This window comes from Schistocerca piceifrons, chromosome 1, assembly GCF_021461385.2.
Source record: "Schistocerca piceifrons isolate TAMUIC-IGC-003096 chromosome 1, iqSchPice1.1, whole genome shotgun sequence".
NCBI classification, from domain to species: Eukaryota; Metazoa; Arthropoda; class Insecta; order Orthoptera; family Acrididae; genus Schistocerca; species Schistocerca piceifrons.
In genome coordinates, this window is record NC_060138.1 from 1,249,109,712 (window position 1) to 1,249,181,800 (window position 72,089).

The 72,089-nt window shown below is 42.2% G+C and overlaps 1 non-coding gene and 1 pseudogene across 1 annotated transcript; both read right to left on the bottom strand.

Annotated features, from left to right (window-relative positions):
- Positions 1 to 14,061: 14,061 nt before the first annotated feature.
- LOC124728588 lies at positions 14,062 to 14,178 on the bottom strand (annotated as a pseudogene).
- Positions 14,179 to 33,707: 19,529 nt separating this feature from the next.
- Trnaw-cca lies at positions 33,708 to 33,782 on the bottom strand. Its single transcript has one exon. It is a non-coding gene; the product is annotated as a tRNA-Trp (tRNA).
- Positions 33,783 to 72,089: the final 38,307 nt, after the last annotated feature.

Here is a 72,089-nt window from a genome sequence, read left to right on the forward strand (position 1 = left end):
GTATCCAGCAACAGTGAGTATCTTGAATTTTCTGCCTGTTAGGGTAAAATAACGTTATAGGGTTTGTCTCTGTTAGCAACGATCAAGATTTGATACTAATGCAGAGCCCGGCGGTGCCCAGGACGTTTAACATCTGCCAAGCAAAGTGATTGGGTCTGTGCTTTGTTGATACTCATACCGAATGCAAGCCGCATGGGAAATTGTCATCGCTTTAAATCGAAAGGCATTTTTGACTCAATGGGTATCAACTGAATGCGACGTATGAATACGTTTTCATCTGTCACATTAATCAAAAACAAGTTCTAGGTATCCGGTTCTGATTTTCGCAAAAATACACCATTTTCAAGCCAAAAGTTTATCGGTACAACTCCATCATTGATTGTGCTTTGATTCTCTTTTAAATTACAAATTAAAGTAAATAATTTTGATGTAACAACCGTTCACCAGAGGATCGAGTGGAAATTTGAAGTAAATCAGTCAATAACTTTTACAGATTTTTGGTAACAAGTTTTCCTGTATGTGTATTACATACATATGCATTTCAACTGAGATTATGAAACCTTATGAAGACAGTGATCATCCTCTTATCTTGAAGGTAAAGTGTGCAAATTTTCATCTAGATTGGCATAAAACTATAGATTTGTATGAATTACACACAAACAAATGGACACTCTTCTTCAGAATATAGGAGGAAGTGCGGTCTTAAACTTGTCCGTAATTGTGGTTAAGGTAGTTGATTCTGTATCGACGTAACGAAATGCAAGCAGAGCATCTGCCTCTGAAAGTCAATGGTAGAACTCAGGAACTGGGAGCTGTTGGAAAGGCCATACACACAGAGTGGTCAGAAACAATCTAGATTGCCTGTAAAACTGTTGCAGGGGAGGGGTGTGCTGAAAATAACTGTTAAGAAGAAAATTCGGTTAGTTGCGTTGTTTCCGATTTATTTAGCATTGAAGTATGCCGGTCGCGTGCAAAGTCACAAGTTACCACTTATTTACACTGAAAATGTGACTTTTTTTCAAAAGTGATAAATGTATGCTAGGAAAGCAAAAGATACGTTCGTTCGGCTTGAGGAAACCAAACGGAGAACATGTTTGGTGACAGGGTCTCTGGAAGCTATTTGAATTTGTGTGTGCAACGACCTGACTGGCTAATTTCAATGCTAAATAACTCGGAAATGGTACAACGTATCTAACTTTTTAATTAACAATTATTTCTCAACACAATATACCCTGCGACACACTTCCAAGCTTTTCAGACAGTTTCTGACCACCGTGTACAGCGTGTTACGTGTCCTCATTGATTCTGGGAGATATACAGTCAGTGTAAGACAGTTCTCTGGATAAGGTTAAGTAACTGGGAAGATTAACTGTTCTTAAATTGAATCCTGAAGTGTTTGCACTCTTATTCCCTTCCTACAAATCTTCACTTCTACTCTCCATTTCCGAATTGCTCATGCTAAAGAGACTAGGAGACATTCTCCCCTTCCTTCGGCTAAAGGTGACACTGTAAATCTCGGCCCACACTGTTGTCAACGTCCTGATTGAGCCATGCAGGCCACATCTTCGTTCCAAGTTGGAAATAAGACATGTGTCGGGATGCGACAATATGTTAGGTTACGGTAGTATCTGACTATACGAGGACGACTAAACTGTGGGTTGATCTTTGCTGATGCTAGACCATTAGAGAGGTGGAAAAGAGATATTCTGGTCTTAGCAAAATTAGGTGTAAGTAGCCTTGTCTTGAAGTATTCAAAGAGTTTGTTAGGTATTCTTCACGTTCAGAAAAAGCGAGGTAGCATCAACCACAAATAATTGCACCAAGCTGTGACACACAAGATATTTTATTTATTTAGCTATAAACAAATTAATGATGTTACTATCTCTTCAGATGAAAATTAACAAGCAAAACATGTGAAGGTATATCATAACAGAAACTGAAACAAATCAGTAAACATGTACCTTGAAACCAGCTGTTTGTGTAATAATTGCGAATTTGTGATTACCAGCAGTCCCTGACTTCAGCGTAAAGTATGATCCTAGTTGGTACGTATACGAAACGTAAACTTTCCAGTCGAGGTCCCTTCCACTTGGTCACAAATTTCATGCAAGGTCTGCCTCTCCTTGTTGGGGAATATAGACTACATGATGGGGCACAGGTACATTTTTCTGCTGGTATAAACGTCTAACGTGCCATTATGATCCAGGACGGGAAAATCGAGGGCAGCGTGTGCCTCCAAGGTCTTCTCGTCCCAGTCGTGGCGATTTATTTGTGTGGGGTCGTCTCTAAAGTGAACAGCACTCGTTTTGTAACGGTTGAAGAACTAGATCAGCGAACTGTACAGTTTTGACAAGCTAGACTTGCGAGATGATCAGAGGCTGTTATGATAGAATTCGTAGTTGACTGGTGAGAGAAGCGCAGGACTTCTTCCAAAAGTGAGGACGACTCATAGAACACCTCATCTAATGGGTACGAGTGTACAGCAAATTGTAAAACGTAACATTCTGAATCAGTAATGTCTTTAAGGTAGGCCTTCGGTGAAGTCTGCTTTCAATTAGATGGGGATTTGGGGAAGTTTACATTTCGTGCACGTTTATACGAACTAGGACAATGCTTCATACAGAAGGCGCACATAAGTAATTGCTTCGCAAATGGCTCGTGTGACGACTCTTTTTACTGGAACAGTTTAGCTCCTGTTGTTACTTGTTACATACCTACATCCATGGCAGTTTTTAGTGCTAACTGCAATGTGCAAATGTCGCACTTCTCTCAGCTTGATGCCCTAAGTGGCTGCTTGTATCGCTTGGGATTTAAACCACTCCTGTACTGAACCTGGCGGCATATACACTGCTGACCAATAATACTACAGCAGAGTGAAGGCAGAGCACAACATATGGAAAACTGACATGCGGCTGGTTAGCACTGCAGTGCAAACGTAAAAGGAATGAACAGAGTGACGTGTGTAAGGAAAGAGTTTTCATTGAGTTTCTTATCAAACAAATATTATATGCTGCTATACCCTGCACAGGGAGAATAAGTATCCACCAGCATGTGCCCGAATTAGACAGTGGCAGCTTCCGGTTTATTGTTGCGCGGTAATTCCGGTTGCATTGGTTGTGTTGCAGTCTGAGCTTCAGATGTTGAGATGTGTGTCAATTCCTAAGGAACCAAACTGCTGAGGTCATCGGTCCCTGGACTTACACATTATTTCAACTAACGTATGCTAAGAACAACACACACTCCCATGCCCGAGGGAAGACTCGAAACTCTAGCGGGAGGGGCCGCGCAATTCGTCCATGACGCCTTAAACCGTGCGGCCACTCCACGTGGCAGCCTGAGCTGCAGGTAGGTCTTCGCAGACAATGTTATGGAACAAGTGAGCCTTCCACGTGTATCTGTGGCTGGGTCTTGCAGTAGTGCGGGTGCAGCACCCAGCGATGCAGAGATCTGTCGTCAGTGTCTGGCTGTGTCACTAATGACGTAACACAAACTAGCGCTTCAACAGCCGACTGTTTGAGGCGAGACTACTGCTGCCATAGCACACCCAGCCAAACCAAGCATAAATGCTTCCAACTCAACTAGTAGCAGCATTTAAACTGCAACGAGCAGTCGAACGACGCAGTCTCCTTGGCAGCCATCAGTTTCTTGTACAACTAACAAGGGGAGGCCGCCAATTGTGATATTCAGATTCGATTCGTACTGCACATAATAAAAGCTCATGGCCAGAGGTGTAATGTGGCAAAGCACCAAGATGCACTTCTCAGCCGTTGTCGAGAAAATCGACAGTTAAAAGAAACCGTTGCGGTGAAATACTCTCTACGATTAATTATTTTCCTCAGCGCCGTGGCGCAGCAGTAAGCGCTCGGGTTTGTAAATCGAAGGTCGCCGGATCGAATCTCGCACCATTGAACTTCTTTTTTAGTATTTGTTTTTTGTAATTCAAATATATATATATATATATATATATATATATATATATATATATATATATATAAAAAAAAAATTCCCGGCAATCAGTTGCAACAATTATGCATATAATAAGTTGTTGAAAGTCGTTTGTCGTGGAAAAACTGGCGACTTCGAACATCATTATGTTTTCCGCATACAAAGTTGTATTTCACAAATGTTATTAATTGTCGTCATAATGTTAACCACGTATAGTTAACGGAAGACGTAGAAACGATATTCCGAAACGAATACGTATAGCGTAAGTCAAACGTTCGTATTAGAATAGAGACCCCACGAACACAAATTCGCTGTGGCAGGTATGAAATATAAACTCCGTTACTCGCTCGTTACACTTGAAGGACAGATGTTGAATGGGCCGAAACGAGCCGCCGCATAACAGCGTAGTTGCCTGCTAACTTTGAAAGAAGGTAGATGCGCTCCCTAGCGCAACTTATAACATCGTCGAAAATCAGTGCGGACGGGAGAGCTTTGGTACACCCTGTTAAAAAAAACGGAAAAATGGAGGCGGTACAATTGGAGAGCGATCCGCCTTCACCAACATGCATAAGCAATTCATTAATAGTTTATATATATATATATATATATATATATATATATATATATATATATATAATTTGAATTACAAAAGACTAATAATTAAAAAAATTGCATGGCGTGAGATTCGATCCGGCGACCTTCGGATTACAAAACTAAGCGCTTACCGCTGCGCCACGACGCTGTGGAAAATTGTTAATCGTACAGAGTATTTCACCGCAACGGTTTCTTTTAACTGTCAATTTTCTCGACAACGGCTGAGAAGTGCATCTTGGTGCTTTGCCACATTACATCTCTGGCCATGAGCTTTTATTATGCGTAGTATTAATCGAATCTGAATTTCACAATTGGCGGCCTCCCCTTGCAAGTCAAACTAACTGTATCGATCATGATCGCCAACTCGGCGAAGTCACTAGTCTGTGAGCCGATGGCTAGCTCGGCTTCAGACTGGATCCAACAAGGTGAAGCCGTCCATTGGGTGTCATGCCTGAGACCCCAGCCAGCCAGAGGGTCCTGGCGTCTGCACACTGGGGTCTGCCAGCTCACGGTGTGCCTCCAGTACTTGCCCGTCACGTGTCGTGGCCATGGCAGGCAAGTCGTTTTTACATCAACAAGACCACTGTCTACCACCAGCGGCGACTGACTTGGCACACTGTGACACTCTCTGCCCTATAACAACGATCAGCAGTAGAGCCGCTGCCTTAGAATACTGTATGAAAGGCACCAAGTGGTAAAGGATGTTCCTCTGGGCTAAGCATTCTTGACTTAACAGTCGTCGCCGTACCATGAATCCAAAATCACAGGTTTCCCCACATGCAGCTCTACAACCAGTGAAAAGGTACCTTCCAACTTCGAATCACGAAACGTTCGCTGCTTAATCCACTATGGCAGATCGTATCTACGGCCATGGAAAATAGTTCTTCATGTAGAATAACTAAAAATCACAACCAGAGGTGATATTTGGTGAACTAAGTATATGGCGTTACCCTCCTAATCTGCACATGTAAAAGTATTAAGTAAATTAGCCATCCGCAGAAAGTAATCAAATATCAAGTGCTGGCTGGCTTCACACATTGGTGAAAAAGTATTCACAGATGCAAAGAAAATTAAAACGTAAATAAATATAATGACAATATTAGTACTTCCTAGTCATTCCTCTCGTGTTTGTCACTTCTATTGTCCTCTGTGGCATGGACTGAACCTGTTTTGGAAGTGTCTGAGGTAATACTTTGCCAGACATAGTTTAAGAGCAGTCTCACTTCGTGTTTCATTCTTTGTGACCATTCTTTCAAGCGTACAGCCAAGATGTTCAAGTGTATTAACACTTCTGCTCTGTGTTGGAAACGTGAAACAGTAGGACTATGGCACAACAACAACAGACACACAATTTCCTTTGTATGCTAATGGTCTGTGTGTTGTTGAAAGTAGTAATCTTTGCCTGAACCCAAGCCAGCAACAATTTTTTTTTGCAGGTTTGCCTTTAGGCTATTTAAATACTGGCACCAGTCCAGTTATCTTCAACCAAAGCAGGTCGCCCAACACCAACTATAGCCGCACATCCCCATATCATAATCCCTCCACCACTGAAGTTTACTGTGAGGTGAATGTGTGTGGGGTCCAGCTCAGTATTTGGTCCTCTCCACACCCAAAGTCAGCTATCATTTACTACTCCATATTCGTAGGTGATGGTAGGCCTTACATCGTAATTTTCTTTGCATGTATGAATACTTTTTTCCCCACTGTTTGACGCCAGCCGGAATAGAGTATTTTAGTACTTTTTGCAGAAGGCTAATTTTATTAATTCTTTCAGATGTACAGATAATGAAGGAGACCTCACAGTGTTAGTTTACAAAATAAAATCTCTGGTCGTGGTCTTCAGTTCTGATAAACACAGTTACTTTACATTAAGAACGGTATTTGAACACTTTTTCCATTACTGTATGTTGTCAGCAGCCCGCCCAGCACGACCTTCCGAGACGTAAACAGAGAATGATCCCCCTAGTCAGCTATGAAGCCTTGCCGCTTGCCCGAGAGCTGGCAACTTCTCCCAGTGTGCTTCGAAACAGCTCCTTAATTATATACACCAAGCAGATTTGAATGGAAATGTAATTTACGATAATTAACTGCCGAAATCACTGGTACATTAATTTCACTTGTAAGTGTTGATTAATTACTCAGATCTAATGGGTATTTATATTCTGACTATATATCAGTTATGGCACAGTTTTAGAAAATCACAAAGCCCATGAGTACAAGAGAGACAACACGGCTCGTGTTTGTAGTTTAAACATGCCTACATGGTCAATAACGCGGTTCGATCACGTCCACACTGTGACTTGTGGCAGGAAAGGCTGTCAACATGGGAAGTGTCCAGGCGTCTCGGAGTGAACCAAACTGATGTTGCTCGGCATGGAGGAGATACAGAGAGACAGGAACTGTCGATGACAAGCCTCACTGAAGCCACCCAAGGCCGACTACTGCAGCGGATGACCGCAACCTACGGATTATGGCTCGGAGGAACCCTGACAGCAACGGCACCATGTCGAATAATCCTTTTCGTGCAGTCACAGACGTCGTGTTACGACTCAAACTGTGCACAATATGCTGCATGATGCGCAACTTCACTCCCGACGTCCATGGCGAGATTCATCTTCGTAACCACGACACCACGCCGCGCGGTACAGATGGGCCCAACACCCCGAATGGACCGCTCAGGATTGGCTCACGTTCTCTTCATCGATGAGTGTCGCATATGCCTTCAACCAGACACTTGTAGGAGACTTGTTTGGAGGCAACCCAGTCAGGCTGAACGTCTTAGACACACTGTGCAGCGATTGCAGCAAGGTGCAGGTTCCCTGCTGTTTTTTGGTGGCATTATGTGGGGCCGACGTAGGAAGGCGCCTTAATCGGCTGTAGGAAACGTAAATGCCATCCTCCGACCGATATTGCAAACATATCTGCAGGATATTAGCGAGGCATTGGTCTTCACGGAAGACAATTCGGGCCCCTATCGTGCAAATCTTGTGAATGACTTCCTTCTGGATAACGAAATTGCTCGACTAGAACGGCCAGCATGTTTTCCAGACGTGGACCCTATCGACAATGCCTGGAATAGATTGACAAGGGCTGTTTATGGAAGACGTGACCCACCAACAACTCTCAGGAATCTACGCCGAATCCCCGTTGAGGAGCGGGACAATCTGGATCAACAGTGCCCCGATGAACTTGTGGATTAGTATGCCACGACGAATACAGTCATGCATCAATGCAAGAGGAAGTTCTACTGGGTTAGGAAACTACTGCGAAAGCAAAGAGAGCTCCACTCCAAGTTTAAACGCAGCCAAAACCTCTCAGACAAACAGAAGCTAAACGATGTCAAAGTTAGCGTAAGGAGGGCCATGCGTGAAGCGTTCAGTGAATTCGAAAGTAAAATTCTATGTACCGACTTGACAGAAAATCCTAGGAAGTTCTGGTCTTACGTTAAATCAGTAAGTGGCTCGAAACAGCATATCCAAACACTACGGGATGATGATGGCATTGAAACAGAGGATGACACGCGTAAAGCTGAAATACTAAAGACCTTTTTCCAAAGCTGTTTCACGGAGGAAGACCGCACTGCAGTTCCTTCTCTAAATCCTCGCACAAACGAAAAAATGGCTGACATCGAAATAAGTGTCCAAGGAATAGAAAAGCAACTGGAATCACTCAATAGAGGAAAGTCCACTAGACCTGACGGGATACCAATTCGATTCTACACAGAGTACGCGAAAGAACTTGCCCCCCTTCTAACAGCCGTGTACCGCAAGTCTCTAGAGGAACGGAGGGTTCCAAATGATTGGAAAAGAGCACAGATAGTCCCAGTCTTCAAGAAGGGTCGTCGAGCAGATGCGAAAAACTATAGACCTATATCTCCGACGTCGATCTGTTGTAGAATTTTAGAACATGTTTTTTGCTCGAGTATCATGTCGTTTTTGGAAACCCAGAATCCACTATGTAGGAATCAACATGGATTCCGGAAACAGCGATCGTGTGAGACCCAACTCGCTTTATTTGTTCATGAGACCCAGAAAATATCAGATACAGGGTCCCAGGTAGATGCTATTTTTCTTGACTTCCGGAAGGCGTTCGATACAGTTCCGCACTGTCGCCTGATAAACAAAGTAGGAGCTTACGGAATATCAGACCAGCTGTGTGGCTGGATTGAAGAGTTTTTAGCAAACAGAACACAGCATGTAGTTATCAATGGAGAGACGTCTACAGACGTTGGGGTAAACTCTGGCGTGCCACAGGGGAGTGTTATGGGACCATTGCTTTTCACAATATATATAAATGACCTAGTAGATAGTGTCGGAAGTTCCATGCGGCTTTTCGCGGATGATGCTGTAGTATACAGGGAAGTTGCAGCATTAGAAAATTGTAGCGAAATGCAGGAAGATCTGCAGCGGATAGGCACTTGGTGCAGGGAGTGGCAACTGATCCTTAACATAGACAAATGTAATGTATTGCGAATACATAGAAAGAAGGATCCTTTATTTTATGATTATGTGATAGCGGAACAAACACTGGTAGCAGTTACTTCTGTAAAATATCAGGGAGTATGCGTGCGGAACGATTTGAAGTGGAATGATCATATAAAATTAATTGTTGGTAAGGCGGGTACCAGGTTGAGATTCATTGGGAGAGTGCTTAGAAAATGTAGTCCATCAACAAAGGAGGTGGCTTACAAAACACTCGTTCGACCTATACTTGAGTATTGCTCATCAGTGTGGGATCCGTACCAGATCGGTTTAACGGAGGAGATAGAGAAGATCCAAAGAAGAGCGGCGCGTTTCGTCACAGGGTTATTTGGTAACCGTGATAGCGTTACGGAGATGTTTAATAAACTCAAGTGGCAGACTCTGCAAAAGAGGCGCTCTGCATCGCGCTGTAGCTTACTCGCCAGGTTTCGAGAGGGTGCGTTTCTGGATGAGGTATCGAATATATTGCTTCCCCCTACTTATACCTCCCGAGGAGATCACGAATGTAAAATTAGAGAGATTAGAGCGCGCACGGAGGCTTTCAGACAGTCGTTCTTCCCGCGAACCATACGCGACTGGAACAGGAAAGGGAGGTAATGACAGTGGCACGTAAAGTGCCCTCCGCCACACACCGTTGGGTGGCTTTCGGAGTATAAATGTAGATGTAGATGTAGATGTAGATGTATTTGAGGTACCGGTGTGTAGAGGAGTCTGGACCACCAACTCTGAAGGTCTCGCTGTATGGTGGTACAACTTGCAATGTTGCGGTTTTCATGATCGATAAAAAGGCCGGAAATAATGTTGATCTCTATTCTCATTTTCTGTACAGGTTCCGGAACTCTCGGAAGCGAGGTGATGCCAGACTTTTTTTGGTGTGTGTATATGTCTTCTAAGATAGAAACAAGGATGAACGCGCTGATACGTGTGGCCAACACATAGTGGTGAGCACACCCTAAAATTCTGCTCACCTCAAATAGGACTTTTGAGGGCCCAGCCTTGACTGTGGATGCTTTTTTTGTCATGATGAGGCAAGAAATTCGTTATCGAAGCTACGAAAACTTCAGTATCGAAGAATGCTAATACGCACTAGAGCCATGCTTTCCAGTCTTACTAACGCTCATCACGTTGAGACAGGGGAATCGCCACAGGGTATCAGAAGGAATACAACTTACGAAAAAATCCATTTCGAAGTGAATCTCACAGACAGAACACCCTCTAATCAATGGTCAGACACAGAAAAATTTTGCTACGCCTCTGGAAATAGGAGATAGAAACCCACTGATCGGGATGAAATTACCTTTAATTTCAACTAAAGAACAAATTTTTTATTGTAGAATTACATAATCAGAATAACAATATAAAAATTATTTCAAACCTTTGTCCTCTTAAGAAAATATACAACTGACCTTAAAAGTGTACCCCATTAAAAAAAAAAATTGGAAATGGATCTACCAAAGATCAAGTCTTTAAATTTTGGACGCTTGTCCTTCACCAATCTTAGAAAAACTATACGACTGGATCATGAATTAATATTACAAACAGTATTTTGAAGATAATAATTAGATCTCGGAACTTTGCAGCAAACATAAACATAGCCAAAGCCTTGCAGACAAACAAAAATTACGCGAAGCGAAATGTAGTGTGAGGAGGGCTATGCGAGAGGTGTTCAATGAATTCGAAAGTAAAGTTCTATGTACTGACTTGGCAGAAAATCCTAAGAAATTTTCTTTTATGTCAAAGCGGTAGGTGGATCAAAACAAAATGTCCAGACACTCTGTGACCAAATTTGTACTGAAAAAGATGATGACAGACTAAAGGCCGAAATACTAAATGTCTTTTCCCAAAGCTGTTTCACAGAGGAAGACCGCACTGTAATTCCTTCTCTAGATTGTCGAACATATGACAAAATGGTAAATATCGAAATAGACGACAGAGGGATAGAGAAACAATTAAAATCGCTCAAAAGAGGAAAGGCCGCTGGACCTGACGGGATACCAGTTCAATTTTACACAGAGTACGCGAAGGAACTTGCCCCCCTTCTTGCAGCGGTGTACCGTGGGTCTCTAGAAAAGCGTAGCGTTCCAAATGATTGGAAAAGGGCACAGGTCATCCCTGTTTTCAAGAAGGGACGTCGAACAGATGTGCAGAACTATAGACCTATATCTCTAACGTCGATCAGTTGTAGAATTTTGGAACACGTATTATGTTCGAGTATAATGACTTTCCTGGAGAATAGAAATCTACTCTGTAGGAATCAGCATGGGTTTCGAAAAAGACGGTCGTGTGAAACCCAGCTCGCGCTATTCGTCCACGAGACTCAGAGGGCCATAGACACGGGTTCACAGGTAGATGCCGTGTTTCTTGACTTCCGCAAGGCGTTCGATACAGTTCCCCACAGTCGTTTAATGAACAAAGTAAGAGCATATGGATTGCGTGATTGGATTGAGGAGTTCCTAGATAACAGAACGCAGCATGTCATTCTCAATGGATAGAAGTCTTCCGAAGTAAGAGTGATTTCAGGTGTGCCACAGGGGAGTGTCATGGGACCGTTGCTGTTCACAATATACGTAAATGACCTGGTGGATGACATCGGAAGTTCACTGAGGCTTTTGCAGATGATGCTGTGGTGTATCGAGAGGTTGTAACAATGGAAAATTGTACTGAAATGCAGGAGGATCTGTAGCGAATTGACGCATGGTGCAGGGAATGGCAATTAAATCTCAATGTAGACAAGTGTAATGTGCTGCGAATACATAGAAAGATAGATCCCTTATCATTTAGCTACAATATAGCAGGTCAGCAACTGGAAGCAGTTAATTCCATAAATTATCTAGGAGTACGCATTAGGAGTGATTTAAAATGGAATGATCACATAAAGTTGATCGTCGGTAAAGCAGATGCCAGACTGAGATTCATTGGAAGACTCCTAAGGAAATGCAATCCGAAAACAAAGGAAGTAGGTTACAGTACACTTGTTCTCCCACTGCTTGAATACTGCTGAGCGGTGTGGGATCCGTACCAGAGAGGGTTGATAGAAGAGATAGAGAAGATCCAACGGAGAGCAGCGCGCTTCGTTACAGAATCATTTAGCAATCGCAAAAGCGTTACGGAGATGATAGATAAACTCCAGTGGAAGACTCTGCAGGAGAGACGCTCACTAGCTCGGTACGGGCTTTTGTTAAAGTTTCGAGAACATACCTTCACCGAAGAGTCCAGCAATATATTGCTCCCTCCTACGTATATCTCGCGAAGAGACCATGAGGATAAACTCAGAGAGATTAGAGCCCACACAGAAGCATACCGACAATCCTTCTTTCCACGAACAATACGAGACTGGAATAGAAGGGAGAACCGATAGAGCTACTCAGAGTACCCTCCGCCACACACCGTCAGATGGCTTGCGGAGTATGGATGTAGATGTAGATGTAGATTGCAAAATGATGACGGACAATCACCACCATAAGCACACTGTTAAATTTATTGCTTACGTAATCAAAATTCGCACAACACTAATGATTCACCTTGAGTTACTTACGAAAATGTCTCGTCCATCCCGGCGGACAGGCCGGATATTTAACTAAACGGTGGGAGCACGGCTTATACACGGTGGTACGCGGAACAAACGAGTAGAAAGCTACCGTCAAGCAATTTCGAAGATGATCAGGCTGCAAGCCAGGGCAGAAAACGCGCCGAACACACACACGATCTCAGTCTGCCCGCCATGGCGACAAACCCCATCTGCCTCACATACCAGACTATTTCTGCATCAGAAAATAACTCACGCGGCAGACAAATTCAATTCGCGATTCACCTTTTTCAAGTCCATGCAACTACGTGAATATCTGCAACGTAACTGAAAACCAAAGTGAGACATTTACAGAATAAAAGAACAATTAAAATTACACTGACTTAACAAACCTCAGCCCTTCATATAAAAAGAAAATCTAATACTAAAACTGGGCGAAGAGCACACTAATTAACATACTATATCAAATTAACACTGCAAGGAAACTTTGAAACATCCAGTAAACTCTATTCCCTTTTGTATTTGCCTAAATAATTAGGCTCCACTCCACGGAAACAACACATCGAAGCCTTAGACTTCGAAAGTTCAGTATAACACTCTCTTATTCAGAACCATCCTTAACTGATCTCCGGCACATACAACATGCCGCCACAAGTTTCACAAATATTCAGAGATTAACAGCAGCATAGGAATCATACGTAACTTAATGCTTCCAGTTACGCGATGAGATGATGTCCAACCTGAGGTGACGGACCCGCCACCGTTTCGCACGCAAAAGCGTCGACTGATCAGCACCGTACACCCGGCGCGCGGCAAAAAGACGAGGACGGCGAGGTCCAGGCACAGCGGATCAAGACGAAGGGCTCCTTCCAAACATGTTGCCTCGTTGAACGCCGACCGGAGAGAGCCCGGCAACACGCCAGGCCGAAAACCAAAGACGGAACAGTCAGAGATACAAGACCAGACTACTGTCGATATCGGCGACGCAAGTGGAGGATAACTAGCGCCAGTCGCCGCGGCTCAACAATGTTTCTCCAAATCTGAAGAGTGAAATCAACATTATGGCCAATACTATTTTTCTGAATTCGACGAAGATTTACGCTGATGGATACAAGACCATCGAAGGCGATAAACTAGTATGTGCGATATACATCGCTGCAGAAAATTATCAAGCCCTGTTATATTCTCTACCTAACTCGTCAACAAACTGTTGAACAGAACACATCGAAATATGGTGATCCCAATTCCCTAAGTGTACTAAAGAACCTTAAAACACCAAAATGGAACAAAACTCTGTAGCCTATAATTATAGGGCTTATTAAAGAAAAGCAAGCACTCCGTCTTCAGGCCACAAGTGGCCCACTGGGACCATCCGAACGCCGTGTCATCCGCAGGTGAGGATGCGGATAGGAGGGGCGTGTGGTCAGCACACCGCTCTCCCGGTCGTTATGATGGTTTTCTGTGACCGGAGCCGCTACTCAATTGTCATCACGAGGCTGAGTGCACCCCGAAAAATGGCAACAGCGCATGGCAGCTGGATGGTCACCCATCCAAGTGCCGGCCACGCCCGACAGCGCTTAACTTCGGTGATCTCACGGGAACCGGTGTTTCCACTGCGGCAAGGCCGTTGCCCTTATTAAAGAAGTTGTTACAAGTAAGCAAGAACGTATAGTAAAAATTTCTTGTGGATTCCAGGCAATGAGGCATCTTTCATAGTGAAATAGTGGGCAGTTTAGCGAAGTGTGCTATGAATTTTGGTGAAATCCTAAATGAAAGACTTGTTTATCCAGAAATGCTGAGCTTAATCAAAAAGAGTGAAGCGGCTGGCACAAGCAATGGGTTTCGACCAAGCTATCGAAAGCAGACCTGTAAAGCTAACGTCCGCCAAAAATGCCTTATGCCCTTGGTTTACTGATTTAATAGGAGCAGACGATTTAATAATGATTAAGCGCATGCGCTGAAATTATGGCAAATTCCCAGTCCACCTGTTCCGAATAGGATTGAAGAAATCCAAATTATGGGATTTATGCAATGATGAAGGAGATGTAAATCATCTGCTGCTCTCGCGTTAACACATACAGGACACAACAAATATCTTTTATTGATTAATGCGAAGATACACCTTCCGACGTTTACTGCAGTGTTATCAACCGACAGGAGTGCACTAGTATTAAGTGTGATGTTGAACCATTTAAATATGTAGGACCTGACTATCTATAGACACTGTGTACGTGATGTATATAATTGTTGTATGCTATGTTTCCTTTTTCTTTATTGTTATGGTATAATTACTTTACAAGTAGTGTCCTGTAGTGGCATGTATCAGGTATTTATATAGACCAAAATTCCTTCTGTAAATAGCATTCCACGAAGTGTGTAGTAGAATAACCATTAAGAAATATACTTTGCAAATGCCACCTAAAAAAAGCATGTGATGCCATTTGCTACACAGCTGCTGATTTGGGCAGGAGCTCTTACATTTCTTACGTGTGAAGCCTGGCAACTGTGCTCTGTCTTCGAGGTAGCAGCACTGTGTAGCCTCCACGTCCTCAAGACACATACAACGGTAATCATTCATTCTCCATGTGTAAGCGGAGGAAATTATTTAGGAAATTATTTGCTGAACTTGTAGCATTGCAATTTGAATGCCCATCATTGTAATATAATGTACCTAGAGTCTACGGTTCAGGCAAGGTGTTATGGTGAAACGCGTACCCAATGTTCTACTTAGTGTACACAAGACATCGAACGCGAAAAGTATTCAGCAGAGATTTTGAATGCAATATTTGATTTAAATGAATTCAGATTGCAGAATAAAACGGTCACCAGCTCCCAAAACGAGCATAAATTGATTTAGGTAAATGGTTTTAATGACTTCGAAAAAATGTAAATATTGCGTGAGAAAGACAAAGCAGCAACTGAACAAAACGCACGCGCTGACTTACATGTAAAAGATACGTGTGTAACATGAACACAAAAGACTTTATTGTGGAACGAAATTATGTTAGTTACCATAATTATCCCCACCAACAACGAATGAGCAGTCACTATGGAAACTCACGACAGTACTCGCTATGTGAAAAATGTTCAATCCTGGCAAAAGCTGTTTATCACTATTTACTTAATACTCTGTAAGTGATCGCATTTCACATAGATGCAATAAAAGCTTTCATTTATTGTTTTTCAGCGATAATGTTGTGTGGATATTTGCACATAATATCATTTACAAAACACAACATACAATTCTTGAATTACTTTCACTACAAGAATGCCAGCATGTACTTTTCATAGAATATGAATCTGTCTTTAAATATCTTTCAATTTAAACAGACCGTATGCAGTAGTAGAGCAATATTACTTGGACCGGTACAGTTACTGCTGCTTATGGACGCAATGCATACTTTACTGATTCTTCTTCTTCGGTTATCAACCCACAGGTTGGTTGGCAGCAGCACGCCATTCCGTTCTTTTGTCAACTTTCTTCTTCATATCTGCATAGGTCTGGCACCCGATGTCATTTATTACTTGTTGAATGTAGCTTAATCTAGGTCGTCCTCGGCGAGTTCTTCCTTCAATGATTCCTTCTAATATTCTCTTAATGAAATTGTTATGCCGTAAAATGTGACCTATGAAGGTTATTCTTCTTTTCTGTATATTTCGCCAAAGAGATCTGTTTTCTTTCACTCTTCTGAGGACATCTTCGTTTGTAGCCTTGTCTCGCCAGCTGATTTTTTCCATTCTCCGGTAGCACCACATTTCGAATGCCTCTAATCTTCTCTTTTCTTCTTTTCCACAAGTCCAAGTTTCACATCCGTAAAGGGCTGTACTCCACACATAGGTTTTCATGACTCTCTTTCTTACGTCTAAACTAACATTTCTACTCGTCAGTAAGTTTCTTTTTCCATTGAATGCTATTTTGGCAAGTTGTATTCTGTATTTAATGTCACTTTTGCTCCTTCCATCTGCTGTTATTTTGCTACCTAAGTAGTTAAATTCTGTAACCTGCCCTAGTTTCTCTCCCTTTATTGTTATTCGTATGGGTTCATTGTAGTTCAGGGCGCCACTCACCATCACTTTAGTCTTTTTCTTATTTATTTTCATTCCATACTGTTCTTTTAAGGTGTTTTCCATTTCATTGAGTGCGGCTTCTAAATCTTCTTTCCTTTCTGTAATTATGGCGATATCATCTGCATATCGCAACATATCTATTTTCATTCCGTTAAGTTTTATTCCTACTTCAATATTCTCTCTTATTTTGTCTATTGCTTCTTGGATATATGCGTTGAAAATTACTGGAGATAGTGGGCATCCCTGTCTCACTCCTTTCCTTATTCTTGCTGTTTCTTCTTTGTTTTCCTTCTTAACTAAGGCTGTTTCATTTTGGTATATTTTAAAGATTATCCTTCTATCATTATATTTCAGACCAGCCTTCTTCAGAATTCTAAACATTTCTGGCCATACAACATTGTCAAATGCCTTTTCGAGGTCTACGAAGGCTATAAATACTTGTTTGTTTTTGGAAATTTGTTTCTCAATTATTAGTCTTAAAGATAAGATTGCTTCCCTCGTCCCTACACCGCTTCTAAAACCGAATTGGTCTTCACTTAGAGTGCTATTCAATTGGTTTTCAACTCTTTTCAAAATTATTCTTATTAGAATTTTTGATGCGTGTGAAAGAAGACTGAGTGTTCGATGGTTTTCACAGTCCATAGTAGATGCTTTCTTAGGTATGGGGAATATGATGCATTTCTGATAGTCTTCAGGAACTTCACCTGTTTTGTATATTTTCTGTATGAGTTGCAGTAATGTAGCTTTCATTTTGTCTCCTGATTTCTTAATTAGTTCAGAAGGTATATCATCAACACCTGCCGCTTTCTTATCTGGTAGTTCTTTTAGTGCTTTTTCAAATTCATCTTTCAGAATTGTGTCCCCTAGTTCTTCTTTCTCTACTTCTTCGCTTAATTCTATCATATTATCTGTTAGAGGGTCTCCTTGATATAGCTCTTCAATGTATTCTTGCCATCTCTTCAGCGTGTCATATCCAAATAGTACCTTGCCCTCTTTGTTCTTTATAGTTCCTGAAGATTTTACTTTCCGTTTAGCAAAGTTTTGTTTTATTGTTCTGTAGGCCAAGTCAGTTTTTCCTTTAACCATGTTTTCCTCCACCTCTTTACAAATGCTGTTGAGGTAATTTTCTTTTGCTTTCCTAGATTCTCTGTTTATTTGGTTTCTAAGCTTTCTATATTTGTTTTCGCTTTGCTCGTCAGAGGCATTTTTGTATAGTCTTCTTTCTTCCATTAGACAAATTATTTCAGGTGTTATCCACTCTTTCCTGTTTACAGGTTTGGCTTTCCCAATAAATTCTTCTGCTGCTTTATGTATGCCTTCTTTGATTTGTTTCCACTCCTCGTTAGTACTCCCGGGAATAATGTTTGATGCCATCTCATCAGTTTTCCGTGCATAAGGGATCACTAGTTCTTCAGACTTTAGGTTATCTCTGTTCCATACTTTGTTCGTTTTTCTCTCTAATCGCTTGAGTTTGAGTAAGCATTTCATCATTACAAGGTTGTGATCACTATTAATATCCGCAGACGGGTAGCTTCTGCAATCCTTGATTTGGTTTTTAAAACGCGATTTTACTAATATATAGTCGATTTGGTGTCTTCTAGTATCTCCTGGGGCTTTCCACGTGTACCTTCTTCTTTTATGGTGGTTGAAAAGGGAGTTCGCTATGACCAACTTGTTTTTGGCACAAAATTCAATTAGCCGGCTTCCTCTTTCGTTTCTATCTCCTAGACCATATTTCCCTACAATTCCGTCAACTTTCTCTTCTCCAACACTAGCATTCCAATCTCCCATTATAATTAAGTTCTCTTCACCTTTAACATAATTTATAACTTTGTTGATGTCTTCATACACTGTTTCTATTACATCGTCTTCTTCTGCCGATGTCGGCATATAGACTTGTACTATTACCGTGTTCTTTGGTTTGGTTCCAATTTTGACTAGTATTATCCTAGAGTTAAATTGCACATATCCTGTGACTAGATTCCCGAGTTTTCCTTTTAGAATTATTCCAACTCCACCGATTCCAGTTGTTCCTTGGTTAGTACCTGTATGAATGATACGATAATTTCCTGATCTGAAGTCTCCTGGTTCAGGCCATCGCATCTCAGATATTCCTATTATGTCTGTTCCCATTCTGTCCATCTCTAGTTTGAGGTTCTCTAATTTCCCGCATTGGAGGAGTGTTCTTACATTCCATGTTGCTATTTTTAGTGTATTCTTCAACTTTGCCTGACCTTCCATTGTCCCCACCCGGAGATCCGATTGGGGGACTATTACTCCGGATTTATGTTTAACAGAAGATTCTGGCATGGTGCGCTACTGATTCTTGGGATATCTTGAGTGATCTTTAATGGAGTGGTTTCCCGTTGCCTTCTCCATCCTATGCCGTTGACTGTGAAGTTCTTCCGCCTTTAGGAGCAATTTCTCACTCCAAGGACAAGAGAGTGCCCTGCCTCTATCCGCTCATCCGCTCTCTTTGAGACCGTTGGCACTTGATAGGGGGCGTTTCCTTATCCCGGGAAACACTCGGTCGTCAGAGCCTCGTTAGCAATAACAGGGTGTACCGTGCAGCAATCCTTAGCTGCAACTCGGGTAGGTGAGGTTGACATTTGTACAGGAGAGGCTGTTAGAGTCGCTTCACTGTACCTTACACCCTCTTTACTGATTGTAAATTGAAATATCTTTGGCTTGTATTGAATATTTCCTTCACTTGTGACTTTATCGAAATTTGTGTTTAAGGGGTAGGAACCTGCTGATAGTCAACGATTTGAGATAATGAAGTTTATCTGAACCCGCTGGCATACCTATTACACAGCTACAAATATACTGGCTCAATCTTATTACGAAACGTTGCCTCTGGTGTGCGTTAGTGCTTATTATGAGATCCAATGTTGGCAACAGGCTCTTCTTGATTAGCAAGCAGCATGAAATATTGGGTCCACATGGTATTCTTCATTTGTTCCAAAATCTTCTTGCGACCATATATTGCGCCCACGCAACTGCTGGCCACTTGCAATTTACGTGACAACATGTTACGACATTTTCGACGACAATTATTTGCCATTTGCACGCCAACACCTACAACACATACGTCTGTTCCACACCACAGATACTTCGCAACTACTTCTCTGTCTTCACTTCTGTGACTGTGCGCACTCGCGCCAACGATGTTATTGTTACACTAAAGATACTGTCTGTGCCCTACGCAATAAAAACCTCCCTGACATTGCCAGCGTGTTTACTACAATGATCTGACACTATTAATTCTTACTAATTGTGTCGATATACTTTACATTTTCATAAACATTAAATACTTACCTACAGTTAAGAAATTGTAAACTCGAGAAATCAAGTAGATGAAAAACACATGGAGACTCTGGTTTGTAGTGTTGCAGTACCACCCAGAGGTGTACCAGCCAGAGGAAAAGCATAGATTGGCCTGCATTTGTATTATTCTTTAAGCCTTCAAAGCTCACATGTGTAATGGTTTACCCCATACATTTATCAACACACTAAGATCGGAGCTTCAGAGGTGCCTTCATCAGAAGTTTCAAGTATTTAATTAAAGTTTACGAATACGGGTGCAATCGAGTCGCTAGACTTCCTTTTTATGTACAAAACTGTCTGGAGTACACCATAGGACCCTAAATAGCTTTTGAGTAAGATGAGTTACTCTTTGTAGCTTCCACTTCCTTAATTTCTGACTATGTTGTTTGCAATAACCATTGTTACAACACTCATTATACACTGAAGAGTCAAACAAACTGGTACATCTGCCTAATATCGTTTAGGGAACTCGTGAACATGCAGAAGTGCCACAACACGATGAGGCATGGATTCGACAAATGCCTGAAGTACTGCTGGAGGGAACTGACACCGTGAATCCTGCAGAGCTGTCCTTTAATCTGTATGAGCACGAGGGAATGGAGATCTATTCTGAACTGCACGTTGCAAGGCATCCCACAACATACGCTCCATAACGTTCATGTCTGGGGAGTTTGGTAGCCATCGGAAGTGTTTAAACTCAGAAGAGGGTTCCTGGAGCCACTCCGTAGCAATTGGGTAGATGCATTGTGCTGCTGGAATTGCCGAAGTCCGTCGGAACACACAATGGACATGAATGGATGCAGGTGATCGGAGAGGATGCTTACGTACGTGCCACCTATCAGAGTCGTATCTAAACGTGTCACGGATCCCAATCACTCAAAAGCCACACGCTGCACACCGTTACAGGGCTTCTACCAGATTGAAAAGTTCCCTGCTGTCATGCAGGGTCCATGAATTATTGAGGTTGTGTCCATACCCGTACACTTCCATCCGCTCGATACAACTTGAAACGAGACGCGTCCGAACAGACAACATGTCGTGTATCTTGAAGTTTTCCCGGCGTATTGATTGGTACATCATATTTCGGGCTTGCAGCCGGATCACGTTGACATCTTGGCACGATATTTCGGCTAACAAACATGCAGCCATCATCAGGTGAGTACGAGACTGAAGATTACTGGTGCGCGTCGTTCTATATATACCGAAAATTGGCGCGGCGGCGCCTGCGCAGTGGAGAAGGCTAATACCGCCCCCCCCCCCCCCCTATCTAATTTGGCGCGCTCTGCAGCAGAAGCGGGCCGCGCATGCGTCGTGGTGTACCTACATTGCGCTATCTGTCGTAAAGCGCCTTCGCGCAGCTGAGGCGCGGTAGTCGAAAGTATAAAAGCAATTTTCGTCAGCCGTCGCACTAGATGCAGACCCATGTCTCTGTGAAGCGATTAAAGAAATTACAGGATCCCATGCTTTATCCATCTGAAAGCCGCCGTATCGATTAATAAGATCTTTTGCCAATCGTATCTCCACGGACTCCTTGATAATGGATTCCCAAAAAGATCTAGTTGTCGCTAAAATTTTTGTTCCACAATAATCCATGGAGTGTCCCGTCGAAATACAGTGTTCTGCTATGGCTTCTTTTCTCTAGCACACTACTGTCACTCACAAGGGGAGGCCGCCAATTGTGAAATTCAGATTCGATTCATACTGCGCATAATAAAAGATGATGGCCAGAGGTGTTATGTGGCAAAGCACCTAGATGCACTTCTCAGCAGTTGTCGAGAAATTCGACAGTTAAAAGAAACCGTTGCGGTGAAATACTCTCTACGATTAATAGCTTTCTACAGCGTCGTGGCGCAGCGGTAAGCGCTCGGGTTCGTATCCGAAAGTCGCCGGATCGAATTTCGCACTATCCAGTTTTTTTTATTATTAGTTTCTTGTAATTCAAATATATATATATATATATATATATATATATATATATATATATATATACTATTAATGAATTGCTTATGCATGTTGGTGAAGGCGGATCGCTCTCCAATTGTACCGCCTCCATTTTTCCGTTTTTTTAACAGGGTGTACCAAAGCTCTCACGACCGCACTGATTTTCGACGATGTTATAAGTTGCGCTAGGGACCGCATCTACCTTCTTTCGAAGTTAGCATGAAACTACGCTGTTATGCGGCGGCTCGTTTCGGCCCATTCGACATCTGTCCTTCAAGTGTAACGAGCGAGTAACGGTGTTTATATTTCATACCTGCCACAGTGAATTTGTGTTCGTGGAGTCTCTATTCTAATTCGAACGTTTGACTTACGCTATACGTATTCGTTTCGGAATATAGTTTCTACGTTTTCGGTTAACTATACGTGGTTAACATTATGAAGACAATTAACAACATTTGTGAAATACAACTTTGTTTGCGGAAAACATAGTGATGTTCGAAGTCGCCAGTTTTTCCACGACAAACGACTTTCAACAACTTTATATATATATATATATATTTGAATTACAAAAATTACCGCTGCGCCACGACGCTGTAGAAAACTATTAATCGTAGAGAGTATTTCACCGCAACGGTTTCTTTTAACTGTCGATTTTCTCGACAACGGGTGAGAAGTGCATCTTGGTGCTTTGCCATATTACACCTCTGGCCATGAGCTTTTATTATGCGCAGTATGAATCTAATCTGAATATCACAATTGGCGGCCTCCCCTTGTCAGATCTACAAGGTCAGTATCCATCCACTATATGCATTAGAGTCCAGTTATGCAGTGTGCTGTGATAAGGCGGCGCGGCAGTGGTCCAACGCCACCTAGGCAACTAGGCCACACAACTGAACTGTGACGTCACGAGGCTCAAGTGATGACAGCTGGCGACTTCTAGCCGGAGTCTCCGAGAAACACAGGCCGCGGCGCGTACGTCACGATGGTAGGCCCGCGCTCGCTCGCTGGCTCAAATCAGCAGACAAACTACGTTTCTACGACTGTTGTAACTAGGCGTGTCTGTACAAACGAAAACTGAATCTTCTACTTGAATCCGCTGTTATGGAATCTTACTGTTATTAGTCCTATAATGATGAGAAGTCCATGGTCATACTTATAATTTGTTACGGCTGTACTGGCTGGCGTACAATAAAATAAAATCATACTAAAATGATTGTGAGTTGCATAAGGCACCACTTCCAGCATGTAATGAGTACTGTTAAGCAGAAGAGACTAAATGGTATAAACAAGCCGTTATGCTATTTATATCGAGTATTGATCTTGTATTAAATTTTGTTGTCGTACTGTTAATCAGTAAGACTTGTAACGTCTCTTAGCAAAAGACATATTATGTAATAAAGAGAAAACATTGTGTATCATGTTTTGTTCTTGTATAAAATTATGTACTGTTTTTGTTTATTTATTTTAGATAATATCTGTGTCGGCAAATACTGAAACCGCCACAGACGATAAATATCAAACAAAGATGAGAATATGTGACTAGTATAAATAATACAGAACGAACATTAATTTCTCTGTCGTCTTCTTGGAGTTACGTGAGTAGGAAAGCCTGTGGCGTTATATTGTACGCTAGCGTAGCATTCTTTTGCCAAGTTTGTAAGAGGGACGCCATTAAGTAAAGTCTTGGAAAGGTGTGTAATTAATTGAATTGTTTAAATGTTTTGAATAGAGTTACTTAGTGAAACCTTGCATTGTGATTTGTAATAAGCTTGCCTGGTATTTTATCCCATCCCTTTAAGACATTTTCAGTTATTTAAATATTATTCGTGGTGCAGAGCTGCGCTACGAACGAACAAGCCGTTGCCGCGGCGCATTCAAATTGCATTAAATAAAATCTATCATACCGCAAAGAAGCGGTCAGGTAATAGTGAAGTAAAATTATTTCTTTCAGCTTTCGGAATTGCAGAGCAGAGCAGCAGATTTTATGATGTGTTTTACAGGTTGATGCGGGCTGCTGATAATCTATTACTAACAGTGCAAAAAGATAATTTACTTTCATAACATAAAAGAAATCTTGCTGTGCGTAGTTCTGGTCTGGCAACCTTATAGTAAAAACATTTTTTTTCTCCGCTAATAGTCTCATGTTCTCGTGTTAGTCGTGGTACTTATTTTTGTTTTACTGTTAACAAAAATCCACTGCAAAATTATGATGTTGAACAATCATTGCGTACTGTAACATCAGTATTGATAACGAAGTAATTTTCATTAACTTTTTTAATAACTATAAAGTAAGGAAGATATGTTGAACTTTATGGCGAGTTACAGTAACGAAAAAATGTTCCTTTAATAGAAAGCCAAATCCAGAACAATAAGAACATAATATATTTTGTTTTGTTGAAAATTAATGATCCAAAGAAAGGTATCGCACAGCATCACTAAAAGGTATTTCGGGTCTCTTTTCGTAGTAATATATTTTATCTCATACATTAGTTGATACGCGAGTAATAGTAAAACAAAACAAATAGAAAAGAGACGAAGCGAAAGACTTCAGAATAGCAGATTCCAGTGGAAGATGCAATTCTCGTTAGTGCGTGCACGCGCAGCTGCGAGTTAACAGGTTTGGAAACGCATTTTGTCTGCTGAGCTGAGCGAGTGAGCGAGCTGAGGACTACCTTCGTGACGTACGCGCCGCGGCCTGTCTTTCTCGTGGGCCTCGTCTCGTGGGCATCAAATGTGTGTGTGTGAAATCTTATGAGACTTAACTGCTGAGGTCAGCGGTCCCTAAGCTTCACACTACTTAACCTAAACTATCCTAAGAACAAACACACACACCCAAGCCCGAGGGAGGACTCGAACCTCCGTACAGTCCATGACAAAACGCCCTAGACCGCTCGGCTTATGCCGCGCGGCTATCGTGGGCCTCGGGTAGGCCTGATCTCCCTCGCTCACTGGGCTCAGCAGACAAAATGCGTTTCTAAACTGTTAACTCGCAGCTGAGCGTGCATGTACCAACCAGAGTTGCATCTTCTACAAGAATCTGGTATTATTTGGTGTTACTCATTACACGTGTACCCGTGGTCTAGGGAAAGCGTCTTTGATTCATAATCAAAACGTATTCGGTCCCGAGTTCGATCCCCGCCACTGCCTATATTTTGATAAATAATCAGCATTGGCGGCCGAAGACTTGCGGCATAAGAAGTCAGCCTCATTCTGCCAACGGCCTTGTCAAAGAGGGCGGAGGAGCGGATAGAGGTTCAGGGCACTCTCTTGTCCTAGGGGTGGGAAATTGCCCCTAAAGGCGGAAGAATCAGCAGTGATCAACGACATGAGGATGCAGAAGACAATGGAAACCACTGCATTAAAGGCGCGTAACGTGTATCCACAGGACATGTGGCCTGTAATTGAAGAAGTGTCATGATGATCTCTCCATTGGCAAAAGATTCCGGAATAGTCCCCCATTCGGATCTGTGGGAGGGGACTGCCAAGGGGGAGGTTACCATGAGAAAAAGATTGAATAATCAACGAAAGGATAACGTTCTACGAGTCGGGGCGTGGAATGTCAGAAGCTTGAACGTGGTAGGGAAACTAGAAAATCAGAAAAGGGAAATGCAAAGGCTCAATCTAGATATAGTAGGGGTCAGTGAAGTGAAGTGGAAGGAAGACAAGGATTTCTGGTCAGATGAGTATCGGGTAATATCAACAGCAGCAGAAAATGGTATAACAGGTGTAGAATTCGTTATGAATAGGAAGGTAGGGCAGAGGGTGTGTTACTGTGAACAGTTCAGTGACCGGGTTGTTCTAATCAGAATCGACAGCAGACCAACACCGACAGCGATAGTTCAAGGTATACATGCCGACGTCGCAAGCTGAAGATGAACAGATAGAGAAAGTGTATGAGGATATTGAAAGGGTAATGCAGTATGTAAAGGGGACGAAAATTTAATAGCCATGGGTGATTGGAATGCAGTTTTAGGGGAAGGAGTAGAAGAAAAGGTTACAGGAGAATATGGGCTTGGGACTAGGAATGAAAGAGGAGAAAGACTAGTTGAGTTCTGTAACAAGTTTCAGCTAGTAATAGCGAATACCTTGTTCAAGAATCACAAGAGGAGGAGGTATACTTGGAAAAGGCCGGGAGATACGGGAAGATTTCAATTAGATTACATCATGGTCAGACAGAGATTCCGAAATCAGATACTGGATTGTAAGGCGTACCCAGGAGCATATATAGACTCAGATCACAATATAGTAGCGATGAAGAGTAGGCTGAAGTTCAAGACATTAGTCAGGAAGAATGAATACGCAAAGAAGTGGGATACGGAAGTACTAAGGAATGACGAGATACGTTCGAAGTTCTCTAACGCTATAGATGCAGCAATAAGGAATAGCGCATTAGGCAGTACAGTTGAAGAGGAATGGACATATCTAAAAAGGGCCATCACAGAAGTTGGGAAGGAAAACATAGGTACAAAGAAGGTAGCTGCGAAGAAACCATGGGTAACAGAAGAAATACTTCAGTTTATTGATGAAAGGAGGAAGTACAAACATGTTCCGGGAAAATCAGGAATACAGAAATACAAGTCGCTGAGGAATAAAATAAATAGGAAGTGCAGGGAAGCTAACACGAAATGGCTGCAGGAAAAATGTGAAGACATCGAAAAAGATATGATTGTCGGAAGGACAGGCTCAGCGTACAGGAAAGTCAAAACAACCTTTGGTGACATTAAAATCAATGGTGGTAACATTAAGAGTGCAACGGGAATTCCACTGTTAAATGCAGAGGAGAGAGCAGATAGGTGGAAAGAATACATTGAAAGCCTCTATGAGGGTGAAGATTTGTCCGATGTGATAGAAGAAGAAACAGGAGTCGATTTAGAAGAGATAGGGGATCCAGTATTAGAATCGGAATTTAAAAGAGCTTTGGAGGACTTACGGTCAAAAAAGGCAGAAGGGATAGATAACATTCCATCAGAATTTCTAAGATCATTGGGGGAAGTGGCAACAAAACGACTATTCACAGCCGGCCGCGGTGGTGTCGCGGTTCTAGGCGCTCAGTCCGGAACCGTGCGACTGCTACGGTCGCAGGTTCGAATCCTGCCTCGGGCATGGATGTGTGTGATGTCCTTAGGTTAGTCAGGTTTAAGTAGTTCTAAGTTCTAGGGGACTGATGACCACAGATGTTAAGTCCCATAGTGCTCAGAGCCATTTGAACTATTTTGACTATTCACATTGGTGTGTAGAATATATGAGTCTGGCGATATACCATCTGACTTTCGATAAAGCATCATCCACACAATTCCGAAGACGGCAAGAGCTGACAAGTGCGAGAATTATCGCACAATCAGCTTAACAGCTCATGCATCGAAGCTGCTTACAAGAAAAATATACAGAAGAATGCAAAAGAAAATTGATAATGCGCTAGGTGATGATCAGTTTGGCCTTAGGAAAAGTAAAGGGACGAGAGAGGCAATTCTGACGTTACGACTAATAATGGAAGCAAGGCTAAAGAAAAATCAAGACATTTTCATAGGATTTGTCGACCTGGAAAAAGCGTTCGACAATATAAAATGGTGCAAGCTGTTCGAGATTCTGAAAAAAGTAGGGGTAAGCTATAGGCAGAGACGGGTCCTATACAATGTGTACAACAACCAAGAGGGAATAATAAGAGTGGACGATCAAGAACGAAGTGCTCGTATTAAGAAGGGTGTAAGACAAGGCTGTAGCCTTTCGCCCCTACTCTTCAATCTGTACATCGAGGAAGCAATGATGGAAATAAAAGAATGGTTCAGGAGTGGAATTAAAATACGAGGTGAAAGGATATCAATGATACGATTCGCTGATGACACTGCTATCCTGAGTGAAAGTGAAGAAGAATTAAATGATCCGCTGAACGGAATGAACAGTCTAATGAGTAAACAGTATGGCTTGAGAGTAAATCGGGGAAAGACGAAGGTAATGAGAAGTAGTAGAAATGAGAACAGCGAGAAACTTAACATCAGGATTGATGGTCACGAAGTCAATGAAGTTAAGGAATTCTGCTACCTAGGCAGTAAAATAACCAATGACGGACGGAGCAAGGAGGACATCAAAAGCAGACTCGCTATGGCAAAAAAGGCATTTCTGGCCAAGAGAAGTCTACTAATATCAAATACCGGCCTTAATTTGAGGAAGAAATTTCTGAGGATGTACGTCTGGAGTTCAGCATTGTATGGTAGTGAAACATGGACTGTGAGAAAACCGGAACAGAAGAGAATCGAAGCATTTGAGATGTGGTGCTATAGACGAATGTTGAAAATTAGGTGGACTGATAAAGTAAGGAATGAGGAGGTTCTACGCAGAATCGGAGAGGAAAGGAATATGTGGAAAACACTGATAAGGAGAAGGGACAGGATGATAGGACATCTGCTAAGACATGAGGGAATGACTTCCATGGTACTAGAGGGAGCTGTAGAGGGCAAAAACTGTAGAGGAAGACAGAGATTGGAATACGTCAAGCAAATAATTGAGGACCGTAGGTTGCAAGTGCTACTCTGAGATGAAGAGGTTAGCACAGGAAAGGAATTCGTGGCGGGCCGCATCAAACCAGTCAGTAGACTGATGACCAAAAAAAAAAAAAAAAAAAAAAAAAAACTCATTACTATTCGTACAACGAAATTTAAGATTGATTCTGGACATAAATAGTATAACGGCTTGCTTGTCGCATTTAGTCTGTTCTGCGTAACTATCCTCATTTAATACAATATGTGGTGCCTTATGCATCTGATAATCATTTTGACATGCCTTATGCATCTGATAATCATTTTGACATGATTTTAATTTTATTGTACCCCGGTACAGCCGCAACAAATAATTAGCAGGCCTATGCACTTCCTATCATTGGAGGACTAATAAGAGTGAGATTCCATAATAACCGATTCCAGAAGAAGATGCAATTGTCGTTTGTACATACACACCCAGTTACGAGTTGGCAGGTGTAGAAAGGCAGTTTTTTCTGCTGAGTTGAGCGAGCAAGCTCGGCCTACCTTCGTGACGTACGCGCCGCAGGCTGTCTTTCTCGTAGGCCTCGCTTTTACCTCTATGGACGTTACATACGCGAAAATCTTTGCCCTTGAAATACTTCTGAGACTGAAAAACAGCAAGCACCCAAATGAATACCACGTAATTGAAGCGTTACTGATTATTATGCTATCATTACCATTCGAACAAAGTAGAAGCATTTTGTTAGTAAAGTATCTCAGATGTAGAATCACGGATGTGTATCATTTATCATTTGTTTCGTGGCGACGGGATGTACCGGCACAGTTGTTGCCTAAGAAATAGTGGGTAAAGACATGTTGACCAATTGAGTATCACGTAGACGTTTAACGGGCAACAAACAGCACATGTGGAAACGTATTCGTAAATATTTTATGAAGTAAGTCACCCCTCGAAACAAATAATAGCTGTTTCTAGCATTATTCCATCCCCCAACGCATCCCCACATGACGGTAATGATGATGTAACAAATGTCAGACTCTGTATAAGTATAGACCAATGTTTAATATGTTTTAGAGTTAGAACTATGTGATGTTGGAACCGTAATGTTTACCCCGAAAAAATCTGATTTCATCACCGTGGTTGGGAGCGACTGGTCCACTGGCAGAGCCCAGTGCACGGTGGCGTTTGGGCCCCTCAAGTGCCGGATCGCCCGCGCTCCATTGGGCGGTGGTCAGCTCATCTTGACGGCGGTCACGTGCCTCTTCTGCTGTAGGATCACGTCGCCGGCGTAGAGATTTTCGCCCCCCGCCCTGCTCATAGGAATTCCGCGGGCGCACTAAGCGCTGCCCGGCCCGCAGCCCTAAATCAGGGCGACTTCCTTTGGCGTCCTAACGGCCCGCGGTGGCCGCGCCGGAAACCAAATGAGCCGGCCCGATCAGGGCCGCTGCCTGGCCAGGAATTAATGCGCCGCCGGTACCCGCGGCCAGCCCGCTGTCTGGGGATCCCAGTCGTTTCCTCCGCACTCGTCACTCTCTCCCTCTCTGTTCCAATGGAGTGCCGGTGCACCAGCTAAACATCGGCCTGGCTCGTTTCACATTGATACAATGGTACGAGTTACGACAACAATCCTGTATTCATTTACGTTGTTGTATCCTTGCTTGAAAATGTAATAGTGGAGAATCTCGGCGAGGAGCAGTTTGGCTTTAGACGGAATACGGGCACCAGAGATGCAATAGGGCTCCTACGAATCTTGGGAGAAAGGTTTATTGAAAATGGAAGAGACCCATATATGTGCTTCATCGATTTAGAAAAGGCATTTGACAATGTGGTTTGGGACAAGCTGACGACTATTACGAGGGAAAAGAGAGTGGACTGGAAAACCAGAAGACTTATAAACTCATTGTACCTTAATCAAAAAGTTTCACTTAAAGTGAGAGGAGAAAGTACAAACTGGATCAGACTAGGGAAAGGAGTAAGACAAGGATGCTGTTTATCACCTACACTTTTCAACCTGTACTTGGAAAATATGATTGACCAATGCTCAGTAGATGACAAAGGAGTAGAGATTGGAGGAAGAAGAGTAGGGTGCTTGAGATTTGCTGATGACATGGTCCTTCTAGCCACAGGGGAAAAAGAGCTACAGGATTTGGTGGACACCATTACAACTAACGGAAAAAATATGGAATGAAAATTAACATAAATAAAACAAAAGTATTGGCAATAGGAGGAAATAAGGAAATAAAAATTGTGCTGAATGGAGAAATACTAGAACAGGTGCAAAAAAGTATCTTGGAAGCAGGATAGACACCGTCTGTAAGTGCACCACAGAAATTAAAACAAGGATAGCAATGGCAAAAGAGGCGTTTTATAAGAAAAGGAGAATCTTCTGCAGCGGTCTGGACAGAGAACTCAGAAATAGACTCATAAAATGTCTTGTATGGAGTGTTCTTCTGTATGGCGCTGAAACATGGACTATGAGGAAAAAAGACAGAGAAAGGCTGGAGGCTTTTGAGATCTGGACATGGCGGAAGATGGAAAGAATAAGTTGGATGGACAGAGTAAAAAATGAAGAGGTACTGAGAAGAGTGGGAGAGAAAAGACAGTTACTAGATGTAATAAAGAGAAGAAAAAGAAATTGGATTGGGCATATATTAAGAAAGAATGACGGACTGATAAAAACAGTTTTAGAAGGTTATGTAGAAGGGAAAAGGAAGCGAGGAAGGAAGAGATTCCAGATACTGGATGACATGATGGGCGGTACAACATACAGCAGCCTTAAGAAGGAAGCAATGGATCGCAGAAAATGGAGAGGCAAAGGACCTGCTAATATAGCAGATAACTGATGATGATGATCCTCTGTAACCAACCCTACAGGCCAATTATGCCGCTGGCCACGTACTTTCGTCATCTCGGCACACAGTCAGTTCCACAAGAAAGTGAACGCCATAATCTTCAATGTAACGTTCAAACCGTCATCTCTGGTAGTGGTCTCGAATCTGTACTCAACGCGCTATTGCACAGTGTATGAATAAACGGTGTGACAGTTGAATGTTTTGTTTTGTCGGTTTCAGCCAATATAAACGTTGAAAAAAAAGTGCTGTATTTACCAAAATGCTTTTTGAGGTCCGTTAAGAAGCTGTTGGTTTCGACTGAGGCAAGTTTGGTGCCTCAAGAGGATATTGATCCAAAACATCGCAGCCTCTCCGCGCAGCGTTGGAACAAGACAATGGGGTGTCCACGATTGACTGGCCTGCAGTGTCTCTGGATGCAAACCCGATTTAAAATTTTTGGTCTTATGTTAAGATGAAACTTAAAGAAAAGCCAGTATATATTCTGAAGCACCTGGCACATAAAAATAGGGCGTTATGGAGGCAGTTACCGAAAAAATACGCAGCAAATCTCGTGAATGGCATGCTAGAAAGGTGTCAAGCTATGCTAATGACGGCGATTGGGTAAGTATTAGGTAATTCCGAAATTAGAAATAAAATGTTTTTTCATGTAAACATATTTTTATAATAGTGTCTTATTCCTGTTTGCTTAATTTCTAGAAGTTGGTCAGGTAAACAACTGTCCGTCAAAGCATTGCGTAACAGTTCCTCAATAGTTATTAAGTCAGGTCGTACTTTAAAAAGACGTCTAAACTTACACTCCATATGATAGGAAGGACGTCATCAAGAGACTGAAACCAAACAGTTCAATTCCACCTAGGCTATATGCACTGCCTAAGATCCACAAGGAAAATGTGCCATTACGTCCAATTGTGAGTAACATTGGAGCAGCCACCTATGACCTTGCAAAATTCTTGACATCTTTGCTCAAACCAATGATAGGCAAGTGTGCACATCACATAAAGAATTCTGGTAATTTTATCAGTCGACTTCAGTCACTACAACTGCAAAGTAGTGATTTATTGGTCAGATTTGATGTGGTTTCACTGTTCACAAAGGTGCATCTGGTGGACTCACTACACCTCATTGGCAACATGTTTGGTGCAGACATTACAGCGTTGTTTGAGCACACTCTCTCCTCTACATATTTTATATTTAACAACGAATTTTACAATCTGATGGTGCCGCCATGGGGAGTCCTTTGTCTCCCCTGGTGGCCAATCTTTTTATGGAAGATGTTGAGGAGAGAGCACTCGACTCTGCCACTTTTAAACAGACAGTATTTTGGCGGTACGTTGACGACACTTTTATAGTGTGGCCTCATGGTCTGGACCGTCTCCAAGAATTTTTACGTCACATGAACTCCATACATGAAAATATAAAGTTTACCATGGAGATAGAGAGAGATGGTTGTCTGCCATTTTTAGACATCTTGGTGCGACGGAAGAGTGACGGCACACTTGGTCACTCGGTGTACAGAAAGCCCACTCGTACAGACCTGTATCTACACGCTACTAGTTGCCACCATCCAGCACAAACAATGGGCGTTCTCAAAACCTAGGTCCACCGTGCCCACACTATCTCTGACGCCGACAGTCTTCAAGCGGAACTGGAACAGCTGCAAAAAGTATTGTTGAAGAATGGCTTTTCACCTAGGCAAGTGAACAGAGTGATGAAGACCTACAAACGACGGAACAAGGAAGAGGAAGAGGCCTTCAGGTCGACTGTTTATCTACTATTTATTGGTAATATTTCTTCACAGATAGGCTGAATATTGAGAAAGTATCAAGTGAGAGTCATCTTTCGCCCTCCTTCCAAAATTTCATCACTGGTGGGATCCGTTAAAGACGACCTGGTCCTGCGTAAACCAGGTGTTTACAAAATTCCGTGTGAATGCGGCAGATCATATACAGGGCAAACAACACGAACTGTGCAGGAACGCATTGTGGAACACCAACGGCATACTCGCCTTCTCCAACCCACCAAGTCCGCAATCGCCGAACATTGTATTTCCACAGACCATTCCATGAATTACAACTACACGAAAATTTTGGCACATACATCAAACTTTCGGAGCTCGATTATCAATGAATCTGTGGAAATAAGATTATCCGACAACGAGACTCTCATCAATCGAGATAGCGGTTATCAGCTGAACTCTGCTTGGAATCCTGTTACAGAGAAACTTCGTAGTCGATGTAGTTATTTGCATAAAGATGGAAATCGGCCTGACACCGATACGCCAGGCTTTCACAGTGGAGGGCGCGAGGCGCAGAGCACGGAGCCGTTATGAACGCGCACGCTGAGCAGCGCACGCGCAATGTCACCTTACAAGGGAACCTCCCCATCGCACCCCCTCAGATTTAGTTATAAGTTGGCACAGTGGATAGGCCTTGAAAAACCGAAAACAGATCAATTGAGAAAACAGGAAGAAGTTGAAACTTCCTGGCACATTAAAACTGTGTGCCCGACCGAGACTCGAACTCGGGACCATTGCCTTTGGCGGGCAAGTGCTCTACCAACTGAGCTACCGGAGCACGACTCACAGCCGGTACTCACAGCTTTACTTCTGCCAGTACCTCGTCTCCTACCTTCCAAACTTTACAGAAGCTCTCCTGCGAACCTTGCAGAACTAGCACTCCTGAAAGAAAGGATATTGCGGAGACATGGCTTAGCCACAGCCTGGGGGATGTTTCCAGAATGAGATTTTCACTCTGCAGCGGAGTGTGCGCTGATATGAAACTTCCTGGCAGATTAAAACTGTGTGCCCGACCGAGACTCGAACTCGGGACCATTGCCTTGGCAATGGTCCCGAGTTCGGGTCTCGGTCGGGTACACAGTTTTAATCTGCCAGGAAGTTTCATATCAGCGCACACTCCGCTGCAGAGTGAAAATCTCATTCAGGAAGAAGTTTTGTGGAACTACGAAAAATAAGCAAAATATACAAACAGAGCAGTGCACGCGAAGATAGGCAACATTTTTGACATTGGGAGATAAGGAGCGCCGTGGTCCCGTGGTTAGCATGAGCAGCTGCGGTACCAGAGGTCCTTGGTTCCAGTCTCTCCTCAAGCGAAAAATTTTTCTTTATTTTAGCAAAATTATGCTCTATCCATTCGTTCATTGACGTCTCTGTGCACTGTAATAAGTTTAGTGTCTGTGTTTTGCGCCCGCACCGCAAAACCGTGCATTTAGTAGACGAAAGGACGTGCCTCTCCAATGGGAACCGAAAACTTTTGATCGCAAGGTCATAGGTCAACCGATTCCTCCACAGGAAAACACGTCTCATATATTCTATACAACACTGGTGACGACATGTGCGTCACATGACAGGAATATGTTGTCGACCTACCTAACTTGTACACTTGCCGAATGGGTAAAAAGATTCTTCTACGTTGCCCGATTTAGGTTTTCTTGTGGATGTGATAATTACTCCCAAAAAAGTGATGAAACATAAGAGTTTGTCACATAAACTGCAAGAAATGAATCCAAAAGTCTCACACTCGCACACTTTTCCCTGTGCTCTGTCAAAACATATGGTTTTTACGTTTTCAAATTTTTCCGTGTGTAGACCGTCAAATCCTGCATATGTCCAAGCAAATCTGGTCCTGGAATTTTGGAGAGTGAAGTTGATTATGTGTGAGTGCCTGAACTTTGATAATTGTCTGAAAATAAAGAAATTAAACATTTTGCTCGAAGGAAGACTTGAACCAGGGACCTCTCGTTCCGCAGCTGCTCACGCTAACCACGGGACCACGGCGCTCCTTATCTCGGAATGTCCATGAAGTTGCCTATCTTCGCGTGCACTACTCAGTTTGTATATTTTGCTTATTTTTTTCATAGTTCTACACAACTTCTTCCTGTTTTCTCGATAGATCTGTGTTCAGTTTTTCAAGGCCTATCCACTGTGCCAACTTATAACTAAATCTGAGGGGGGTGCGATGGGGAGGTTCCCTTGTGAGAAGGCTTTAAATAGCGGAGCTCAGCGCCTACTCGCCAGTACTACTACAGTGGCATTCACCTGAAGATGGCCAGAAGACTCTGCGCCGAAATATCGTGGCAGGAAGTTACTGATATCCGGCAGTTCTCCCGTGTTTTTATGGAACAAGTTAAAACTCCGTTGCACTTCTGTTTGAATCTTAACAATGAAACATAGCATTACTCAAAAGGGTGACAGGTTGGTATCCCGCTGCTGTCCAGTACGTCTCCAGACACGTCTTCGGCCTGGAATCTCATTGACAGTAGTAGAATTGTCGTCATTTATGACCGCCACTTCCTACACAGCCCTGATGTCAAGCGAAGACGTGTCCGAAGACCTCCCAGGCAGCGGTGGGATATGAACCTGACTGGCGCCCGCCATACGCCCGACAACCGGAGTGACAGTCAAGAGTGTCATTTCTTTTCATTGTACAACTTCTTTGGTTGTGTCATTTCTTTTCATTGTACAACTTGTTTGGTTGTCATCCTTACAGCACAATGCTACGGCGATGATATTCTAGTCACGTTTTGTTGCCCTTCATGGCCGGCTATCCTGAACTTCCGATTCAGCAAGATAATCCCCGCCCGCACATGGCGAGATGTTCGTACTCGCCTGACCCTCTCTTGGCCAACAAGTCGTCACATCTCTCCCAGCTTGAGAACGTTCGGAGCGCTATGGACAGGGCCGTCCAAGCAGCTCAGAGGTTTGACGATCTAACTCGCTATTTGGGCCGAATGTGGGACGACGTCCCTCGGCACGACATCCAACAACTCTGTGCATCAAAGACAAGCTGAATAACTGCTTGCATAAGGGCCAGAGAAGGACCAATACATTATTGAGTTGCTCAGTTTGTGACACTCATTTTACTGAATAAATCACAGAGTTTTTTTGGAATTGTAGCCATTTATTTGGCTGCACATGAACATCACATTTACCGATTTCCGTCCCTTTCGGACAATCCCTTCGTGGTGGGTCGTGTTTTCTTTTTTTGTCTATTTATGAACACTGTCATCCTGTGTAATGTGATATGGTCCTAATCAAGTCTGGATTTATCGTTAATTAGTAATGGGGGTGGGAAGGCTGGGCCAGGTTCCGGGGAATCGAGCAATACAAGCTCCGACAGAGATAGTGTGTGGCGCGCCTCAGAATAGACAACTCTCTCAACCCAAATACGCTCCCAGGGTACACGGTACGAGATCATGGTTGGGTGCGGAATATCGGAAACCATTGTCGGCCCTGCAATGATCATAAATAGCGACGTTTCTTGTCTTCCCAAACCTTAAGTCGGACGAATGAATATAAAAGGATAAAAGTAAATTATGATCACTACGCTATCAAACCAACAACCGGGGAACAATTCTCAATGATGATAAGTTAATGCTCAGACCTGATGCGAGCATATATATATATATATATATATATATATATATATATATATATATATATATGTAACTCCCGATACGAGCTTCACCATGTTCCTTTCCTGTCGGACCTGCATTCAGCGTCAAGATTTCGACGTCCTTTGAAACACAAATCGTGAAAGAAACTCTGTGAAGCATTTAATCTAGATAATCGCCGCGGAAAACTACGTTGTCATAAAACTTTAAGTTCGATACGAGAGATTTACTGTTATGTGGAAGCTGTGATGTGATCCTTTATCGTTAACGAGATAGCTCGCTCGGTAACAGCATGTCCGTCGAACTGCAGAACGTCCTCGACGGCTACCTTTTATCAGAAGAATAATCACGAAAACGGCGACAGTCACCTATTCAAAGAGCTGAGATTACTGCTGCTTGCTGCATCTTGACGGAACCTTCGGTCCCGCGTCCGGCCATCCTGATTTAGGTTTTCCGTGATTTCCCTCAGTCATTCCAGGCAAATGCCGGGATGGTTCCTCTGAAATGGCACGGCCGACTTCCTTCCCCATCCTTCCCTAATCCGATGAGACCGATGACCACGCTGTCTGATCTCCTTCCCCAAACCAACCAAACAACCAACCGGAACCTTCAGAACCAAAGATTTTATGAGGAAAAAGGTGTTGTGTACATAGTTCCGCGTAGTCAGCGCGTACATAACTTTGCCAATAGTGCGCGCCCCGCTAAGCACAACAGCGCAGGCGCAGCGCTCGTCCGTCTCCGCACTACGAGATGGCGCTGTCTTAGAGAGGGACCAAATTCTGCTTCCGCCGATCCGCATATTGATATGTAACGCGGCCAATGAGATTGCTGCTAACGTAGAACTTTTTCTCCTCGCGGAACGCACTCGCGCAGTGATACCTGAACGCGCGAGGTATTATAACGAGGTACAGACCTCCGATTAGTCAGTCTGCATTAGTCTGTGCCAGTCTGCATTAGTCTGTAATCAAGTCAGGCCGCGCCTAATAAGATTATCATATTCCTGTACATAGCCATGAAGAGAAATGCATAGACACTTTGTCTAGTATCAGAGATATGTGAGAATAAGATTTGTTGTGTCTAGACAAGACAGCCTAGACACAATGAGAGGAAGCCGAAAGGCACGCGCTAAGTTAAAGCAGGGTGGCGTGGGGTCTGAAACAGGATACGTAATGAATGCTATAAAGAAAAGTACGCAGCTTCTGGAATACTTAACTTTAATCCATCCTTTTGGTACATCTGGAGATTGTGGCGATACAAGTGAGACTCTTTAGATACATGCAATGTTACTAATGGCGCCTTGCTAGGTCGTAGCCATTGACTTAGCTGAAGGCTATTCTAACTATTGGCTCGGCTAATGAGCAATGCTTCGTCCATGTAGTCGCTAGCAAAGTCGTCCGTACAACTGGGGCGAGTGCTAGTCCGTATCTCGAGATCCGCCTTGTGGTGGCGCTCGGTCTGCGATCACACAGTGGCGACACGCGGGTCCGACATGTACTAATGGACCGCGGCCGATTTAAAGCTACCGCCTAGCAAGTGTGGTGTCTGGCGGTGACACCACAGATTAACGTACCAAGACCAAAGGAACTTCAGATCGTCAATTGTAAATAGCATCCAGAATCAAGTTAAGTAAGGTTTATGAGTTTTATTATTTTAATAAATGTGTGTCAAAATTAATCAAGTTCTGTTTAAAGTTGGTCACCGTCAATCTGCTACTCTAAGCGTGCAAGTGGCATTTCTATCATCTGACTTAATGGCAGAAGATAAACACGCCACGATAAGACCACGAGACATATTGCTGACACTCGCCTACTTCGCTAGAGCGACAAGTCAAATAATCTGATGGTGGGTGTACCGAAGGTCTTGCAGTACGCACCCCACAAAAGAGCTACAGTAACAATGACTTTCGTGTCTGACGTAAGAGGCGTTACACACGTCGCGGTGCTGAGGGAATAGCGCATCAGCAAACATCCCCTTAGACGACACGGCTGCTGCATGCTGCAAGCACTGTCGCTGCCTACTTTCACCTCGCCTCCCCGGCTCTCTCGCCTCGCAACCAGAAGACACACGCCGCCCGCGCGCCCTGAAACACCGCCGCTATTACCGGTTATCGGGCGAGATACGACGGCCGATCGATGGCCCGTCAGTGGCCATGACGGCCATAACAATAGCCGCGTGACGCGCCGCCTGATCCGCGACAATGGATGGCGGGCGCGCCTCCTGCATGCGACGCTGCGTCACGCGGGACCGCCGCCACCTGCTACTGCGCCGCGGTGATTAAGTTGGACGCGGAAAATGTGACAACGCTGTTCACGTGGAGCTGAGACAAGCAGTCTCCAACAGTTCAGTAAGTGGCTCTTGTAACAAACCTGGCTTGACAGCTGCAGGACAGCATCTTCCTCACGATCTCCGTCTGTGGATGAACGAGGATGAGTACAAAGACGTGTCAGGAGTGAATTAATGTTCAGTACGTATTAAATATCATGTGGTGATAAAGGCACATTCAAGGTTTCTAACACTGCAGATTGATGTACATGTGCCGCAGTGCTTCAAAATACAAGCTTCAAGATGGAAGCGTTGGTTTATACACGGTAGGCGACTGAACTGCGCAGTGGAATAACGTTTATACGATTAATCAGAAAGTCCCCTGCTGCAGTTGATCCCCAAGAAATGGAAATATACGCGAGGTCTGTTCAAAAAATTTCGGAACATTCGTAATTTTGCGCCAAGGTGGATTGGAGGAAAATGCGGTTGGAATCTCTGCAGTCCGCAGCTCGTGGTCGTGCGGTAGCGTTCTCGCTTCGCGCGCCCGGGTTCCCGGGTTCGTTTCCCGGCGGGGTGAGGGATTTTCTCTGCCTCGTGATGACTGGATGTTGTGTGATGTCCTTAGGTTGGTTAGGTTTAAGTATTTCTAAGTTCGAGGGGACTGATGACCATAGATGTTAAGTCTCATAGTGCTCAGAGCCATTTGAACCATTTGAATCTCTGCATATGTCTGTGTTTAATGTGTAAATACCGAAGTTTCGTTGTTATATGTCTTTTAGTTATTGTTCTCGGCTGTATGGAGTAGAAAGTTGTGTCACACAGTTCGCGAATTTCCAGATGGCAGATAAGACGACCTGTGCGTCTGCATTAAATTTTGCGTGAAATTCAAGAAAATCTTTACTGAGACACACCAAATGATGCAGGAAGCCTACGGTGATATGTGCTTAAGCCTTACTCGATGGGTCACAGGATTTAAAAAGAGCCTGACTGAAGTTAAAGATGACCGTCGTTCAGGAAGCAGTATGGCGTCTACCGACGACGCTCATGTCGTGAACTTCAACAAAACTATGCGTGTCAATCGAAGTCTAATTTCCCGAGAGATTGTAGAAGAATGTAACATTTCAGTTGGATCATGTCATAAAATCCTGACACAACGTCTTGTAATGCATCGTTTTGCCGCCAATTTCGTCCCACGTCCCATGTGTCGAAACCAGAAAGACCTTCGCCTCGCAATCTGTGAAGATCTTTTGGACTGTGCAAATGGGAACGAGGTGTTTCTTAAGAGAATCGTGACTGGTGGTGATGGCGGGTCTACAGTTACGGTGTGCAGACCAAGGTTCAGTATCCGCAATCGATCGGGAGGGGTTCTCCATGACCCAAAAAAAGCTCGTCAGGTCAGGTCAAGTGTCAAAGCCGTACCGATAGTTTTCTTTTATTTTCAAGGGTTAGTTCTTCATCAATTCATACAACAGGAACAAACTGTTAATCGATGGTACTATCGCGACGTACTGCGATGCCTGCCAGAAAAAGTGAGAAGGAAACCGCCTGAAATGTGTGGCAAGACAATTCATGGGTCTTGCACCACGATAACACACCTGCACATACATCCCTGTTGGTGCTGCATAAAAAACGTAATCACTGTGCTGCCTCATCCGTCATACGCCCCACACTTGACCCCTGCGGACTTTTTTTTATATCCAATATTGCAAACCCCGTAGAAAGGACGAAGATTTGCAACGATAAACGAGATAAAATAAAATTCGTAGACGATGCTTCGCGCGATCCAGCAAGAGGCGTACCAAGACTGCGTCAAGAAGTTGAAATGGGGTTGGGAGCGGTGTATTTCGGAGACCATAAATAATAAGTAAACGGTAAGCGCAGAAAAATTCTATGAACAAAGTTCCAGAACTTTTGAACAGACCTCCTAAAGAGCGGTTGCGAAGTCACAGAAGCACATGTTGTTTTGGCGCCAGGAATTTCATTAAATTCTTTCAATAATTTTTTTTTCACATTTTCCGATTTTTATCTCATTATAAAATCCGCCATTTTCCGAATATAATGATATATATACATATCACTTATAAACTCACATGGAAGTATTTTATTTTATTTTTTTAAATATAGTCTACACTGGTTGGAAATGTAAAAATTCTTACTTGCATTACTTCAAGATCTGATTAAGTCAGCAACTTTTTATATAGATGGCTGTGGATTGCTGCGTTACAGAGGTCATGTCCAGAAGGTAATGGGCATCAGGATGAGGAAGTTGAAACAAAGTTCGAGAGACAAGAAACTTTCCAATGGTAAAAGCGGAAGTGGCTGGTTGACAGACAAAATGATTGATGAACTATAGCAGTATTATGAGATGGCCATTAGAAACAATACTGAGGATTTGTAGAAAATGAAGCAGGCAGTATGGTCTACCTTCTTCCACAGACTGTCAACTGATGAACAACCAATACACCACCTTTGCCCTCCTGGACCTGATTCATGGTGCAATTACCGCATTGCCCAGTACCCAACAGTCTATACAGCCATAAATATTCCAGCCCAGCAGCAGTCATGGATATCATAAAACCTGTTTACAGAGACCTGGCAAATTCTGAATTACTGAAGAAGTGTCTGCGTGGTCAGACTCAAAATCCCAATGAGTCCTTCAATAATTCTATATGGACTCGCTTACCAAAAAAGGTTTTTGTTGGAATGAAGACACCATGAAGACACTAAAGTGGGGGTTCAGTGATGCTGTTATTGGTTATAATGATGGCAACACTGGTAGGATGAATGTCCTAAAGCATATGGGAATTAATCCTGGAGCAAACTGCATCAGAGAACTTGTACGGATGGACAAGGTACGCATTGATAAAGCAGAAAGAAGAAAAGAAGAAAGAAATTGGAAAAAGATTAAGAGGATGATATACAGCAGGGCCGCACAAACACGGAAAACCGAACGCGTGCAAAGCGAAGCGAGGTGCTGCGAGTGCCTGCACAGTGCATCGGTTCGACTCGGCATTCTTCGCCTCAACTCGGCTTGCTAGGTGAGGCCGACGCTGTGCGCTGCCGAATGCGCTGCCAGACGGCTTAGTCAACAATGGAATACGTAAGCGCAAGACAATTACCGGAATAATGGAACCATCTGCTCCAAAAAAAAGGGAAAATTGCCGAAAGTCAATTTCAACCGGAATGGGAACTCTTCTACTTTTTTTGTGCGTTGTCACGATAAAGCCAAATGTCTAATCTGCGGTACACGAATTACGTGTGTCAGAAAATCGTCTACTGAAAGGCACTACAGCAAATTGCATTCAGAAAGTATAGTGATATAACAGGGGATGCCAGAGAGGAAGAATTACGGAAGTTGCAAACTCTTGCAGAAGAGAATTCTGTATCTAAAAACGAGGTCTGTTGCAAGTACTTTGGCATGTATGTTTTGGTTAACGGTCATGCGAAACGAAATAACACTTGTTTAGATTTCTTAGTTTTCGTTTTCGCATAAATTATTTCTAACATATCTTTTTTTCTCTACTTTAGGATGAAGAAGATGAGGGGTGTTGCGAAAGGACTCTCAGAGGTAGTTACAAAGTTGCTCCACGTTTAGCAAGAGCTGGGAGGCCATTTATGGACGGGCCATTAATAAAAAACATTATGTTGGACGTAGTAGAGACAATGAATCCCACATTAGCTCCCGCGTACAGCAGAATACCACTTTCCAGAATGACAATACATCGGAGAATCAACGTCTTTGCTGGGAATTTGCATGAACAACTGGCAGCCAAAACTGAAAACTTCCTAGCGTACTCCATCGCACTTGATGATTCCACGGATATTAACGACACGGCTCAGTTAGCAATATTTCTGCGTGGCGTGGACGACGACCTACATGTAACGGAAGAGCTCCGGGATATGATTTCGCTGAAGGACACTGTTACAGGGGCGGATGTTTTAGCAGCTGTTGAAATGGCAGCTGAAGGAATAGGACTAAAACAATCTCATCAACGATATGATCAGCAAAACAAACGCTTTCCAGTATAAACTGAAGCTCCTCAAAACCAACCTTTCAGAGAAAAATACGCAACACTTTCCTGAACTACGTAAGCGAGATATAAATTGTACCTTTATTAAAACAGCCTGACTTTTATAACCGCTCTAATCAGAACGGTACTATGTTTTTGTTTGACAGCATCTGTGCAGGAAGGAGCGCGCTTTGAAAAATACGTCGAGGTGCTACAATCCCTTGAAAATGCGTTTAACGACCGATTCCAGGTAATGTGCCGGTATATGACATACAGATAAATAAAGGAGATTGCGTCACATATGCAAGTGTAACATTACATTAAAACCAATAGTACACATTACATGTTCACTAAAATCTATCGCATTTTAGTACTTCGAAACAACGGCTTACATTACTTTCGTATATTAACATTGGCTTTGTTATTGTTTCAGGAAATTACCTACCTGCAGCTAATTCTCGATGTTTTTGTGAAACCTTTTTCGATGGAAATTGAAACTGCGCCTTCAGATTTTACATTTCGAACTAATTGATTTGCAAAGCGATGTTCACAGAAAGGATGTGTTTTACAATACAAAAGGTTTGCTCCAATTCTACCAGAATTTGCCGAAGGAAGAATTTCCCAAGTTAAACAGAGAAGCAGCGAAGATTATTTCTATGTTTGGTTCCACTTTTGTATGTGAAAGGTTTTTTTCGGTTTTGTCTTGTACAAAAACTAGATTGCGTGCGAGTGTTTCTAATTGTAATCTAAAAATTCTCTCAGAATTGCTGTCAGCCAATCTCTTGTTCCAGATCTTACAAGGGGAGGCCACCAATTGTGAAATTCAGATTCGATTAATACTGCGCATAATAAAAGCGCATGGCCAGAGGTGTAATGTGGCAAAGCACCAAGATGCACTTCTCAGCCGTTATCGAGAAAATCGACAGTTAAAAGAAACCGTTGCGGTGAAATACTCTCTACGATGAGTAATTTTCTACAGCGTCGTGGCGCAGCGGTAAGCGCTCGGGCTCGTAATCCGAAGGTCGCCGGATATATATATATATATATATATATATATATATATATATATATATATATATATATATATATACTATTAATGAATTGCTTATGCATGCTGGTGAAGGCGGATCGCTCTCCAATTGTACCGCCTCCATTTTTCCGTTTGTTTAACAGGGTGTACCAAAGCTCACACGTCCGCACTGATTTTCGACGATGTTACAAGTTGTGCTAGGGACCGCATCTACAATACGCTGTAGAAAACTATTAATCGTAGAGAGTATTTCACCGCAACGGTGTCTTTAACCGTCGATTTTCTCGACAACGGCTGAGAAGTGCATCTTGGTGCTTTGCCACATTACACCTCTGGCCATGAGCTTTTATTGCGCGCAGTATTAATCGAATCTGAATTTCACAATTGGCGGACTCCCCTTGTTAGTAGCATAATTGCAAATAAAATAAAGATCACGTAGGAAGATACGTTTGTGTTGAAACCAAATTTAAAATTGTTACCATTACAGTTATTATATAAATCTCTTTTGTACCGGTACACCAAACTAAGCTCTCCACCTAGTGTACATTAGTATTTGGCAATGACGAAGACAACAGGGTAAAAGCTTTGAAACAGGTCGAGACAGGCGGCGCGAGCGACACAAGCTAAGGAAGCGAGAGGCAGCGCCGAGGAGTGGGGGGTCTGCACCGTCGTCAACATAGCGCAGCCGCCTTCTGCACTCTGCACTGTGCGATGCACCGGTGCATGCACCCTCTGCGGCCCTGATATACGATATGGTGCAGAGTCCTTCTGAGTGACTAAAAATAAAAAATTAAGCATATATTCAGTTACAGTCTTTTGAAACATTAGAAGCCGTTCCTGATGATTTACATTTTCTGTTGCATTTTTTCCACGTCGATTAGAGTATTCAGCCAGCCGTAGTGGCCGAGCGGTTCTAGGCGCTACAGTCTGGAACCACGCGACCGCTACGGTCGCAGGTTCGAGTCCTGCCTCGGGCATGGATGTGAGTGATTTTCTTAGGTTAGTTAGGTTTAAGCAGTTCTAAGTTCTTGGGGGCTGATGACCTCAGAAGTCCCACAGTGCTCAGAGCCATTTGAACCATTTGATTAGGGTATTCAACTTTTCAGGGTGTGATAAAATACATAACCTGAGTCTACTGAACTGAAAAAAAAAGAACATAATGTTATGCTTAATTAAAAATATTTAGGATAACGTCCAAAAAAATACGCAAAATTTTACCGTGTAATTAAAAAAGAACGTATTTCCGAAAGCAGTGACTGAAATACAATTACTGTACTTCAGTAGACTCAGAACATATAGTTTAACGTCCTGTAAAAGTTTCATGTCAATGGCTACTGTGGGAAGCCAAGTCACTAAATTTAACATGTGGAACCGGAGCAACTGTTAGGGAGCAAAACTACATCCACATCAGATGACAACGTCTGTCATGCCGAAAAATTGATTGAAACCTATGATCATGTACATGTGGCACAAATTGTGCATGAACTCCACGTTTTCAATGGATGTTGTGCACAACACATTGTACTACCGAAAGACGCGTTCTCTCTCTGTACTACGGCAAATTGCTTGAAAGGCCTGGTTTCCCTGCACTTAATGTGGAATCCGGCGGATGGTGTTCCGTTGCTTCACCTTATCGTTACAGGGGAAACAACTCATGTGGCATTCGAGTAAGAGACATCTGGCCCTCATCCACTAACAGCAGAAGTCAAACCTATGGTATACGCCAAGAAATCTGTTGCCACCAACTTTCAGGACACGCTTCACTTGCAGAATATGATTCGATGAAAATGACCGGGATTGCCTGCAAAGATATCGTGTTGTCACACAACAGTATCCAACCCATGCGGCTCAGATTACATGTGATTTCGTCAGTATTTTCCGTTTGACTATGCTGGCACACCCTCCACACAGCTCATATCTTGCAACAGCCGATTTTCATCTCTTCGGAACGTGAAGGATACCCCAGACTGGTCGTCACTTTAGAACTGATGCCGATGTTAAGGAGGATTTTCTTAAGTGCCACCCAGAACTGCTCCATGATTTTCTTCATGACTTCGGAGGATGCAGATATCTGCCTGCTACATGCTAGAGACAGTATTATGTTACAAGCTTTGGAGGCAATATTTACTCAGAACACTTAATTCTTCCTAGGACCATTATGAGCAGTGCTCTCCTTCCTCTGGCGCATCGCCAGCGGGGGTCACCGTGCTTAGCGTGCGATCGCTGGCGGCTTTCGGAGAGAGGCAGTTGGTGGCAGATGGCCCGCGTGGACGTTATCCGAAGCTGCCTCACGCACAGTAGACTCTTGGTGGCTAGTATGTGCCGGTTGTTTGCTATTTATTTTGCTGCCCGCAAGGTTGCATCAGTGAGATTGCCCCTAGTAGAGCGACAATAACCGTTCGACAGTTTGAATCTGCCTGTGGTCGATTGCGTGTGTTCACCGTCAGATGGTATATTGTCAACTTGATCTGCAAGTTCGCATCTTGCAGATTCGTGTCGTGGCTTTGCTGTGGCGTTCCCCGATATTCCTGTTGTTGTTAACGTGCACCGTTGAATGGCAATTTGTTTAGCGGCAAGCAACAAGAGGAGCCTTTCGACAGAGCGACGTTGTGTGTTCAATGAGCGTACAGTTGAAATTACTGTTGCTACCAAATACGTCGTTGCTCTGTGATTATTATTAACTTGGCAAGATTACAACCTTTTGAAAGAGCGCCGTTGATATTTCCTGTTGTTGTTAACGTGCGCCGTTGAATGGCATTTTGCTTAACGGCAAGATACAAGAAGAGCCTTTTGACACAGTGCCGTTGAGTGTTCAATCACCGTACAGTTGAAAATACTGTGATGACCAAATGTTTTACAGCCACTAGCAGTTGTACTCTGTGCTTGTGACTTGTTTGATTACATAGTTCTGTATTGCGGTTTAAGCCCCTTTTATGTATGTATATGTTAAGTCGGAGCAGGACTGGCGACTGATTATTAGCGTTGTTAGTCACACCTGCTACTTGTTGTTTCAACGATTATCTTGTTGTAGTCCTTAATCTATATCTGTTAATATTTAAAAAGTAAAATAATTCTGGGCACTTAATAGTCTTACCCATAGCAGATTTACCTGGTAGCTTACGCCCATCATTCTGGGCTTTTTACTTCGTTGATTACATTTTTCTAGTTTTATGTACATACGTACGGTTTAACCCTTTGTGCGTCTGGGATTCCAAATGGCATCATTAAGTATTCCTAGCTTTTTTGAGCTTCCAATGCTTCAATGATACCGTTTGGCATCGTTTCGCGTAGTTTCAGGTTTGACCATCAGATTGCAGAGTCGTTTGGTTTCGTGATTCGCAGTTTGTTTGAAGTGCAGAACACAGAAGCGTCATGAGTTGTGCTACTGCATTTGTTAGTGCACAACGATTGTTGTGTTTAGTTTTGTTGTGTGCATACTGAAATTATTGGTTATGGAACCAACTTTACCTAGTTCCTCAAGGGCAAGGGAAAGAAATACAGTAAGTTTACAATACAGTTATGCACACATTTTTTGAGTAATTATTACGTAATTTTTAATGACACCATTTGGAGTCATTGATGCATTAGTATGTATGAGGTATGCAAAAATGAATTTGTATCACAAGAGTGAATTGTGTTTGTTCTTATATAATATTTCGTAGTTTTCATTCTTGCATCATAGTTTCTTTATACGTTAAGCGTGGAAAACATGAAGCTCTACAGGATGATGAAATTCTTCATATTTTTCTGTACGACGATGACTCTGAAATATCAGATGATGAAATTGTTTCCGATGATGAAAGTGACTATGATCCATCAGTATAGCAAGTATTGCCTCTACAGACGGAACCTGAATTGGACAGTTTCGAAGTATCTCTTACTGATGATGAAACTCCCCTATTTGTACGCCTTGAAACTTTAGGAGCAGGAAATGCAAATTTCCTGAGCTATACGTGGATATACAAGGATCTGCAGCCTATGGACCCTCAGTGTGCTGTGTAGTTTCGGATCCACCAAGTGAAGAACATTCTCCCCTCCAATATTTTGAAAGTTTTATTGATGAGTGTATAATTCACAATTTAGTTACGCAGACAAATCTACACTCTCAAGTGTTACGACAAAATATAAACACTAGTGCCAGTGAAATAATATAGTTCATTGGCATTTATTTACTAAGTGGTATTGTGAGTGTGCCGAGTTACAAGATGCATTGGACAAATAAGACAAGGTATAATCAGATAGCTGGCATGATGCCACTCCTCCAATTTTACAAGTTGAGGAGGTATTTGCAGGTGAACGACAATGCAAATATGTTTGCTTTAAGAATAACATATGTTTTTCAGTGGGGTTCGCCTTTAGCAGAACACTATTTTGTTTTTTTCTCAGACAGGTTTCACTGCAGTTGCTGTATCATCAGTGGCTTTTTTAATTGGTATGGCTGTTGAACATAAGGAATGTTCCTTACTGTTTAAATATAAACAAATATTAGTTTCCAAATCGTAATTACAGGTTTTTGAGGAGTACATAAAATTGTGTATTCATACCTTCTTACCACATGGTGTGGTTTTCTAACTGTATTACGTTTTTATAGTGTCTGTTTTTCTTTACAGTTCGTCATCTGCAACTATATACAACTTAATGTACTCCTCAAAAACCTGTAACTACGATTTAGAAACTAACATTTGTATGCATTTAAACAGTAAAGAACATTCCTTATGTTTAACAGCTATAACAATAAAAAATCACTGATGATGCTGCAACTGCAGTGAAACACGTCTGGGACAAAAACAAAATAGTGTTTCGCAAAGGCGGACCCCACTCAAAAGCAAACACAGACAAAAGAGCTTCAATATCAAGATGAATATCTCCTCATACTGTAATAGCATACAAGCTACATCGAACTTTTTTTTTTTTTTTCTAACACCGGCAATAAACTAAGCCTCTTGTGCCTGACGGTATACTCTCCATCATTTGCTTTCTGAACCTCAATTATTTTCGTTTCTTTTCACTTCCAGTAGGTTTCTGCATCTGATTGCAGAAAGATTTTTATTGCAGTGTTAGCATGGCCTCAAAAATGATAGGACATTTCCGTTAATCTTAAGTAATTTTGAATTATAACACGTTTAAAATATGTTGCAATTTCCTAATGCCTCATTACGCTGCTGTTTAATAGGCCGATTTATTTATTTATTTCGATATAACACTGTGCACTACATTCGGCAACCACCTATACTTTCATATTTCCAAGAGAGAATACAAGAGGAGAATGAAGTAGAGAAGGAAGAATGTGATGAAAAAGGTGTTGTATTTCTCATAAGGAACCGTCTCTGAGCTCCGAACTCTGCGTCATCGCTGGCAGTAAGGGTGTTCCATGTCATATGTCTACCTAAGACGCAGAATGAAACTCAGAAAAGTCGTTTCGGATGTGACCGTTCTGGATGTTGGTGTTTCACACTTGCGCAGTACACTAACTGAAAGATATATCTTTGATACAAAGAAAAAAAGGGACGGCTTTTAGCAATTCCAAAATAAAAATAGCAGGATAGACGATATGCTAAGTGACTTCCAAAGCAAGTTTCACATCTCAACCCTCGAGTGACCCGTTGTCAGAAGGGAACCATGTTCAAGGTGTCCTGCAGACAGAGTTCAGCTGCGGTACTGGTAACTGGTGCATCAGAGTATGGGCGTGAAATGACACAACTCAAAACGTACTTCATATTTGAAGTACGCTGGACAGTAAGATTCTTGTGAGTAAAACGTCTAAACTGCCTACAGATTCTCTGTGAAAGACCTTCTGTATTAGTATCAAACGTAATATCGCCTCCAGCCTTAGTACAATAGTTCCAACAATTTGTTCAAGGCCACACAGACGTGGGTGATGGCTGGCTGGGGTGGAAGGCCATCAAAAGTGACGTCGAGCACAGAAAAAAATATCCAGGCTGTCGAGGAATTGATTCGCAGTAATTTAAGATATTCCGACTATTAAAACTTTCACAGGGCGATTCTGGATCGCTAAGTAGAGAAGGAGCGGATTTCTACTGTCGAGGACGTGCACTATACGTAGATTGTTCTGATGATTTTTGACAGAGACCTGGTGACAATGTTCAAAAATTTTGCCATGTATCTGTGTCACCTTTGGATGTACTGCTGTATTCAATAAAAGTTACATACCTTGCCATGAAGTCGCCTCGTATGAAAAATTCTCTGAATTTTCAGATATAATCATAAAATAACGTTTTGTGGTCCTTGCGTAAATATATTTTGTGCTTTAGTTGTCAATTTACAAATAAAGTCAATGAAAGAAATCGCTGGAAACATGTCACTAGCAGGATAAAAAACGTATTTTTGCAATGATGTAGCTTATGCGCTACATACCATAATTTTTGGCTGAAATGCAACAGTATTTCAAAATATTAAACATGGCTGCGATTTAGCAACTCTATAAATTTGAAGAGTTTGAAGAAATCAGCCAACCAGTTGCAAACCAAAGGTTTATTTAGCCCTTGGCCTAGGTTTCGATATCTCTAAAAATATCTTCTGCAACAGGAGTGGGCTCTGTTACACCAATTTACCACCATGTGATGTAACGAAACCCACTCCTTCTGGAGATGATATTTTTAGAAATACCGAAACCTAGGTCGACAAAATAAATCTTTGGTTTGCAACTGGTTGGCTGATTTTTTCAACCCCTTGCAACAATATTTTAGATTCAATATTTTAGTTTTAGGCTTATTTTGTTCTGCAACCACACATTGAGCATCTACACAATATTTTCATTTACAAAATGTGGGATCAGAACTGAGGAGACTCACAATATTATTTTCAAACTTGAATATTACCGAACGGCTCATCTACAACAAAATACGGACAAAAAACCAGAACAGGCAGCGTTTTGTCACAGTGTTGGCTTTAATAGGCAATACTTTTTTTTTTTAATTTGTCGTAAGGTCTTATGGGACCAAACTGCTGAGGTCATCGGTCCGTAAGCCTACGCACTACTCAATCTAACTTAAACTAACTTATACTATGGACAACACATTCATCCATGCCCGAGGAAGGACTCGAACCTCCGACGGGGGGAGCCAATCGGACCGTGACAAGGTGCTGGGACTGCGTGGCTACCTCGCGCGGCTGAATAGGCAAGCTGAACTTTCTAGTGCTTTTTAAAGACCCCTAATTTTGCAAGAACGCAGTTTAACATCTTCATGTCGAATGTATTGTAGGTTGTTAAGAGGAAGGACGGATAATGGAACCGAACAGGAAATGAATAAATCCAAAGAAGCAGCAATCACGTTAGTAAGCGCAGTAGGTGTTCTCTGGTCTCTTGTTCTGGAGAGGAAATTTGAAATCCCGGTACAGTTATTTAGACATAAGTTTCAACTTTTTCCCTCACCTGCCTAAGCCCAATATCAGGGTGGTCCCAATGAAATTAACGTACCCGAATTGTTTCTCCGATCCTCGTATTCTCCATAGATTAGTGAGTGGAACAGAAAGCGAATGCCTAAAAGGTGTAGAAAAGTTCCCTCTATATGCAACTTAAAATAGTTTGCAGAGTATGTACCTGGATGTAGTTGAAAACTCGATTTGAGTTTTTGTTCCGCACTAGTACCTAAAGTAGCAACCTTTGCATGTTTCCTTTGCAATCTGAATATTAGATTTAAGGAACAGCAACTGTTTAAAGAGCACTGTCCTTTGTTTCCCGGTCAGTCATTTTTAATCCACCATAGTATACAACAGTAATGCATCAAGCGGACCAACTATGGTTCAATCTTTGTTACGAGAAGCTGCAGCATAACTTACTGATATTGCGAAAACATCCGAAAAAAACGGTAGGCTGCTGTGGCCGAGTGGTTCTAGGCGCTTCATTTCAGAACCGCGCTGCTGCTACTGTCGCAGGTTCAAATCCTGCCTCGGCCATGGATGTGTGTGATGTCCTTAGGTTAGTTAGGTTTAAGTAGTTCTAAGTCTAGGGGACTGATGACCTCAGATGTTAAGTCCCATAGTGCTTCGAGCCATTTTTGAACGGAAAAAAAGTCCATCCTCTGCTACCACATGGCCTACGTTACTGTTTTTATTGGTGTCTGGATGAATAATTATGAATACTGATAAAATTATGAATAATGAATTATAAAATTATGAATACTGATAAATTTTAAGAGTCAGTTTGAGCATTTGATACCGGGTTTGGCTATGAGGTGACGTTGTACTGTTGTGGTGGGTGATATTCATTACTCAGATATTAAACATTATCTACAGATGTCGTAGGAAGTAACGAGCGAAAACAGTAGTTACAATTTACTTGAATTTGAAATCATTAGGGCTATGAAATTCTTGCCTGTCGAGCTACTTCCTTTGAGAGATCAGTATTCAGATGGTGTGTTATATTGATGTTAACCTACTAATACTTTCCGCGCAGCGTTTCATTAGTTCCCAGGACCTTGGGCTGTGAGCATTGGTATCACCTTTTAGCTTTGTCTACTGCCATTGATGTTTGCCTTTTAGTATTGGTACCGGTCAAGTGATGTTTTCGATACGGTATTTCGTTACCTCGGGCGGCTTTTGGCTGTGTATTGGTATAACTATTTAGGTTTTTGTTCTGCTGTAGGTTTTTATTGTTTGTGTTGTTTTCAGTCTTTTAAGCTGAGCTACGTAGGTGAAGTGATGTTTTCGATACAAGCTATAGTTTGTTAGTGCTAATTTTCATTTCTTGTGTCTTTGAAACCAATAATTGTATTATGTTTTACTGGTTGTTTCATTTTCTATATTTGCTGTTAACGTGGTTTTTCTGTTGTTAGTTTATATTTTATTTTGTCTCCGGCCGTTGTGCATGAATTTACGCGTACAGCTTGCATGTTTACATAGATAAGGCTATATCATAATTTAATGTCGCTATATCTATGTAAACATCTGAGCTGTACGCATAAATTCACGCACAATGGCCGGAGACAAAATAAAATATAAACTAACAACTGAAAAACCACGATAACAAGAAATTTATTCCAGGATGACAGATTCATTCTTATATTACACTTGAGAATTTACTCATTATAACAACATTTTACTGATGTGAGGATTACTGCTTGTTTAGTCGAATCGAAATCATATAACTTGTCAAGATCGGTGATCAGTTATGTAGAATTTTTTAATGACATTTTCACCATCAGTTAAAGAAATTTTTTATTTCACGATTGCAATTTCGGCTTTTGGACTGTTTTCAATTTGTACTTTAAAAGATTTTGATTCATGTATACATAGCAGAGGATTTTAAAGTTTGACATGTGCTGAATCAAAATCGTATGCAGTACCACTTCAAAATGGCACAAAGGCCGATGCTTTAAAAGTAAAATAAATTTCTATAGCTAACGGCGAAAATTATACCCTTTAAAAAATCATTTAACAAGTTTTTATTCAATATTTAGATTGCATACTCTATAAAACAGAACTGTGAAGTTTCATTACCAAATGATGAATTTTTTCATCGGCTGTCTCTGGATGACCTGGACTGACCGATCGAACCACGTTCCACATTCTGTGCTGCTGTGACTACGTTTGAGATGATACAAAAATGAAATTTCTTAAATACCAAGTCAGAAGGAGCATCTGACCACATACCAAACGTTAGAAACGAAACTGTTTAGTAATAACGTGAAAGGGGGTAGTTACGCTAAATATTACACAGTACTTGGCACACAAATTGCTTCAGCTGCCTAACAACGAACAAAATCAGTGTATATTAGTACTTTTTTACAAGAACATTATGAGAATTGTCCATACCGAATGAACAATACTTTTATCAAAATTTCTCCCTCGTTACTGGAACGTATTTATTTTACTGACTGAACGTCGTTTAAAGTTACAAAGAATCAAATCTCAAAAACCTTGTCGAGATGCAGAAAGAGCTGCAGGGAATCAATGTAATGCTTCAGGGCCTCATAGCTACACTCATTTTCTCTGCCTCGTGATGACTGGGTGTTGTGTGATGCCCTTAGGTTAGTTAGGTTTAAGTAGTTCTAAGTTCTAGGGGACTGATGACCATAGATGTTACGTCCCATAGTGCTCAGAGCCATTTGAACCATTTTTTAGCTACACTCAAAATCTCAGCGTAAACAAATGAAAGACGCTGACCACAAACAGGACGGAATACTTGTGCCTCTTTACTACACGTCTCATCACATGATATTAGATCCATCCGCAAATGATAGGGTTGGTTACATCTGGATCAATATAAAGGCGGTGAACAGCAGACGACGGGGAACTGTAATATGTCCTGCGAATGTGAATCGCCCACGACGAAGGAGGTAGTCATGAATAGGAACTGATGAAAACTGATTGGTAGTCTTTGATCTCTACAACAGGGTACGATTTATAGAAGAGATACAGGAGGTTCGCAGAAATGTAGCGTCCTATTCTTTTTTTTTTTTTTTTTTTTTTTTTACAGAAACACTAAAGAGTGGCCAGGCGCTCATTCAGTTGCAGACGGCACTGTCTGTGAGATGACGTTGCTTCCTGTTTATGTAGAGTACGTTCCACTTCTTTGTATATTTGTGTCGATCTGTCCCTGACGGGAAAGAGTCTAGACCATTTGGAAACTTACCAAAAGTCCATGCATCACAGTGCCTTCTACCATATACCTTGAACTGGTTTACCAAATATGAGTGTAGATGTTGCTGCAGGTATAGATGAAGCTTTAGATATTACATAACAAAATGATGACTTCTAGACTTCGCATATTGCAGTTACAGGGAATCCATTTGAAGACTACTTTTATTATCTCATAATGTTAAGCGAAACTGAAACTGTCGCTTTGCGCTCAATATTTTAGAAAATCGTATTGTTACGTGGCGGTAGCGATGGTACTGAAAGCGTGTAACACACGTTGTTATTTTATGCCTTTAGGTGCAGAAGCTGTAGTAGCTGCCACAAAGCTGAACAGCTTTGAGCGAGCGCTACTGCAAGTGCAGAGCATGGACCGCAGGCAGCATGCTAGTGCCAAGCTCTATGCTAGTGCGCAACAACACAGAATCTCCCAGTATTTACTCGTAGAACAGCAGCTGTCTGTTACGCAATGCAACACTGCTGTCGGCAATCCAGCCGGCTAGTTTCATTAACATGTAGCTCTTGGGAAACCGTCCTATGACACCCAAAAAAGTTCCAAATACATTCTTTCGTCTACGTATTATGTACCACTTGAAAAGAACGTCCACTTATCAGTTGTACAGCTATGAGAGGTGTGTGAGAAATGTGTTTATACTGAGTTTTTATCTACCAAAGTTTATACTTTTTTCCAACGAAACAATTGTCCACTTTAAAGCAGTTCCCTTCCGCTGAATGTTCTCCAGAGTCCTAAGACGACCTCCCTTTACATCTTTCAGTTTCGCGAAAAAGTCATAAGAGCTCGAGATCAGTTGAACAGGGAGAACAACTGGACTGTCTTTTGAGGTCAAAAATTCCGCGATAGAAGTGGCCCTGTGACATTTGGCGTTACCGTGATCAGCATCCACTTGTCTGCAATGTCCAGTCTCATTAGATGCACCTATTTCCAGAGCCTTTCACAGATATCTTTGTAAAACACGTGGTTGACAGTATGCCATCAAAGAACCAATTCTTTATGCACTATATCCCTGATGTCAAAAAAGGCAGATCACCATTGTTTTGATCTTTGATTTGTGAGGTTTATCTTCAGTGTGTCTCGGCCTTCCAAAAATGATTTGTGCCAGCGAAAAACTGCTTCTCTTGATAAGAAATGTTCCACATAGACCTTTTTCAAAATTTCAGATATTACACTTGCGGATTCCCCAAAACAAAACTTAATGGCTTAACGTTGCTCCAAATTCCACTGTTCCATTTTCGTAACACCCAACAAAGACACGTCTTCACTGACGGCGCTCTAAAAAATCACGTGATAGCTGTACGGGGTTGAAACTCAGACCGAACATCTGGAAGTACAGAAGTACCAAAGTACACAAGTAGAGCAACACACCATTGCCAGATAGGACGCAGTGCTGTCAGTCCCACTACTCTTAGTACTTTTCTCACACACCTGGTATGTTATTGAAAGAGTCAATTGCTATTTTAAAATAAAGAATGAGTAGCAGTAAGGAAATACCTTTGTAAGGTGTTGTGTAATTGTTCAAACGAAGGTTAACTATATAAAAATAATGTGCAGCACAGACAACTGTCACTAAAGCCGCTCCATCCTCAGGGAAGAAAGTCTCGTCACATTCTGGTCCACCCTCGTTTGTGATGATGAGAAAGCACTGCTTGTTATCTACAGTGTATGACGTTGCCGATACATAGACAGAGGGCAAGGGCGACTGTGGCACAACATTACATCACATATGGGCAGACTGAAATGGTAGCTGTTCCACGATTAACGTCTTCACCGAATTCTACAAAGCTGATCCTTCAGTACGTTCATGTTTGTGGAATACGTTGCTAAGAATTACGTCCTTAATCATGACTATTTTGAGTTTTTTCATTACAGATAAAATACATTGCTGCAGATAAATAGCCGGCCGCGGTGGTCTAGCGGTTATAGGCGGTCAGTTCGGAACCGCGCGACTGCTACAGTCGCAGGTTCGAATCCTGCCTCGGGCATGGATGTGTGTGATGTCCTTAGGTTAGTTAGGTTTAAGTAGTTCTAAGTTCTAGGGGACTGATGACCAAAGCAGTTAAGTCCCATAGTGCTCAGAGCCATTTGAACCATTTTGCCGATAAATAACCGAGAAAGTCCATGCCGACTTTGGATATGCCTAACGTTGCCGGAACTTTTCAGAATATGCTCTGCGTCTGGGGTAATGCATTTGATAATCCACACAGTGTGAAAGTATTCCAGCCACTGACAATGAAGACAATAAAAGCGACACTGTCGAATACTTATTGACAGCGTGTTAGAATTGTCACAGGCTCTTGAGTGTGGTACACAGTTGACATCTCCAGCTGTGCAAATATTTGTACATCATACCTCAATACAAATAAACTCTCAATGACTAAGCGGAAAGTAACTTCACTACATGAACAGGAGCAAACTGAAGTCACTTTTTTTGTTCGCCTGCTCACACAAAAGAACATGACAGGAAATGCTGGGGAGGTATACTATGCAAAAGGAAAAGCGAGCAGCACTCGTGGTGGGGCAAGTTGCCTGTCCCGGAAGAATGCTAGAACTCCCGTTCAAGATCTGTGCAGACATTCCGTTTATATGTGTTTCTTGCGCTAGTATTATTAGAAACTCATATCTTAATCCCATCTAGTGTTAATGCACTTTCTGAAGAATACATCCCGGAATACTCCACACACTGTGTCACTAATGACTCATAAGGTGCGCCACGGAAGGCCGCTGTAACTTCTTAATTCAATCTAGTGTTAATGCACTTTCTGAGGAATACATCGCCGAGTATTCCGCACACTGTGTCAAGAATGATTCATAAGGTAGCGCTACGGAAGGTCTCTATAACGTCGTGGAACACCTTGTAGTTGCTACGAGGCCCACGAGAAAGACAGGCCTTGGAACGTACGCCACAGCCGTCACACTGCAGATCGTTCGAGTGCCAGCAACCGTTCCTGTCGGGGAGCGAATAATTATTTCAGACCGGGTTGATAATTCTTGACTCTGCGTTTAAATCCATACAGGCTCTCGGTAACATACGACAAACTTAAGACCTTTAGTTGGTAGCTTTTCAATACATATCGATTTCCCGTGGGGTCTACAAGAGCCGAGCGTTTGCAAAGTATCGTGGAGAAGCCGACTACTGTGACGTCACAAGTCCATTGCAGTTCCCGTAGTTATCGTGGGCCATGTAACTGTTTCTTGTGACGCAGTGGGGTGGATAGAGTGGAGAATCAGCTGCTTCCTCTTCCGTTGGCACACTTGTGAAGGAAGTAAGTTCATGCCTGTAAAATATATCACTCTATCGTCCATAGCGCTCAACCTGCCCCTCCACCTCGTTACCCTCCCCCCCCCCCCCGAAAACAATTTATCCCTTAAACACCTCTTCTGCACTTATATGTGGTACAAACATTTAATTATTTGTCCTTAATCCACATCGCTTACTACTGATTTACAATTAAATCATTATGTTTAGTAGCATTTGTTGGTCTTAATCCATATCTTTTAACACTGATTTATACTGAGGGGCGGTAAAAATTGATGTTTTGAAGAGCGCGCCACAGCGCGGAGTGTGAAGCAGTCGCCTTCCGTTTCTGGAGGGTGGCGCCGCTGTGGCAATCACAGCTTTGGTGTCTCCCTGTGGTGGGAAAGGGTAAAAGTTTCCTGTTCACGTGCATTTAAGGGGCGCTATGAGCTCGCCAGTACACCTCCCGCAAACTCGATCCTCCTCATCCGCTTGTCTCACTCATCCTCACCCACCCCCGCCCACTGCCGCATCTGTATTCCCACGTCCCACCTGGTCTCCATCTCTCCACCCTCCTCACCCTCTCCCAAGGTGGCTTCCGCCAGCTCCCTGTCCCTGATGATGTCCTCCTGCCCTCCATCTACCCCTCCTATCAACTTTGATCCTGCCCCCCCCCCCCCACTTCTGGTGTCCTTTAGGCACTCTCCCTCCCTTCTCTTCCCTTCCCTTCTCTTTCCTTTTTTCCCGTCCCCTCCCTCCACCCCTCTTCCCCCAGCCTTCCCCTCCCCCTTCCTCCCTCCCCCTATCTCCCCTGCCCGTGGCATCTCTGCTCTCCCCTCTCCCTCTCCCACTCCCCTTCTTCCTCCTCCTCTCTTGGCAGGTCCCTGGACTCGCACACGCTCAGTGAACATTCGCGCGCCGAGAGATCATCGCCATCAGTGCCTCGTGTGTGTGCCTTCGTTTGTGTTTAGTGTTTGATCGCCGTCACGCCACCACCGTTCACGTGTGCCGTTGCCATCATCCATGCTATGTGCGCCGTGTCAACTAGTGTTAGTGATGTTTCTCGTCCAGTGTGAACGGCTCCATGTCTTTTTGTTCTTTAATGTCTACATTTTTTGCCCGCCGATTTGTCTGTATTCTCTGTGCCACCTCTATGTAATACTTATTGTCAAACTCAAGGCTGAAGAGCGGTGTACTATGCTGCTGACAGCCCCCCTTTGTATAAGGTGTTTAAAATCATAATAAAGAAACAAAAAAGAAAAACTCGCCATTACGTCAGTCTGGGTGAGTCTCTCGTCCCCAGCTAGCAAGTCTCTCTCTCGTGCGCATTTGTTAGGCAGTTAGCGTCTGTCTGTCGTCCGGAGCTGCCTCTGTCATGTTTGTCGGATTTGGTGGTTCGCAGTTCCGGACAGAGCGCCTAGAACCGCTAGACTACCGTGGCCGGCGGATTTGGTGCGTTAACGAATTTATTGCTTGGAATGTAACGGCCTGATTCCTGAAATATGTTTTGATCTTGCCTATCATCTTGAGAGGAGGTATCTGTGTACTGTAGCGCGTGTGAAATTGTTTGACCAACCCTGTAGAATTTTATATAAGATTGCATTTCATGGTCTTTAATTTAAATGACAATTTTATTATATAAAGTTGCCACCCTTTCAACGTAAGACTTTTCTTAGAAGTTAAAACAAAGTTGCACCTTCGGTGGCAAAGTTAATATTTTAATTTTTAGTGTTTTGTACCATTTCCATCCCTCCTACGGAGGTGCGTAGTTTGCGTGCTTGTATAAATTGTTAAAACTTTTAGTTTAAAGTAATCTGGTGTGTTGCAGATTTGCACTAGTGTAGTCTTTCAGAGGCTGTTGTGAGTGGTCGTAACTACGGCTGTGTCAAAAGGAAGCTGCAAAGTTCTCTGTCCTAAAGCTCATACGGTCAAAACTTGTTTCTTTCTGCCTCTGAATAAATTGTAACTTTGATATTTAAAGGGTGCTTTCTGATTATAATTTTAAATCTGTTTCTTTTAAAAAATGCTTTTAGGCACTATTAAAGTGTATAAAATTCCCATTTGTTAAAGTGAATTTGGTTACGATTTGATCAGTTACTCCCTGGCAACTACTTCCATGCTTACATAGCGTGATTAAATGTGTTAATGGTCTTGATGAATCGCTAGTAAATAAAATTAATTCTTAAGACTTTTCTCAGAAAATAAATCCACGGTTCATCTACAAATGAGACATTAAGTTAAGTAGAGTGTGGTGGCCTTTGATTAAAAAAATGAATATTATCTTTTCTGTACGAAATTTAATGTAGTCTAATTCTGGACAGGGAAGCTGCGGATCTCGAGATGTTCAAGAAAAACATGAAATGGTAAACTTTCAACACCGTCCTGCCCTCACGCTCACACCCCAGCGGTCAGGATTCTTAGTACGTCGTTCATGACACTCCCTCCTACTCCTACCCCGTTACAAAAATTTGCGACTACACCGTTTTTCCCTTATTCGGCTATTGGGCTAAATGCCACATAGAATATTAGAGTGTATATGTACCATAGGTGTCGCACTGCATGCTGAAGACTAGGGTCTTCAGTTTCGAATTAAATGAAAGTTTCGTAATTTAATGTCCGTTATACAGTGAACATCTGTACAAAGTTTGATAAATATCGGACTGGTACGCCTTGGTATAACACTTCATATATCTTTCAATTTACTTCTGTCACTGAGGAAATGTATTGCAAGAACAATTGTCCAAGCAGGAAATAGCATGCGATGATATGGTATTCACAGGCAAGCCTGCCATCCGAGTGCCGAGTGAATGTCACGGGACACCCCAGGCAGTCGCTTTGGCAGCTACTGTGGCTGTCCCCTGGGGGGCGCGCGCGTGATGCAGTGTCGGTGTGAGAACACTTCAGCCGCCCCCCACCCACTGCCCACCCTCCACACAGCAATGAATGGAGTCTGTCTGTAGCAGCACATCGCGAGCGCCTGCTCTCTACAACCAGCAACTCTCTTTATCTCCTTGCGTCATTCATGCTTCATAAAAGAGAACACAAGCTGCGAGAGTCGTGGGTGGAACGCACACGCGCAGGGAGATGCCATATGGAACAGAAGTGTGCTCCTCCAAGGGACTCATCAGAGTTGGTTGTAAAGACTTTGGCAGCAGCAAATCATTATTAGTATAGTTAACGATCGATGGTCACAGTAAGACTATTTTAACGATGTCATTAGAGCCCTGGTTATTCCGGTGGTAGTGTGTGTAATATACATAAAGCAAAAGATTATCTGCAAAGCGTTTGAAAGGCAGACTGCAGTGAAAAGAGTCGAAGGATACGAAACGTAGGCAGTAGTTGAGAAGGGAAGGAAACAGCATTTTAGCATATCATTCATGCTCTTAAAATTGTACACTGAGCAAGCAATAAAGAAAACCAAGACGACATATAGAAAGGGAATTAAAGTTCAGTGAGAGAAATAAAAATTTTATGGTCGTGTCGGTGACAGTGTAATTCTTCCACAGGAAACAAAAGATATGTGAGATCATAGGGGCGGAATGGATTGTTTTGAAGAAAATCAGAGGGTGAGTAACAACAAAAGTAAAACAAGGGCAATCGATTTTGGTCGAATTAAATCAGGTGGGCTGAAAGAATCAGATAAGGAAATCAGACGATGAAATTAATAGACCGTTTTTCTGTTTGTGCAGAAAAAAACCGACTGTGGTACAACTACAGAGAATATAAGATGCACACTGGCAGTAGCAAGGAAAGTAGAGCTTCAAAAGAGAAATGTCTCATTAAACATGCAAGGCGCTTCGGAATTGTGTTTTAAAAATTCGAGGGCCTGCTCCTTACTCCAAAACAAGAGTAAAATCTCCAGTAAAGTTGATCTCTTAACTGAATACCTAAAGAAAAATAAACACTTGTTCATTCTCTATAGTGCGTACTATATGTCTTCTACTGCAGGCTCATTGCTTTCCATAATTGGGTGGAGGTAGAATGGTCCAAAATAAGAAAAAAAATTGCAGTAAAAATGGGACCTAAACCGCGAATCTTAAGAAGTATGAGAACTTGTTCATCTCTGCTACAGTGAAACACACCTGTTCTACTGAACAAGTGTTCATAGTTCTCAAAGCATGCATTTTAGATCACATATTTAATGGAAAGTTCTTCTGGTTTTATTCCAATCTACCTACTCCCAATATATGGAAAACAAATAGCTTCCAGTAGAAGAAATGGACGATGAATAAATGTATATAGTTCTCATGGCATTCATTATAGAGCTAATGTTTACTGGATATTTTTAGCTTTTTCCGGTGCAAGGAAACTGGCTCAAAATTTTAAAAGCCATTTTGAAACATCATGTGTGTGTTAGTTTTGTAAAAGATTTCCTGAAACATTTCTTTGGATTGGAGCTATGTGCCGTAAATAATACAGACAAGAAGATAGTACTAGCTTTTGAAATGTGATGCTACAGAAGAACTCAGAAGACTGGCTGTGTAAATTAGATAACTGATAAAGAGGAACTGGAGCGAGTAGTGGAGAAAAAAGTCTCACTAAAAGAACAGATAGGTCGATAAAAGAGACATTACGGAATAGACAATTTGGAAGCGGAGGAAGCTATAGGGGTTCAAAATGTCGAGGGAGAACAAAAATTGACTACAGCAAGCAGGTTAAAGCAAATGTAGCGAGCAGTCCTTATGGTAGAACGAAGATACAGTACAGACAGGCGCGTGAACTTCATCAAATTAGTATTGGCGTTAACGACCAAAACATCAAACACGACATAATTAAATCAAATTAATACTGATACTTCCTGGGAGAGTAAACTGGTGTATCGGACTGACTTTCGCTGACAAATATTCTATCGATTAAACAATTTTATTTTGTTCCTTTTTTAAACTCTGGGCCTTCTATTGTACTGAAATGCGGTTGACTACATTCTTATACAAATCTTCCACTAAATCATTTACAGTAAGCAAGTAATTTTAAAAAAAATCGGTATCGATACCAATGTATATTTTATATTCACAAAAATAAAATTTGCACAACAATTTGTCTGCGCTTTGTTGATGTATTGTTTGAACTGGTCTTAGATGTAAGTTAGAGAAATTAATCAGCAGAACGCAGGCAATTTCCAGATAATAAATCTTACGCTAAGAATTTCATGTGCATTTCAAGAAATCAACATATGATATTTGTGTTAATGATATTAATGATATGTTACAGATGAAAATGATTTGTCGACGTTTTTATCGCCTAAACTGGATGCATAATAACATTAAAACGCAAAATACAACATATATTACATTCATTGCCTTCGATAAACGTTAGTCCAACGTTACAATAAACCATTGTTTTGTCTGTGTTGAATTCACATACGGGGGGTCCTAAAAGAACTAGCACCTCCGCTATCGGGTGGAGAAATATAGGGTCCCCCTGAATAGGTCAGGCGTGCACTACACACCGGAAGCGGCTACAAGGGTAGCGGAGTACGTGTGGAATGCACATGGGGGTTTTTTAGGTTAGAGAATTCCCTCCCTAGGCCCGACAAGACGCCTCCTGAGACGCGGCAAGGTAGGAGTAGTCAAAATGCAACAGGGAATAACAATATTAATGTGCTAATAGTAAACAGAAAGGTCCCAGAACTGCTCTCATTAATAAACGGTCACAACGCCCATATAGTACTAGGGACAGAAAGTTGGCTGAAACCAGACGTAAACAGTAATGAAATCCTGAACTCAGATTGGAATGTATACCGCAGAGACAGGCTGGACAGTGAAGGGGGAGGCGTGTTTATAGCGATAAGAAGTGCAATAGTATCGAAGGAAATTGACGGAGATCCGAAATGTGAAATGATTTGGGTGAAGGTCACGGTTAAAGCAGGCTCAGACATGGTAATTGGATGTCTCTATACGCCCCCTGGCTCAGCAGCTGTTGTGGCTGAGCACCTGAAGGATAATTTGGAAAATATTTGGAGTAGGTTTCCCCACCATGTTATAGTTCTGGGTGGAGATTTTAATTTGCCAGATATAGACTATGAGACTCAGACGTTCATAACGGGTGGCAGGGACAAAGAATCCAGTGCTTTATCTGAAAACTACCTTGAGCAGTTAAACAGAGAACCGACTCGTGGCGATAACATATTAGACCTTCTGGTGACAAACAGACCGAACTATTTGAAAAAGTTAACGCAGAACAGGGAATCAGCGATCATAAAGCGGTTACGGCATCCATGATTTCAACCGTAAATAGGAATATTAAAAAGGGTAGGAAAATTTTTCTGTTTAGAAAAAGTGACAAAAAGCAGATTTCAGAGTACCTGTTGGCTCAACACAAAAGTTTTGTCTCAAGTACAGATAGTGTTGAGGATCAGTGGACAAAGATCAAAACCGTCGTACATAATGCGTTAGATGAGTATGTGCCAAGCAAGATCGTAAGAGATGGAAAAGAGCCACCGTGGTACAACAACCGAGTTAGCAAACTGCTGCGGAAGCAAAGGGAACTTCACAGCAAACATAAACGTAGCCAAAGCCTTGCAGACAAACAAAAATTACACGAAGCGAAATGTAGTGTGAGGAGGCCTATGCGAGAGGCGTTCAATGAATTCGAAAGTAAAGTTCTATGTACTGACTTGGCAGAAAATCCTAAGAAATTTTGGTCTTATGTCAAAGCGGTAGGTGGGTCAAAACAAAATGTCCAGACACTCTGTGACCAAAATGGTACTGAAACAGAGGATGACAGACTAAAAGCCGAAATACTAAATGTCTTTTTCCAAAGTTGTTTCACAGAGGAAGATTGCACTGCAGTTCCTTCTCTAGATTGTCGCACAGATGACAAAATGGTAGATATCGAAATAGACGACAGAGGGATAGAGAAACAATTAAAATCGCTCAAAAGAGGAAAGGCCTCTTGACCTGATGGGATACCAGTTCAATTTTACACAGAGTACGCGAAGGAACTTACCCCCTTCTTGCAGCGGTGTACCGTAGGTCTCTAGAAGAGCGTAGCGTTCCAAAGGATTGGAAAAGGGCACAAGTCATCCCCGTTTTCAAGAAGGGACGTCGAGCAGATGTGCAGAGATATAGACCTATATCTCTAACGTGGATCAGTTGTAGAATTTTGGATCACGTATTATGTTCGAGTATAATGACTTTTCTGGAGACAAGAAATCTACACTGTAGGAATCAGCATGGGTTTCGAAAAAGACGGTCATGTGAAACTCAGCTCGCGCTATTCGTCCACGAGACTCAGAGGGCCATAGACACGGGTTCACAGGTAGATGCCGTGTTTCTCGACTTCCGCAAGGCGTTCGATACAGTTCCCCACAGTCGTTTAATGAACAAAGTAAGAGCATATGGACTATCAGACCAATTGTGGGATTGGATTGAGGAGTTGCTAGATAACAGGACGCAGCATGTGATTCACAATGGGGAAAAGTCTTCCGAAGTAAGAGTGATTTCAGGTGTGCCGCAGGGGAGTGTCATAGGACTGTTGCCATTCACAATATACATAAATGACCTTGTGGATGACATCGGAAGTTCACTGAGGCTTTTTGCGGATGATGCTGTGGTGTATCGAGAGGTTGTAACAATGGAAAATTGTACTGAAATGCAGGAGGATCTGCAGCGAATTGACGCATGGCGCAGGGAATGGCAATTGAATCTCAATGTAGACAAGTGTAATGTGCTGCGAATACACAGAAAGATAGATCCTTTATCATTTAGCTACAAAATAACAGGTCAGCAACTGGAAGCAGTTAATACCATAAATTATCTGGGAGTACGTATTAGGAGTCATTTAAAATGGAATGATCATATAATGTTGATCGTCGGTAAAGCAGATGCCAGACTGAGATTCATTGGAAGAATCCTAAGGAAATGCAATCCGAAAACAAAGGAAGTAGGTTACAGTACGCTTGTTCGCCCACTGCTTGAGTACTGCTCAGCAGTGTGGGGTCCGTACCAGATAGGGTTGATAGAAGATATAGAGAAGATCCAACGGAGAGCAGCGCGCTTCGTTACAGGATCATTTAGTAATCGCGAAAGCGTTACGGAGATGATAGATAAACTCCAGTGGAAGACTCTGCAGGAGAGACGCTCAGTAGCTCGGTACGGGCTTTTGTCAAAGTTTCGAGAACATACCTTCACCGAAGAGTCAAGCAGTATATTGCTCCCTCCTACGTATATCTCGCGAAGAGAGCATGAGGATAAAATCAGAGAGATTAGAGCCCACACAGAGGCATACCGACAATCGTTCTTTCCACGAACAATACGAGACTGGAATAGAAGGGAGAACCGATAGAGGTACTCAAGGTACCCTCCGCCACACACCGTCAGGTGGCTTGCGGAGTATGGATGTAGATTTAGATGTAGATGGAGGCTATGTTTTTTTTTATATTTATGTTAGGGACTGAAGATCTTTGAAGTCAAGAACGTGATGATAACTGTGAATAATTTAACCTGTAACTGAAATATTATTCACGATATTCAGTTTTCTAAATCATTCATCACAATGGAAAGTTCATTTATTGTGAGTTGACGAAAGATCAGCACGAAGAAAAGAAAGAATAAACATGACGAGTGCCAATTCAACTAAAGCGAAACTGGTCTACTATAGTTACTATCGATGAACAGTGACTTTTGAAGTTGACACCGGTCTATAAACAGTGTGAAACTTAAGAACGTGTTAAGTGTTTTTGAAAACAGTGTCCTACAGATGTAACTGCCACTGATTAAACATTGAACAATAGTAACACCAGAGCAAACGCAGAATTTATGAAACAAATCTGCGACTTTTATGCACAGTGACTACACCTTCAATGGGACGTTCCACGGTATAACACAATAACGGACCGAAACATTGTTTCAAGACACCAGGATGCTAATTCGCCTGAAGAAGTATATACTAATTCCGAAACTAGTTGTGTCCCATCTGTGTATCAAGATATGAACCAGATTTCTTCCTGGTGCTCGTTTTGGGTCAAACTTTGTGCATATGTTGTTTGCAGGGAGGATAATCAATGTTTCAAAAGTAAATCGTTCAGTTTTCTCTGTTTTTATGTGATTCATTGTTGTGATACTGTTGTGGGGTCTCGGGGTATCCTTCTAGTCTTAACTCATGGGCACTAGCTTGGATGTTGGACGGGAGAATAAAGAATCGATAGCACGAGATTAAAAGAGGAATATTAAGTAACAGAAAAGTCTGAAACTTCCGGGAAGATTAAAACTGCGTGCCGGACCAAGACTCGAACTAGAGACCTGCAAAGGTCCCGAGTTCGAGTCTCGGTGCGGCACACAGTTTTAATCTGCCAGGAAGTTATATATCACAGCACACTCCGCTGTAGAGTGCAAATCTCTTTCTGAGGACCAAAAAGTCTCATTCTCAGTGCTCTAGCAGCATGTCTACTGTGTGTAAGTTTAACCTGTAATACAAGTGATCGCAATGGACAAAAATAAAGGGGCAATGGTGTTAATACGGTAATAATTATAAGTAAAAGCTGTAAATCTAAATGTTTAATATTAATATTAGCAGGAGTTAATGCTCAGTCTGAACTTACCGTAAGCCAGTGTCAAGCTGCTTGTCCCTTCCGCCTGAAGAAGAAATGGCAGTAAGATAAAACATGACAACAAATAAATGGTGTGAAGGGTCTAGTGGACTGATCTTAAACCATGAGAGCATCAGAGCACCTGTGTTTCTCCCTGTCATTCTCTACGTGGTTCAAATAATTCCCAAGTTAACATGTATGTAGCGCCTGGCATTCGATTTAAGGACTTTCGGAAATAAAAGTGGGGAAGTGCAGTTCTTTTACTGGCTCTTTTGACCAACAGGGCACAGCAATACGAACAATGGAAATCAGCTTAACGCGCAGTACTTTCAGCTCGTTGCATGCTGGAGTTCCGTATATCGAGGCATGTAAACCCGAACAGATCCCGACGTATCAATCAAATCACAAAGATTAGCATTCAGCCACAGATGGAAAAGAGGAGTCAAAAAAGAATAATAATGCAACTCACACAGTAGACGATTCCTACCGGCCAACGGCATTATTCCTACATAGCTTACTGAGGATGAAACTCGTCAAGCACAAATACATTCGTGCTGCGACGTTATTAACGATGATGACCTGAGAGTAAAACAGTTGAGAATCCTTTCAATGTCCGTCTATGTTAAACTGGTGACCCGCCCCGACTTTGGGCGGAGAGCACCAACTGCCCACCACGTACGAACTGTCTGGCGTCGTATGCGAAAGCATGAATAGCTAATACGATAACAAAATGCCGCGCGTAAAAGCGAGATTTGTAGGTGCTCATACCTCGGTTTCAATTGGTGATAAAAAGATAGGGTTAAGGATTTTAGGGACCCTTTGGGCTAGAGACCATTTGCATGCCCAGCAGGAGGATCGTCTTAGTGTCAATATCCTACAATACAGTGTCAAAGCATAGGTATTGCATTCTTCCTCCCGCATAGGCAAATGCAACAAATAGGTTGGTTCTTTTTTACATTTGATGTGGTCTACTGTGGGCTTGATGGGACTTATGGAGGCGCTATTAGTTCATGGGTGATTGCAAGGAAAATCCCACGAGAAGTCTTTCTTTACTGTGCTTGACCAGCGGATCAAAATCCAGCCGAGGGTGCCAAAACGGCTATGCACAGCAAATTGCTGAAATTTTTTCAACATATTCTTAAGATCCCGACCTCAGAAAGCCTTGAAGATTTTGTTGATATCTTTATCCATTTCCAAGCTGCAGAGGTTCAGTGTCCCCTACTACGACACCTAAAATCCGAACAAAATGGTTGAAATGGCTCTGAACACAATTGGATTCAAAATCTGAAGTCATCAGTCGCCTAGAACTTATAACTACTTAAACCTGACTAACTTAAGGACATCATACACATCTATGTCCAAGGAAGGATTCGAACCTGCGACCGTAGCAGTCGCGCGGTTCCGGACTGAAGCGCCTAGAACCGCTCTGCCACAAAGGCCGGTGCTAAACTCCAATATGAAGCGAAGTTTAAATAATAAACAACCGCAGAAAATTGCTCAAATTTTAAAGGTGTGTTTTACAGGCATTTATCTAGAAAAACCATCATCTCGTTTTCAAAAACGTTTTTCCCTTTTCGAGATACCACCCAAATACTAGTTACATAGGTAGCAAAACCCAGCAGTGGATTCCGAAACTGCCTTGCACAATTAATGACTGTACTTTTTACGATGTGATCCTAAAACCCCGATAACAGACAACCTTGAAATTTTTCTTCATGTCTTTATCCGTTTCCGAGATACAGAGGTTCAAAAGTACCCTTTATGTACAAGTGAAATACGCACATTAAACATGGTGTGATGCGAAAACGTAGCGCAGAGAAATGTGCTGTAAAGTGTCTCTGTTATCATCTGAGAACCACATGTTATAGTACTGAAGCACGTGAAAATTTTTTGCACATGAAATCCGGTCTGTGGGGTAAAATTACTATACTCCGTAAAAACAGGCCTCAGATAGCTCAACAATATGACCGACTGCTGTGTCATCTTCAGCCGAAAGGCGTCAGGCGACGCGGATATGAAGGGGCACGTGGTCAGCACACCGTTCTCTCGGCCATTGTCAGTTTTCGTGACTGAAGCCGTTACTTCGCAATAGCGTAGCTCCTCATCTGACCTCACAAGGACTGAATATACCAAGCTTGCCAACGGCGCTCGGCAGACTGATGGTCGCTGACGCAAGTCTAGCCAAAACCGCTTGCATTTGTGACCGAGCGGTTCTAGGCACTTTTGCTGTTACGGTCGCAGGTTCGAATCCTGCCTTGGGCATGCATGTGTGTGATGTCCTTAGGTTAGTTAGGTTTACGTATTTCTAAGTCTAGGGGACTGATGACCTCAGATGTTAAGTCCCATAGTGCTCTGAGCCATTTTTTCTAGCCAAAACCGACAATGCTTAACTTGGATAATCTGACGAGGACCGGTGTTACCGTTGTGGAATCGCCGTTGACTGAGGAGTAAAATTAATTTGGCATTATTTCAGTTACACGTAAGTAAGCTATCTAAATTTTATATGGCCAGTCATTTATTTTCGTATCCGTTACATTCCCTGCTGTGAGTATAAAAAGAGAGCCAGGGGGAAATAAATGCTCTTACACGAGCACAAAAAAATGAGAATACAGTAAAACTTGGTTTACACGTTTTTCAACGGACTACAGAGAAAAAATGTGAGTGTGAAAAGCGTATAAATGAAATATAGCACCATACTATCAAATTAATTGGTAAACACAAATGAAAAATCCAGGACACAAAAAGTTAAATTCTACAAATCGTTATATAGGCTTACTAGCTACCATACTTAACAACGATATAAAGAAAAATGTAAACCTCTACACAGGAGAGTAGAAAGAAGCCCGTAATTTTTGCTTGTTTTTTTCTTTGGCGCGGCAATAGCGTGCACTGTACCCTCGAAACGGGATAACTCTGTCATTATTTCGTCAGAAATATCGTGAAGCATCACAAATTGTGTAATTATTACTAACGCATTTACTGCATCGTTAAGCGTCACGGAGGAATGCTGAGGATCTTGTATGTCGTCCTCATCGTCAGATTCTTCCTCGACCAGGTCCCAAGATGTACACTGAACTATCTCAGCTATAGTCATGGGCTCTATAGTGACGTGGTTTCATCAACGTTCACGGAATCCTCAGATGATGCCTGCTCCTCAAGTCGATTCCAGTCCTCATTATTAGGTTAAATGTCGTCAGTATGATCATTTCCACCATGATCATGGACTTCATTTCCAAATCCGGCTTTTCGGAAACAGTTCCGAATGGTATCGTCTGAAACTCTGTTCCATGACGCTGCAATGTAGTGTATTGCCTGTCAGAAGAAACAAATTCATTAATAATTTCTCAATGTGTTCTTTGGCTCCGGTAGCACAACATGAAATAAATGGCATGTAAAAATCTTACCTGTAAAATATTTATTTTCATTTCTTTCCTTCTTTCGATGATAACAAACATGATGGCATGCTGCACTAGCATTTTGCAATAATGCTTTTTTGCGATATGAATGCTTTGCTTTTATCTTCCACTCAAGTTACTAGTTCTCAAAATAATTAGAAGTAAAGTAATACGATACTATAGCCTATACAGTGTGAGGTGTGATATGTTTCGGGATTCCCGAGTGACATGCAACAATTCTTGTCCAATTGTGCCCTAGGTCGTCAGAAGTCGTGTAATCTCTGGAAAACAAATGAGCGCTAGATCTACTACCAACCTTCCCTATGGCTGTCACCGCTGCCGTAATAGTAAGCTTCATTCGTTATACTGTACTTTCGCGCTGCTGCTACGGTCGCAGTTTCGAATCCTGCCTCAGGCATAGATGTATGATGTCCTTAGGTTAGTTAGGTTTAAGTAGTTATAAGTCTAGGGGACTGACGACCTCAGATGTTAAGTCCCATACTGCTCAGAGACATTTCAACCATTTTTGTAAAGTACGTTCCAATACTATAGAGTCTCTGTGTAACATCTTGGTTTTGTGCCAACTCTATTCTTGCAGTTTATACTATTGTTGCCGTATCCGTCAATCTATAAAAATATCTCAAGTCTGTCACATTAAAAATTATGTGTTAATTGGATTCAGATTCTCGCAATCATGTTATTTTCTAGTTGGCAACCGCGGTGCCTTCTTAATAGATGGAGCTTAGACCGGTATTATACTATCAAATTTTATTTGACAATGATCTTTGACGTGGCGCAAAAGAGTGTATTGCAATTTCATCAAATATTTCGTCAGTTTCTTGATAATGGCCGACGACGACTTAATACCATTCTCTGCAGTTCAATTTTACTTACGGTATCGGCCGTGTAGTGAGCTGATCTTGGCAACAGCATCTTCATATAATGCAAACTTTTTGTTATGAAAGGTTCATTTTACGAGTATAGCTAATTTACTGAGCGGACAAGGGTACGTACAAAAATCTGTCAACCATAGAGCACGTACAGATTTAACTATTTACTTCGTGGTGACATGAGCTCCCAGCAATGAACGGTTGTTGCCAACATCAACACACTACGCCACTGATGCCGTAAGTAAAATTATACCTGGTCTGCTGTTGTGTGCACTGCAACTGCATCGTCACTACATTTCCAAAGAGAAGCAGAAGAAAAGGAAACATACTTGGGTGAAGCCGTAGACTTCAGGGCGAGATGCGAAAGATATACAACAAAATTTGCTACCAGAGCTGCAAGTCAAGGATGTAAAGTCACATGGAAATCCCTTTGGGAATGAACGAGAGTATATTTCAATACGAGCTCAAGAAAGTGGCTCCTCATATTATGAAGCTGCTCCTCAGAA